The sequence below is a fragment of the Myotis yumanensis genome, unplaced genomic scaffold (genome assembly GCF_028538775.1).
Source record: "Myotis yumanensis isolate MYYU_CA2020_CCGP unplaced genomic scaffold, mMyoYum1.0.hap1 SCAF_2, whole genome shotgun sequence".
Lineage (NCBI taxonomy): Eukaryota > Metazoa > Chordata > Mammalia > Chiroptera > Vespertilionidae > Myotis > Myotis yumanensis.
The window spans coordinates 147,872,586-147,944,075 of record NW_027223753.1 but is presented as its reverse complement, the minus strand read 5'-3'; the positions used below and the strand labels follow the sequence as shown (position 1 = coordinate 147,944,075).

Genomic DNA, 71,490 nt, shown 5'->3' with positions numbered 1-71,490 from the left:
AAGCCAGCTTTTATCAACTCTCACTATGAAGTTCTTTGAGGTGGCTACCTGCGGGGGGTAGGGAGGGGGGGACACTCATATACTTATGTTTTCTATTCCCTGAATCATCGGGACGCTAGAGCTGAAAGGAAAACAGGGGCTACCATCCATGTCATATCCAGGTCCCCTGGAGGAGGACAACACAGCCTTACAGAGCAGACCTCGTGTGGACAACACTTGGAAGGAGACTAAAAGAAGATTAGTCTCCATCATGGATGGAACTGGAGAGTATCATGCTAAGTGAAATAAGCCAGTCAGTGAAGGAAAAATACCACATGATCTCACTCATTTATGGATAATAAAGACCATTATAAACTTATGAACAAAAATAGATACAGAGGCAGAGCAGCCTCCAACAGACTGTCAAACTACAGCGGGAAGGCTGGGGAGGGTTGGCGGGTAGGAGGGGAGGGTAAGAGATCAACCGAAGGACTTGTATGCATGCATATAAGCATAACCAATGGACATAAGACACTGGGGGGTAGGGGAGGCCAGGGCATTGTCAAGGGCAGGGGGGAAAAAAAGGAGACATATGTAATACTCTTTGTAATACTTTAAGCAATAAAATAATTTTAAAAAATTTAAAAAATCAATAAAATATATTTTTTTTTTTAAAGAAGAAGATTAAAACCTCAATAAGGTGGCCCTAGCTGGCTTGGCTCAGTGGATAAAGCGTATTCCTGCGGACCGAAGGGTCCGGAGTTCAATTCCAGTCAAGGGCATGTACTTGGTTGCAGGCTCCTCCCTGGCCCCCTGGCAGGGGCTCCTGGAGGAGGCAACCAATGGATGTGTTTCTCTCACATTGGTGTTTCTCTGTCTTTCCTTCTCTCTTCCACTCTCCCTAAAAATCAATGGAAAAATATCCTTGGGTGAGGGGAAAAAAAAAACCTCAATAAGGTGAGAAGACGAGAAATCCTGAATGCAGACATTAGCTCCAGGTGAGTTCTTGTTATCACAAAGATTAGTACAGAGCCAGGTATTTCTACATTTTCAAATAAAGTTGGTTCTTTAAGGCTTGCAGACTCATCAATGCCTCTCTTCCCCAGTAACGTGCCAGCAAACAGCTTGGGAAATCAACACTAATTAATCTACTGACAAGGCTCTACCCCGTTGGCTAGGTGGAGAGCAAACTTTGGGAAACATCAATATCCTTTGAGGTAGTGATGAATCTCATGGAGTACTGATAGACATAATTGGTCTTGGCTCAAAAAGCATTTGCATATGTCCTCAGTAACATATCTGAAACTAGGGACCCAGAGCTGCCATGGTAATTGTACAGGTTGTGGCCTTCTTGTGGATGCTCCAAAAAAAGATTAATGGAGATGGAAATAAAGCCCATGAACCACTTGCCATGTGGCTTGGTTCAAAGCTAAATCAGCCAGGAGGAATTGGCAACTTTTTTTTCTAATTGCTTTACTAAGGGAATGTTTTCCTGCAATTTGTCAGCCCCAAAGTGCCATCTTTTTCCAATGTATACTAAATTTTATAGCTTGCAGGGGACTAAAAGTTTTGCTTTTGGGATACTGATTTCAAGGTGATAATTAAGAAACAAGACTCAGAAAGAACCATTGATTCCCCAGCCCCCTTCCCTGTCCAAGAGATTCCAGATAGAAAAACCTGCTTCAGGAAGGAAGTCTTGGGATGGTGGCCTTGGCCTCATTTGAATTAAGCATGATAATGGGGCCCAAGTCCAGTAGCTCAAATGGTTAGAACATTATCCAAATATGCCAAGGCTTTGCTTTTGATCCCAGTCAGGGCACATAGAGGAATCAACCAATGAATGCATAAATAAATGGAAAAACAAACTGATGTTTCTCTCCCTAAAAATCAATGTTTTAGTCCTGGCCGGTTTGCTCAGTGGTTAGAGCATGGGCTCTTACACGGAAAGGTCTGAGGGGTGGATTCCCAGTCAAGAACACTTGGCTAGGTTTTGGGTTCCCTCTCCCCCCACCCCTACCCCTGCCACCCCCCCCCCCCCCAATGCAGGAGGCAATCAGTCCATGTGTCTCTCTCACCTGCCTCTCTCTCTTTCCCTCTCCCTCTCCCTCTCCCTCTCCCTCCCTTCCACTCTCTGAAAAGCAATGGGAAAAAAATATCCTCTGGTGAGGATTAACCAAAAATAAATAAAAATATTTTGAAGTATGATCAACAGGAGGGCTTCAGTTAGGGGTGTGTTAACTAGATACATCCTGTCTCCCATTGTTTCTGAGTTGCCTAGCAACAATTTGCAAGCCACGTGCTCCACTCTTCCTCAACTACCTGTAAATCATTCATTCTCACTTTTTAAAAAATATGTTTTTATTGATTTCAGAGAGGAAGGGAAAAGGAGAGAGAAATGGAAACATCAATGAAGAGAGAATCATTGATCGGCTGCCTCCCGCAAGTCCTACCAGGGGGATCCAGTCCTCAGGGCCTTTACCAGGAATCCACGTTCTACCACTGAGCCAGGCAGTGGGCCATTCTCACTTTTAAAGTCTAAGTCCACAACCCTACCCCCTTTTCACCTTTATCCAAAATGACATATATACCCAATGTTTTCTCACTCTCTTTGGCATTTTCATGCTTATGTGAATTGCCCATACGCATGTATTAAACTTTAGATTTTCAAAGGATAAAATAAAAAAAGAAAGGCTTGCTAACCCTACCCGGACACGCCGGCGCAGGGCAGTCCGCCCACGATGACGGTGATGGGCAGCTAGTGCGGCGCTGCTGGGGCCCTTGCCAGCGGGTAGCGGGCTGGCGGGGGACCCGCCCCAGTGGCGTTGCTGGCCGGCTCCCGGGCCACGTGGCGAGGAGGATCCCAGGGGCGCCCGAGTGGGCGGATAGCCACCCTGCGGATGCTCTTCTTCAGCGCAGACCAGTTCGCCAGCGAGGCGCTGCGGGGCTGCGTGCCGCCAGGTACCAGGGAGGAGTTTAGGCGCCCGGCTGCTGAGGGCGCCGAAGTCCAGGTCCCGAAGCCGCCCCGACGGGTTGGATTCCCGCTGGGAAAAGCAATGGCGCCAGAAGGGTGTGAGCCCAGATCTTGGCGAATCCGAACGCCCCGAAGGCGCGCCGCACCCGCTCGGGATGGTCGGGTCTACACACTCCACGCCCTGTCAATGGGCTCTCCGTGCGCTGCTGGCGCCCTGCGGCGCCACGCCCAAGCCGGCGGCTCTGTGTACGTTACCTCCCTTCCATTTGCATGAAAGGAAAGCCGAGCTGAGAGAGGATGAGGATAAGCAATTCCCCAAGGTCATCAGCTGAGCTGATTGGGGCTAGAAGGGGGGGGAGGGGGGGCCAACTCCTCCCTGTATACAGCCTAGTTTTCCGGGGCTGAAATGAGGACATAGTCTCCAAAACCAACTGTTTTCAAATGAATAAATTTATAAAAACTCTTGGGTAGGCATTTAGGATTTCTAACATTTAACAAATCTTGGGGGTGGAGGGTTATCAATTTAAAAATGTGTTTATTTTCTCCTGTCAATCTGTCCCTGGTAATTAGCCAGCCAGAAGAATTTAGAAGCTGAGATAAAAAGCATTATCAATTTTTTAGCCCCCCACATGTGCTAGTGATGGACCTAGTGTTGTAGGCGGCAGAGCAGCACCAGGTGTATGATCAATGGGGTCAGGCCAAACCTGGGTTCAGCAACCTCAATACTTGGGTTCTGGCTAGGAAAGAGTTCAGAGTCCAGACCCAAACTGTAAGAGAACGTTTATTTGGTAAATTACTGAGGTAGAAAAGTAATTCCTAGAAGAAATGGACTTAGGAAAGAAGTTACAGAAGTAAAGGAAGGGCAGGGAGGCGGAGGGGAAGGAAAGGAAAAGAAAAGGGACTGGTGTGCTCCAAGAGATTTTAGGGGAGGTCCCAGGGGATGATCTCAATAGAATATTCAGCAGTTTTCCAGGTGTGTCCATTCAGGGTTGTGATCACTGACTGATTGGAGGGTACCAGGGTAGGGGGTCATTCAATGCATGGGCAACCGTGGCTGGTTTTGTTGCTTATCTGGACCTGGAGCTGAAATGCAACTGAAGCATAGATGGTATCTCTATGGAGGAAAGGTCAGGGGGGCTAAACCAGCCTGACCAACGATAAACTTGGGGAGAAAAAGTCATCCTGGGCGCGAGGTCCAACCCTGCAATTGATTGTCCATTGGTAAGCACCTGGGGCTTTCCTCCCTGGTGACCTTCTGTACCTAGCCCTTAAGCCTTGCTCTGCTCATCTTTGTCTTACTACCGAACCGATAACACTAGGATATACAATTGCTTTGGCACTTAGCACATATAGGAAGACCAGAAGATGGAAACCTAATAACCAAGTAATGCTTCTCTTGGTGCACAGTGAATTGAGAAGAGGCTGGGGAGTAGGGAGAAGTAAAAAGGAGAGCATATTAGGTGAGATTTTCAAGGAATGTCATTATTTTATACAACCATTTCAGTGCTTATGTATCATCACTTGGGCAGATTTGTAGGGCCTGAAGCTAAAACAACTTTGGAAGCCTCTCTAAGAAAGAGAATATAGCCCTAGCCAGTTTGGCTCAGTGGATGGAGCATCAGCCTGCAGACTGAAGGGTTCCAGGTTGGGTTCAAGTCAAGGGCATATGCCTCAGTTGCAGGCTCCATCCCCAGCCCTGGTCAAGGCTCCAGTGGGAGGCAACCAATCGATGTGTCTCTCTCACATTGATGTTTCTCTGTCTCTCCCTCTCCTTCCACTCTCTCTGAAAATCAATGGGAAAATATACACAGGTGAGGATATTTCAACAAACACAAAAACAACAACAACAAAGTATATAGCCCTGGACATTGTGGCTCAATTGGTTTAGCGTCATTGGGTGTACCCAGAGGTCTGGAGTTCCGCTCTCCTACCTCCCCACCCTGCCTGGGATGGATTGCGGGCTCCATCCCTAGTAGAAGAGGGAGGGGGGAGACATGCAGGAAGCAGCCAATCAATGTTTTTCTTCGCTCCGCTCCTTCTTTAAAATCAATAGAAACATATTTAAAGAAAAATATAAAATTATAAATGCAAACTTCTAGAGACCTTGCAGGAAGCTGGTCCATCCTTGCTGCTTGATACAGTCGCTGCAGGGAAGAAACATCTGCACAGCATATGTTTCAAGGGACCTGGCATATATGGCATACTGTTCTTAATATGTTTGCTCCCCTTCTTAGTGCTATGTGTTTTAACCAAGGTCACCTCTCCAAGAAAGGTTGTTTCCCCAGGTGGGGATTTTTCCCTGGAGTTAGGGAGGGAATAAAATCCCTTAACTAAGTGCCAGGTAGGTAGTTAATCATTTTAACTACGAACAATCACACTTAAGCTACATAATCTTTACTTAGGATAATCTCCTTCAGTTACTTCCTTGTAGTTTAATAGAACAATAGAGTAACCTTGGAATGGAGATAAGAAACACCCTTACCTTTGGAATAGAATGGATAGGATTAAAATCAACTGGTATAAATACAGATGTAATAGGACAATAAACACAGAACCTGGCTGGAGATCCTGGCTAGGCTGCTGATCAACTGAACGCTGTCTCCGTGTCATTCCTTCTTCGCCGACTCCGTCCACACCTTTGGAAACCCCTGGATCTGCTGGGGCTGGACCCCAACAAGACCTCACAAGAATGGTCCAGAACAAGTGTAGTACCTGAAGCCTTAAACTTCAATAGCTTTATGGTAAATCTGCCTGAGTAGCAAGTCCTGTTCTTTAAAGTAAATGCCTAAGGACCTTCCCCAAGTGAGAATACAAGAAGTCAGAAGTCTGCAATTAGAAGAGGGCCAGCACTGACCATACAGTAGGTCATAATGGCAGAAGAAGAAATTAATGAAGACTATCAAGCAGAAATCCATGAGTATTTATCAGCATTTGAGAATTCCATTGGTGCTGTAGATGACATGCTGAAGACTATGACGTCTGTTTCTAGAAATGAGTTGTTGCAGAAGTTGGACCCACTTGAACAAGCAAAAGTGGATTTAGTTTCTGCTTACACATTAAATTCAATGTTTTGGGTTTATTTGGCAACTCAGAGAGTTGATCCTAAGGAACACCCAGTAAAGCAGGAATTGGAAAGAATCAGAGTGTACATGAACAGAGTCAAGGAAATAACTGACAAGAAGAAGGCTTCCAAATTGGACAAAGGTGCAGCTTCAAGATTCGTGAAAAATGCCCTCTGGGAACCAAAACCTAAAAATGCATCCAAAGTTGCCAGTAAAGGAAAAAGTAAAAAATAACCTTTTGGTTTTGATGTACACATGTTCAAAAAGTACATCATTTTTATTGTTTAACACAAAATGGATGGTGATTATGTGACAATGCACGGTTTAAATGTATTCCTTATTGAATTCATATATAAAATTTACGTTTGAATTTGTAATGCTAAATACATTTCCCCCCAGAAAGATGAAGTTACCTTTATTGATTTTCCTTTAGTGTACTATGAGGTTTTTAACATTGTGGTATGTTTTATATTTACAGTTTACCATCTCTCTTGACAGGACTCCTGTTTCCTTATATAGGCCACTAGTACTATATAATAAAAGGCTAATATGCAAATTGACTGAATGACAGAATGACCAGTTGCTATGACGCTCACTGACCATCAGGGGGCAGAGGCTCAACACAGGAATTGCCCCCTGGTGGTCAGTGTGCTGCCACAGGGGGAGCGCTGCTCAGCCAGAAGCCAGGCTCATGGCTGGTGAGCACAGGAGGCAGCCAATCAATGATTCTCTCTCACCTGTGCTAAGGATGTCAGACTGCCAGCTTGAAAGAATAGAGAGAAACCAAGATGGCGGCATAGGTTAACACCGGAGTTTGCTGCCTCGAACAACCACTTCAAAAATACAACTAAAAGACGGAACGGACATCATCCAGAACCACAGGAAGGCTGGCTGAATGGAAGTTCTACAACTAGGAGGAACCGAGAATCAGAGGAGGCGCAGTGCTGAAGTAAAATACTAAGGTGCGGAGTGCGCGCAGCGCGGGCTGGTGGCTGAGGGCACGGTTGTCTGTTTCAATCCGGAGGGAGCCTCAGACTCAGAGCTCCAGATCCGGGCGAGTCTCTAGGGACCCAGACTCAAACGGGAGAAGCAGGACTGTCTGGCTACGGTCCCTCCGAGGTTTGCAGCTGTTGCTGGGACAGAGAGGCAGAGCCCCTGGGGACTGACTGAGAGCAGCCATAACTGCTCCCTCCTCCGCCCTGTTGATCCCGTGGGATCCGCCCCACCCAAGCCCTGCACAGAGGCATTTGCAGGATAGCCTCAGGCAAAGGCTAGATTAGCACCTCCCTAGAGGACACAAGTTCTTCCACTGCAAACACAGCTGATTATCACAGCCAGTCGGCCTGGAGGTCAAATCCCTCTAGTATTAACTATAACAATCAAGGCTTAACTACAACAAGACTGCGCACAAAGACCACTAGGGGGTGTACCAAGAAAGCGTAAAAAATGGGGAGACAAAGAAACAAGACAAAACTATCAAGAGAGGATATTAAGTTCAGAACCACACTTTTGAGGTCTCTCAAGAGGCTTCTAGAGTCTGTCGATAAACTTGATGAGATGTACAGGAAATCTAATGAGACCCTCGATGGTGTGATAAAGGACCATCCAGAAAGTAAGCATACACTGACTGAAATAAAGAATATTATACAGACTCCCAACAGCAAACCAGAGGAGCGCAAGAATCAAGTCAAAGATTCGAAATGCGAAGAAGCGAGAAACACCCAACCGGAAAAGCAAAATGAAAAAAGAACCCAAAAATACAAAGATAGTGTAAGGAGCCTCTAGGACAGCTTCAAACGTACCAACATCAGAATTATAGGGGTACCAGAAGATGAGAGAGAGCAAGATATTGAAAACATATTTGAAGAAATAATGACAGAAAACTTCCCCCACCTGGTGAAAGAAATGGACTTCCAAGTCCAGGAAGCACAGAGAACCCTAAACAAAAGGAATCCAAAGACGACCACACCAAGACACATCATCATTAAAATGCCAAGAGCAAAAGACAAAGAGAGAATCTTAAAAGCAGCAAGAGAAAGAAACTCAGTTACTTACAAGGGAATACCCATACGACTGTCAGCTGATTTCTCAACAGAAACTTTGCAGGCCAGAAGGGAATGGCAAGAAATATTCAAAGTGCTGAATACCAAGAACCTACAACCAAGACTACTTTATCCAGCAAAGCTATCATTCAGAATTGAAGGTCAGATAAAGAGCTTCACAGATAAGGAAAAGCTAAAGGAGTTCATCACCACCAAACCAGTATTATATGAAATGCTGAAAGGTATCCTTTAAGAAGAGGAAGAAGAAGAAAAAGGTAAAGATACAAACTATGAACAACAAATATGCATCTATCAACAAATGAATCTAAGAATCAAGTGAATAAATAACCTGATGTACAGAATGAACTGGTGATTATAATAGAATCAGGGACATAGATAGGGAATGGACTGACTATTCTTGGGGGGAAAAGGGGTGTGGGAGATGCGGGAAGAGACTGGACAAAAATCGTGCACCTATGGATGAACACAGTGGGTGGGGAGTGAGGGCGGAGGGTGAGGTGGGAGCTGGAAGGAGGGGAGTTATGGGGGGAAAAAAGAGGAACAAATGTAATAATCTGAACAATAAAGATTTAATTAAAAAAAATTAAAAAAAAAAAAAAAAAGAATGTGCAGGCCAAGCTGAGGGACCCTACCCGCCAGGCCCCGAAATGCATGAATTTTGTGCACCAGGCCTCTAGTGTATAAAATAAAATGCAAAACTGCCATTTTCTATAGCATTTCTCAATCCTTTGAGGTGTTGCTTCCTGGCAATTATTGTCTGTTTGGCTCAAATAAATTCATAAAACCTCTACAGATTTGGTCATTTCTTAAATCAATAGGCTTTTGCCCTAACCGGTTTGGCTCAGTGTATAGAATGTCGGCCTGCAGACTGAAGGGTCCCAGGTTTGATTCTGGTCAAGGGCAGGTACCTTGGTTGCAGGCACATCCCCAGTTGGGGGTGTGCAGGACAAAGCTGATCAATGTTTCTCTCTCATCAATGTTTCTAACGCTCTATCCCTCTCCCTTCCTCTCTGTAAAAAAAGTCAATAAAATATATATTTTTAAAAATCAATAGGGTTTAAATACAGTCTGGGTTTCAGGCTGTCTTTTAATCACAAGCCACTTTATTACCACTCTAGTCACCAATGTCTAAGGCCTAAACCTACCAGAGTAGCCCCCTCACTCACCTTTTTCTCTCTATTCTGATCCATCTCCACTACTTTCTCCTCATCTCATTTGAGAGATCTTTTAAAAAGATCTTTGAAGTTTTCATAGTTTTCCATTGCTCTCAGCCTAAAGATCCAAAGATCATCCTGTCTAAAATACCATACAATTTCACTTATATGTGGAATCTAATGAACAAAATAAACATACTCACAGATACAGATAACCCACTGACAGTTGTCACAGGGGAGGAGGGTTTGGGGACTGAGTGAAAAGGGTGAAGGGCTTAAGAGAAAAAACCAATAACAACAAACTCATAGACACAGACAACAATAAGGTGATTACTAGAGGGATAGAGTGGTGTGGCGGTAGAAGAGGGTAAAGGGGGAATAATTGGTGATAAGAGACTTGACTTTGGGTGGTGGATACACAATACAATATACAGATGATGTGTTAGAGAATTATAAACTTGAAACCTATATAATTTTATTAACCAATGTCAATAAATTCAATAATTTGTTGTTGTTGTAGTTGTTGTTTTAAGAGAGATTCCAACATGGCTGCGGGCAGGACCGGAGTGAGGGAGAGAGTGTGAAAGAGTGAATGAGGGAGCAGACCTTGGGAGGCGGGGAGGTGAGAGCAGTCAATCATGCACGGAGGGAGTGCCTGGGTAGGCGGTTCGCTTTCCTGGCCAAGGAGCGGCTGCTATCGCCAGAGCCACCACCACCCCAGGCACAGCTCCAGCTTGGAGACCGGGCCATCTTGAAGGGTTTACAAGGTTTTCCTGGGGAGGAGGCTGTGGGGAGCAGAGCCACTAGGTGCCCAGCCAGGCCACCACCCGGACGTGCCGCAGCCCAGGGCCCAACACACGCAGCACCCTGCCCTGGACCCTGCGCAACCATGGAGGACACAACCCAGACCCTGCGCACCCACCCGAGGACACCACAGCAGACACTGACGGGACCCCATATGCCTGGTACGCACCCAGCCTGACCCCGCAAGCCCAATGGGAACCCAGCCCAATGGGGAACCAGCTTGGCACCTGTGCGACCACCAAATGACTGCCACTGACCCGGCAGGACTCTTGCCCTTGCTGTACTCACCCACTGCCATGCTACTGTGCTGCCACTGGCGCCCTCAATCCCAGCTGCTCAGCTCCACCTCCAGGGCTTGGTGGCAGGAACTGTGCTAAAGGCCAGGGAAGTGGATGTAGCCTCCCCTGCCCTGGACCTACTAGAACTGAGGACCTGAGGAGACTGAAGAGGCTGCAGATCATGGGTGAGACAGGAATGCCTGGGACTGAGAGGGGGCCCCGAGGGCACTGACTGTGGAGACTGCAGAGTGAGTGTAGCATAGGAAGCCTGGGGCTGAAGTCCTTAGATAGAGTAGCGCTAGCACCCCGCCATCATGCAGCCTGAACAGTGGAAAGGGCTCATAGTGGAGCTCAGGGACAGCCTTCACTGGAGGGGTCTAAAGGACACATTCAACACTGAATCTGGAGGACCCTCTGTTTCTTGGAGGAACTCAGGAGCAGAAAGGGGTTGGACAATAAGGCCAGGAAGGAGGATCAGCCCTGCCCACCTTCAACGAAGGGAGGTGCCCTCTTTCCCACCAGCAAAGCAGCTGCTTCTTACCTGACCTGCAGTGACCTGAGGAAGGGGAACAGCCTGGGGCAGGACTTCTGTGGCCCTGAAGGTGATAGAGAGGAGGTGCCAACAAACCAGGCAGAGCTGAGGCATTTGAGGATGAGGAAGGGCCCTGTCTCCCCTCCTACAAGATATTGGCACCAGCCCCAACATGAGTCAGATCAAACCAACCCCACCAAGACCAGGATACTGCTACAGAGCCCAGCTTAGAACAGGGACAATCAAGATGTGAGATTCGCCCGGCCAGCATGGCACAGTGGTTGAGCATTAACCTATGAACCAGGAAGGACACAGTTCGATTCCATGTCAGGGCACATGTCCGGGTTGTGGGATCGATCCCAGTGTGGAGCATGCAGGAGGCAGCTGGTCAATGATGCTCATTATTGATGTTTCTATCTCTCCCTCTCCCTTCCTCTCTGAAATCAATAAAAATATATTTTAAACAAACAAACAAACAAACAAAAAGACATCATACTCGAGGCAGACCCAGCCTCTGGGCTAAGAAGTCCTCACCCTTTGGGCTTCAACTTATCGAACATCAATCAGATTGCCCAGGGACAGAAAGAGACAATGATTCACATTGGTCTGCATGAGAAAAGCTCCCAGGAGGCCCAGGACAGACATACCAAAGGAGCAGATTAAACAACATCAGAGCAAAATCCAGTGAGCTCCACAAGCTGTGGACCCAAAGGTATTTGAGTGAGTGTGTACAGGTTTTGTATTTGTATGTGTGTGGGTGGCTGTTTTTTTATTTGTTTTTTGTTGTTTGTTTTTTCCCCCTTTTTTTCTTTCTTCTTTTTTTTTATTGTCTAAAGTTTTACATATGTCTCCTTTTTTCCCCGACTGACACCCCCCCCCCCACTCCTCTGCCCCGCCCTCTTCCCCACCCCTCCCACCACAGCCATTCCCACCCTGGGCAAGCCCCCACCGCCCCAGCACCCCAGCGTCTGTGTCCATTGGTTGTGCTAATATGCATGCATACAAGTCCTTCGTTTGCTCTCTAACCCCCCCCCCCCACCCCCCTGCCATTTGTCTCTGGATCTATTTTTGTTCATCAAATTATGTTGATCATTATGTCCCACATATGAGTGAGATCATGTGATATTTATCTTTCTCCGACTGGCTTATTTCGCTTAGCATAATGCTCTCCAGTTCCATTCATGCTATTGCAATGGTAAAAATTCCTTCTTTTTTATAGCAGTCTAGTATTCCATTGTATAGATGTACCACGGTTTTCTAATCCACTCATCTGCTGATAGGCACTTAGGTTGTTTCCAAATCTTAGCTATTGTAAATTGTGCTGCTATGAACGTAGGGGTGCATATATCCTTTCTGGTTGGGGTTTCTGTTTTCTTGGGACATAGTCCTAGAAGTGGGATTACTGGGTCAAATGGGAGTTCATTTTTAATTTTTTGAGGAAACTCCATACTGTTCTCCACAGTGGCTGCACCAGTCTGCATTCCCACCAGCAGTGCACGAGTGTTCCTTTTTCTCTGCATCCTCTCCAGCACTTGTCGTTTGTTGATTTGTTGATGATAGCCAGTCTGACAGGTGTAAGATGGTACCTCATTGTTGTTTTGATTTGCATCTCTCAGATGATTAGTGACTTTGCGCATATTATCATATGTCTCTTGGCCTTCTGTATATCCTCTTTTGAAAAGTGTCTAGTTAGGTCCTTTGCTCATTTTTTTTTTTATTGGATCATTTATCTTCCTTTTGTGAAGTTGAATGAATTCACTGTAAATTTTGGAGATTAAACCCTTATCTGAATAGCATTGGCAAATATGTTCTCACATACAGTGGGCTTTCTTATTGTTTTGTCGATGGTTTCTTTTGCTGTGCAGAAGCTTTCTATTTTGATGTAGTCCCATTTTTCTCCTTAGTCTCCATTGCCCTGTGTCCGTAAAGATATTACTACAACATATGTCTGCTATTTTGCTGCCTATGTAGTCTTATAGGGTTTTTATGGTTTCCTATCTTACATTTAAGTCCTTAAGCCATTTTGAGTTTGTTTTTGTGTATGGTGTTAGTTGGTGATCTAGTTTCATTTTTTTTGCATGAATCTGACCAAATTTCCCAGCACCATATATTGAAGAGACTGTCTTGACTCCATTGTATGCTCTTGCCTCCTTTGTCAAATATTAATTGAGCATAATGGCTTGGGTCAATTTCTGGGTTCTCTGTTCTGTTCCATTGGTCTATATGTCTGTTCTTGTGCCAGTACCAGGCAGTTTTGAGAACAGTGGCTTGGTAATATAGCTTGATATCTGTTATTGTGATCCCTCCAACTTTGTGCTTCTTCCTCAGGATTGCTGTGGCTATTCAGGGTCTTTTTTTATTCCAGATTAATTTTTGGAGAGTTTGTTCTAGATCTTTGAAATATGCCGTTGATATTTTATGTTATTTTAATATTTTATTGATTTTTTACAGAGAGGAAGGGAGAGGGATAGGGACTTAGAAACATCGATGAGAGAGAAACATCGATCAGCTGCCTCCTGCACACTCCCGACTGGGGATGTGCCCGCAACCAAGGTACATGCCCTTGACTGGAATCGAACTTGAGACCCTTGATTCCACAGGCTGACGCTCTATCCACTGCGCCAAACGGGTCAGGGCTGCCGTTGGTATTTTAATGGGAATTGCATTGAATCTGTAGATTGCTTTGGGTAGTATGGACATTTTAATGATGTTGATTCTACCAATCCATGAACACAGTATATTCTTCCACTTGTTTATGTCTTCCTTTATCTCTTTTTTCGATGTCCTGTAGTTTTCTGAGTACAGGTCTTTTACCACCTTAACTAATAAATAGTTAAGTTTATTCTTAGGTATCTTAATTTTTTTGGTGCAATGGTAAATGGGATTTTTTTTTTTTTTTTTTTTTTTTAGTTTCTCTTTCTGTGAGTTCATTATTGGTGTACAAACAGACCATAGATTTCTGAGTGTTGATTTTGTATCCTGCTACATTGCCGAATTCATTTATTAGGTCTAGTAGTTTTTTGATGGAGTCTTTGGCATTTTCTATGTACTTTCTTCTCCTTTTTTCTTTTCTTTTCTTTTTAATATATTTTATTGATTTTTTACAGAGAGGAAGGGAGAGGGATAGAGCATTAGAAACATCAATGAGAGAGAAACATCGATCAGCTGCCTCCTGCACACCCGCTACTGGGGATGTGCCCGCAACCAAGGTACGTGCCCTTGACCGTAATCGAACCTGGGACCCTTCAGTCCGCAGGCTGACACTCTATTCACTGAGCCAAACCGGTTAGGGCTTCTCCTTTTTTCTTGCATACTTCTAATTTCTCTTTCCTTTGATTCTATTATCTTTTTGTCTCTTTTTATTGTTATTATTTTTCTTATTTTATTTTTATCTTTCATTTCCATTTTACTATTAACTATCTATATCTTAATATATCCATTATCACTATGTTTTAAATTCATTATTATTATTTCAATTATTTTATGTTTTCTTTTCTTTCTTCTTTCTATACTAGTTCTCTTAGCTTCCTTCTTGTTTCCATATTGCCATTTTTCTTTTTCTCCGCCCCCCCCCCCCTTTTTTCATATCCCCTCTCAGTCTTTGGTCTTGTGGTCTTGTGCCTTTTAGTATTCTTTTTATCTTTTTTTGTTTGTTTGTTTTGCTTTGCTTTCTCTTCTTTTTCCTTCTTAGTTTTTCCTGTTGTTGTTGTTTTTTTTTTTTTTAATTAAATCTTTTTTTAAAAAATATATTTTTATTGATTTTTTACAGAGAGGAAGGGAGAGGGATAGAGAGTTAGAAACATTGATGAGAGAGAAACATCGATCAGCTGCCTCCTGCACACTCCCTACTGGGTATATGCCCGCAGCCAAGGTACATGCCCTTGACCAGAATCGAACCTGGGACCCTTGAGTCTGCAGGCCGACGCTCTATCCAGTGAGCCAAACTGGTTAAAAATCTTTATTATTGAAAGTATCACATATGTTCCTGGTTCCCCCATTGACCCTTTCTAGCCTGCCCCCACCCCCAGCCCCAGGCCTTCAACACCCTATTGTCTGTATCCATGGGTTATGTATACAAGTTCTTTGATTGATCTCTTCCCACCCATCCACCCTCCCCTACCTCCTCTCTGAGATTCCACAATTTGTTCTATGCTTCTATCTTTGGATATATTTTGTTCATCAGTTTATTTTGTTCATTAGATTCCATGTGTATGGGTGAGATTATGTGATACTTGTCTTTCTCTGACTGGCTTATTTTTTAAAAAATATTTTTTATTGCCAAAACCGGTTTGGCTCGGCGGATAGAGCATCGGCCTGCGGACTGAAGGGTCCCAGGTTCGATTCCGGTCAGGGGCGTGTGCCTTGGTTGCGAGCACATCCCCAGTGGAAGGTGTGCAGGAAGCAGCTGGTCGATGTTTCTCTCTCGTCGATGTTTCTAACTCTTTATCCCTCTCCCTTCCTCTCCATAAAAAATCAATAAAAATATTTTTTATTGATTCCAGAGAGGAAGGCAGAGGGGGAGAGAGAGAGAAACATCAATGATGAGAGAGAATCATTGATCAGCTACCTCCCACACGCCCCCTTCTGGGGACTGAGCCCACAACCCTGGCACATGCCCCTAACCTGAATTGAAGCTGGAACCCTTCAGTCCGCAGGTCAACGCTCCATCCACTGACCTAAACCAGCCAGGGCTCTAATGGGCTTATTTTGCTTAGCGTAATTCTCTCCAGGTCATGAGAAAATTAAATATGGAACTGCTATTTAACCCAGTGATCCCACTTCTAGGAATATATCCTAAAAAAATCCAAAACATCAATCAGAAAGAATGTATGAACCCCTATGTTCATACTAACACAATATATAATAGCTGAGATCTGGAAACAGCCCAAGTGCCCATCAGTAGATGTGTGGATAAAAAAGCTGTGGTACACTTATACCATGGTATACTATGCAGCAGTAAAAAAGAAGGTTTTCTAACCTTTTGAGACACCATAGAAGGACCTGTTTTTGCTTTGTATAACTTTATTTTTGTGTTGTTTTTTGTTTGGTCCTGCTGTGTCTTGTTCTGTTCTGTAAGCACGTATATAACAGCTGGCAAGATGAGGTTGGGGTTGAGCCTCATTGTCAGCAAGTCAGAGAGGAGATCCCTCCCATGAATGGGGCATCAACAGGAGAGCCAAAATAACACACACAAGGGGCATTTCTAGAGCATCCAGCTCATAAAAACAAAGAGACTGTATCACTGGACCCCTCAAGGCACTTTCTACATAAGGCCATCCCAAAAAGACAGGGAGGCATAAAAGTTCTATCTAATAGATAGAAACAAATACAAAGAGACTTATAAAATGGGGAGACAAAAAAAAACCAACCCCAAAAATGAAAGATGAGGAGGAATCTCCAGAAAAAAAAAAACTACATGAAATGGAGCCAAGCAACCTATCAGACATAGAGTTCAAAGTAATAGTTATAAAGATGCTTAAGGAACTTAGTACAAATTACAAGGAACTCAGTGAAAACTAAAACAGCATAAAAAAAGGAAATAGAAACCATAAACAAGAACCAGACAGACATAAAGAATAACATATCAGACATAAAAAACTCACTGCAAGGAATCAAAAGTAGATTGGATGCAGCAGAGGATCAAATTAGTGATTTGGAAAAAAAAAAAAAAATTAGTGATTTGGAAGACAAGGTAGAAATAAATACCCAATTAGAACAGCAAATAGAAAAAAGAGTTAAAAAGTAGAAAGATAGTATAAGGGAGCTCTGGGACAACATGAAACATAACAACATCTGTATCATGGGAATATCAGAAGGGGAAGAATGTGAGCAAGGAACAGAGAACCTGTTTGAAGAAATAGTGACAGAATACTTCCCCCACCTGTTGATGAAAAATATCAGACAAGTTCAAGAGGCACAGAGATTCCCAATCAAGATAAACCCAAAGAAAGCCCAATGGCATGACTCAGTGGTTGAGTTTCAACCTATGAACCAGATGGTCACAGATGTCCCGTCAGGGCACATGCCTGGGTTGTGGGCTCAATCCCCAGTGTGGGGCATACATGAGGCAGCCAATCAATGATTCTCATTATTGATGTTTCTCTCTCGTGCGCGCATGTGCGCACGCTCTCTCTCTCTCTCTCTCTCTCTCTCTCCTCTCTCTGAAATCAATAAAAATATATTTTAAAAAATCTGAACCCAAAGTGATCCATACCTAGACATATCATAATTAAAATGGCAAATGTTATAGACAAAGAAAGAATCTTCTATTATTTTGTTGTGGTTGTTAATCCTCACCCTAGGACATTTTTTGGTTGATTTTTGGAGAGCGTGGAAGGGAGAGGGAGAGACAGAGAGTGAGAAACATTGATTTGAGAGAGACATATCGATTGGTTGTTTCCTGCACATGCCTAGACCAGGGCAGGGGATTGAGCCTACAACCAAGATACATGCCCTTGATGAGAATTGAACCCATGACCCTTTGGTCTGTGGGCCTATGCTTTACCCACTTAGCCAAACTGGCTAGGGCAAGACAAAGAAATAATCATAAAGGCAGCAAGAGAGAGACAGAAAATTACTTACAAAGGAATTTCCATTAGAATGTCAGCTAACTTTTCAATAGAAATACTTCATGCCAGAAGGGAGTGGAATAAAGTATTCAAAATAATAAAAGTAAGGGCCTAAATCCAAGACTACTGTATCCAGCATGGGTATAATTTAAAATTGAAGGTGAAATAAAAAGTTTTTCAGACCAAAATAAAAAGCTCAAGGAGTACTTTTCCATCAAACCAGCAATACAAAAAATGTTAAAGAGACTGCTTTAAGAAGAAGAGGAAAGAGGATCATAGGCACAAAGAAAATAAAAATAGTAATAAATACCTATCAATAATAACCTTAAATGTAAATGGATTAAATGCTCTGGCCAAAAGACATAGGATGACTGAATAGATAAGAAAATATGGCCCATAAATATGCTGCCTACAAGAGAGCCACCTCAGAACAAAAGATACACATAGACTGAGTAGGAAGATATGGAAAAAATATTCCATGCAAATGGAAAGGAACATAAAGCGGGGGTAGCAATATTCATATCTGACAGAATAGACTTCAAAACAAAGGCCATAATAAGAGACAAAGAAGGCCACGTCATAAGACTAAAGGGGATGATTCAACAAGAAAATATAACGTTGGTTAAACATATATATACCCATTAGAGGAGCACCCAAATATATAAAATATCTCTTGATGGACTTTAAGGAGGATTGACAGCAATACAGTAATAGTAGGGGTTTTTAACATACCACTGACATCACTAGATAGATATTCCAGACAAAAACTCAACAAAGAAAGAGAGGTCTTAAATGACACACTAGATCAGATGGATCTAACTGATATTTACAGAACATTTCAACCCAAAGCAACAAATATCCATTCTTCTCAAGCACACATGGAACATTCTCATAGATAGTTCACATGTTAGGACACAAAACAAGTCTATACAAATTCAAGAAGATTGATATCATACTAAGCATCTTCTCAGATTACAATGGCATTAAGTTAATAATCAACTACAATTAAAAATAACTCAAAAACATTCAAATACATGAAGGCTAAATAGTATGTTAGTAAACAATGAATGAGTTAGCAATGATATGAAGGAAGTAATTAAAAATTTCCTGAAAACAAATAAAAATGAACACAAAACCACCCAAAAGTTATGAGATACAGTGAAAACAGTCCTGAGAGGGAGCTTCATAACATTACAAGCCTACCTTAAGAAACAAGAAAAACCACTAATTGTCCAGCCAGTGTCGCTCAGTGGTTGACCTTCGACCTATGAACCAGGAGGTCATGATTCCATCAACATTAGAGGGCATGTAGGAGGCAGCCAATTAATGATTCTCTCTCATCATTGATGTTTCCATCTCTCCTCCCTCCCCCTTCCTCTCTGAAATTAATAAAAAGATATTTTTTAAAAAGCATTAATAAACTATCCAATCCTACAACTAAATGAATTAGAAAGCGAAAAGCAAGAAAAGTCCAGAATGAGAAGGAAGAAAATAATAAAGATGAGAGCAGAAATAATGACATAGAAACTTAAAAAAAAAAAAACATTAAAAAAAAACAAAGACAATACAAAAGATGAATGAATCCAAGAACTAGTTCTTTGAAAAGATAAAGAAGATTGATGAACCCATTGCCAGACTCATCAAGAGATACAAAGAGATATTGTGGGGCCCCTGGGGTGAGACATCTTGGCCAGCACAGACATTGGCCCTGGGAAGACAGCCGCCTTTCTCCTTCTGTGAAAAGGAAACAAACAAACAAATAAAAATATAAACAAAGAGAGAAGACTCAAATAAATAAAATCAGAAATGAAAGGGGCCATATAACAATGGACACCACAGAAATAAAAAGTTTTTTTTTAAATTAAACCTTTATTGTTCAGATTATTACAGTTGTTCCTCTTCTTTCCCCCCATGCCTACCCTCCACCCAGTTCCCACCCCACCCTCTGCACTTACCCCTCCCCCCATTGTCCTCATCCATAGGTGTATGATTTTTGTCCAGTCTCTTCCCGAACCCCCCACACCCCTTTCCCCCTGAGAATAGTCAGTCCACTCCCTTTCTATGCCCCTGATTCTATTATATTCACCAGTTTATTCTGTTCATCAGATTATTTATTCACCTGATTTTTAGATTCACTTGTTGATAGATGTGTATGTGTTGTTCATAATTTGTATCTTTACCTTTTTCTTCTTCTTCCTCTTCTTAAAGGATACCTTTCGGCATTTCCTATAATACTGATTTGGTGGTGATGAACTTCTTTGGCTTTTTCTTATCTGTGAAGCTCTTTATCTGACCTTCAATTCTGAATGATAGCTTTGCTGGATAAAGTAATCTTGGTTGTAGGTTCTTGCTATTCATCACTTTCTTGCCACTCCCTTCTGGCCTGCATAATTTCTGTTGAGAAATCAGCTGACAGTCATATGGGTACTCCCTTATAGGTAACTGACTTTTTTTCTCTTGCTGCTTTTAGGATTCTCTCTTTGTCTTTTGCTCTTGGCATTTTAATTATGATGTGTCTTGGTGTGGTCCTCTTTGGATTCCTTTTGTTTGGGGTTCTCTGTGCTTCCTGGACTTGTCAGTCTATTTCTTTCACCAGGTAGGGGAAGTTTTCTGTCATGATTTCTTCAAATAGGTTTTCAATATCTTGCTCTCTCGCTTCTTCTGGCACCCCCATAATTTGGATGTTGGTACGCTTGAAATTGTCCCAGAGGCTCCTTACACTATCTTTACATTTTTGGATTCTTTTTGCTTTTTGTTTTTCTGGTTGGGTGATTTTTGCTTCTTCATATTTCAAATTTTTTACTTGATTCTTGTGATCCTCTAGTCGGCTGTTGGATCTCTGCATAATATTCTTTATTTCAGTCAGTGAATGCTTAATTTCTAGTTGGTTCTTTTTCATAACCTTGAGGGTCTCACTAGATTTCTTGAGGGTCTCACTGAATTTATCGGCCGTTTCTAGAAAATTCTTGAAAAACCTTATAACCGTGGTTTTGAACTCTATATCCAGTAGTTTGCTTTCCTCCATTTCTGTCATTTGTGACCTGTTTCTTTGTCTCTGCATTTTTTATGCTTTCCTGTGTTGATAGAGTGGCTTTCTGTGCTAGGTGTCCTATGGGGCCCAGTGGCTCAGCCTCCCCAATTACCTGAGGTGGACACTCTTGGTGTACCCCTTTGTGGGCTTTGTGCACAGTCTTGTTGTAGTTAAGCCTTGATTGTTGTAGATATCACTGGGAGGAATTGACCTCCAGGCCAATTGTCTGTGAGAATCAGCTGTGTCTGCAGTGGGAGAACTTCTGTGCTGGAGACACCCTTCTGGGGCAAGACTTGCTTCAGTGGGGCTTTAGAGCTCACTGAGTCTGCCCCCTGAGTGTGTCCCTTCTGGATTTGAGGAGTTGTAATCTCGATGGTCCCACTCTGACCACTGGGTACACTGGCTCTTGGATCTCTAAGGAGGTGCTAATCTAGCCTCTGCCTGAGGTTACCCAGCGGGAGCTATGGAGAGATCTGCAGGTTCCTCTTCTTTGTTTGTGGTTTGGAGGTGCCCAGTTGAGGCCCAGCTGTGAAGCAATGCAAGCTGTTGTGGGGCTTTGGGTCTTCTTTTGGAAGTTCTGGGTCTGTCTGACTCAGCTGCAGTTTGTTAGGTAATTTTCAGATTGCAAAGGGCCAGGCCTTTCATATGCAAAAGCCTCTGCGCACAGCTTGGGTGGGGCGGGGTCTCAGGGGATCAACAGGGCGGAGCAAGCAGCTATGGCTGCTCCCCAGTCCTACCCTAAGAGGCCCGCTTCTCAGTGTCCTGGTAATCGCTACAAGTACCTCTGAGAGAAAGCTGCCCTGGAGTTCTGACCGATGCCAGACAGTCCAGTTTCTCCCTGTATGAGTCTGTGTCCCCAGAGACTCGCCTGGGACTGACATTCAGAGCAGTTGGAAGTTTGAGACTCCTCCCGATTGAAAAAGACAACCACGCACTCAGTTCCCAGCCCTTTCCACGTGCGCCTCTGTACCTCTGCACTTTACTTCCACACCTCCTCTGAGTCTCAGTGTGCTTTTCTCTTTCCTTCTAGTTGTAGAATTTCCACTTAGCCAGCCTTCCTGTGGTTCTAGATGATGTTCGTTTTGTCTTTTAGTTGTGTTTTTGAAGTGGTTGTGAGAGGCAACAATTTCCAGTGTTTACCTATGCCACCATCTTGGTTTTCCCCAGAAGTACAAAGTTTTATAAGCAAATACTACAAACAACTATATGCCAATAAACTGGACAACGAGGTTAAATGGACAAATTTCTAGAAGCATACAATCTTCCAAAATTCAATCAGAAAGAATCAGAAAACCTTAATAGGCCAATAACAACTGATGAATTTGAAGCAGTGATTTAAAAACTCCTAGCAAACAAAAGTCCTGGGGACCGGATGGATTTACAGAATTTTACCAAACATTCAAAGAAGAACTAACACGTATCCTCCTCAAACTATTAGAAAAAATTCAAGGGGGAGGAACACTTCCAAGCTCTTTTTACAAAGCCAGCATTTTCCTAATTCCAAAACCAGATAAATACACTATAAGGAAAGATAATTACAGGCTAATATCCCTGGTGAACACAGATGCTAAAATCCTCAACAGAATTTTAGCAAATTGGATCCAGCATTATTTTAAAAAGATCATGCAACATAATCAAGTGAGATTTATTCCAGGAATGCAAGGCTAGTACAATATTTGCAAATCAATAAATGTCATACATCACCCACCCAGTGTGGCTCAGAGGTTGTGCATTGACCTATGAACCAGGAGGTCAAGGTTTGATTCCTGGTCAGGGCTCATGCTGGGGTTGCAGGTTCGATCCCCAGTGTGGGGTGTGCAAAAGGCAGCCAATGATTCTCTCTCATCATTGATGTTTCTATCTCTCTCTCCCTCTCCCTTCCTCTCTGAAATCAATAAAAAAAATTTTTTTTTAAAGACTGATTATTGGGTGGCTACATCTATGTTGGGTGAGAGATAGAGTAGAGTACAGGTTCCCCTCCAATTGATCATCCATGTTTTGAGTAGAACAGTCTCCCATTAAGAAGAAATGTAGAAAAAAAAATCTCTAGTACATGCCAAATCATTAATTATAGTGTTTGATTAGGATGCTTGTTTTCCCAGTTTTTGCCCTTTCTAGGTATCTGGAGCTTTTTATATCTAGCCCATCATTTTCGCTTTGGGGAGGTCAGGAGGTCTGGGCACAAAAGGAGGTTGTTATGGTGTCTAGAGATGGTGTTTCCTGAGTACAAATAGGGCTGGTAACTGTAACCTGGTGGAGACAAACTGTTTTTATAAATTTTAGTATTACTGGGGCAAAAGCTAGAACAACAAGAATTATAACAAATGGTCTGGTGGAAGGGAAAAGATATTAGTTTGGAGGATTGTAGTCTAATATACCAAAATGAGATGAGGTTTATTCTCTCTCTCTCTCTCTCTCTCTCTCTCTCTCTCTCTCCTTAAATTCTCATTCGAGAATATTTTTTCATTGATTTTTAGAGAGAGTGGGAGGGAGGAAGGAAACACACACACACAGAGAAACATTTATGTGAGAGAGACACAATGATTTGTTGCCTCCCGCATACACCCCAACCAATTGGGGATTGAGTCTGCAACCAAGGTACATGCCCTTGACCAGAATTGAACCTAGGACCCTTCAGTCCATGGCTGACATTTTACCCACTGAACCAAACAAGCTATGGCAAAATGAGGTTTATTCTCTTGCTTTTTTTCTTTTCTAAGATTATATATATATATATATATTCCAGAGAGGGAGAGGGAGAGATAGAAACATCAATGATAAGAAAGCCTGCAACCCCTGCAACCCAAGCATGTGCTCTGACCTGGAATCAAACCGTGACTTCCTGGTTCATAGGTCCATGACCAACCAAGAGCCATGCCTGCTGGGCATGAGGTTTGTTATCTTAACTTCATTTGTCCTTGGATGAGGTTGACAAATGGCACTAATTGGATTTCTGCTCTCTTCCTCCCTGAGTAAGTAGATTTAAGCTTTTACCCTCTGGCTAGGGAGAAATAGTACAAATTTTTTACTCAAGTGTTGTTGGTTTAGGGAAGGTAGGATTTACTAGATGGCTGTGGACTACTTGGCATCTAGATTTTCTAGATGGCTGCAAACTGCTGTTTAACTATCTCAGTTTCCCTATTCTGCTTGTCCTAGCTTATTGGCCTGTGTCATTTATATAACTTTCTTTTAAAAAAAATATGAACACTTCACAAATTTGGGTGTCATCCTTGCGCAAGGACCTGCTAATCTTCTCTGTATCTACATAACTTTCTTTTAACATTTCTCTTTACAAACCTTCTATAACTTTCACAAACCTTTTTACAACTTTATTTTAAATTTTTTTTTATTATTATTGATTTCAGAGAGGAAGGAAGAGGGAGAGAGATATAGAAACATCAATGATGAGAATCATTAATCAGCTGCCTCCTGCACGCCACCTACTGGGGATTGAGCACACAACCTGGGCATGTGCCCTTGACTGGAATTGAACCTGGGACCCTTCAGTCCACAGGCCAATGCTCTACCCCAAGCATGTCAAACTCAAAGGCTAACTTGGGCCAAATAAACAAGGTTTAAGTTAATGTGGGCCATAAAAAAACAAAAGCGTCAATTTTCATAGAAACGTAGGTTTATTTCGATAGAGACATGCTGACTACAAAGGGCTAAAATAAACGAGTAATCATTAACATAAAATAATAGAACATTTTAATATAAATTAAAATTTTTTCTTGAACATTAGCTTACCAGACACTGAATAACTGCACAAATTAATAAGCGTAACACAAGTAAACCTATTTTTCTTGTTCTTCGAAAGTGATATATTTCCTGTTGCGCACATCAAACAAGGCAGTACAAGACTAATAACATGGCAATCGGCTGCTAACATATTTGCTGCTAGTATTAGTGGAGAGAAATGGTGTGCCTGCGATTAAGGGAAATGAATGCAATATAATTATAGTAACCAGTCATTAGCAAACATTGTTATTCGTTATTAATAATTATGTGTAACAGATTATTGTAAAAATTAGGTCACAAAATTTTTATTAAAACGTTTTTTACATACTAGTACCATTATATTGGCTGGGCTGCAAAAATATTTGTTGTGGGCCGAGAACTTGACATGCTTGATCTAGACCCTTGCTTTCCTCTTTGGTACTTTGGGGCTTGCTCAGTTCACACCTACACTTCTTTCTCTACTCCTAACTCCCATTTACTTACTTCCTATGTCCACATATTTCTATACTGTGAGTAGATTACCACTTCCATCTGGGTCAAAAAATATCTCTTCTTCATCATTTTAGGGCAAGCAATGAGATATAGGAAAACAAAACAAAACAAAGGAACAAAACAAGCTTTGTAATCTGACAAGGGAAGGTTTGAAACCCAACAACCGTCACTTGTTCTGAACATAGGAAATGTTCACTTACCCTTTTTTAAAAATATATATTTTTATTGATTTCAGAGAGGAAGAGAGATAGAAGCATCAATGATGAGAGAAAATCATTGATTGGCTGCCTCCTCCATGCCCCACACTAGGGGTTGAGCCAGAAACTTGGGAATGTGCCCTGAGCGGGAATTGAACCAGGACCTCCTGGTTCATAGGTCAACGCTAAATCACTGAGCCACGCCAGCCCGAGCTTCACGTATCCTTAATCCCTGACAGTTTAGCAGTGAGGAGTGATCTGAGGAGGCCATTTTCAAACTTTTTGTAAGGAAAGAATCCTTGTTTGGGAGTCAATAGGTTAAGACCTCAAGCAGTAGAATCAGGTTGACCTAGACTTAATGAATTTTAAATGCTTATTGAACTTTTAAAACTATTAGTTGCTGACAGATGGGAAGGTGTTAGTTATCATTAGTACAGATGGGAAGCTGGAGATTTTTGTGTGTGCTTTTAAAATTCTCATCTGGAGATATGTATTTTAGGGAGAGGAAGGGAGAGAGAGAGAGAGAGGGAGATCCATTGATGCAAGAAACATCCATCAATTGCCTCCTGTATGTGCCCCAACCAGGGATCCAACCCAGAACCTGGGTATGTGCTCTGACCAGGAATGGAACCTGCCACCTTTCCATGGGACGACTGAAAAGATGGAGTTTTAATTGTTTGAGTAACTTCCTTAAGAAAGAAGATGTTGCCTTAGCCGGTTTTGCTCAGTGGATAGAGCATCAGCCTGCAGACTGAAGGGTCCTGGGTTTGATTCTAATTAAGGGCACATGCTCGGGTTGCAAGCTTGATTCCCCAGTAGGGGGCGTGCAAGAGGCAGCCTATCAATGATTCTCTCTCATCGTTGATGTTTCTATCTCTCGCTCCCTCTCCCTTCCTCTCTGAAATCAATAAGAATATATTTTTTTAAAAAAAGAAAGATGTTATGTAGTACATGAAACCTTTTTTGCTTTCTTCAAGCCACCAATCTGGCCCTGAAATTCAACTGTTTCTGCAAGTTCTGGCTTTAAATCCCTTCACTCCTATGGTTCAGAAGTCTCCTTTTGTTTTTCCCTTGGAATTTTTCTGAAGTTTTAACTTCCCAAGATCTCCTGAGCCACACCTTAGATAATTATGATAAAAAGCTCACACACACAAAAAAAGCCAGGAATGGTATTAATCCATTCATACCACGGTTCCCTCATAAATAAAAACACAGGTAGCACTGACAAATTGTGGGGGAGGGAGAAAAAGGAAGGAGGAAGGAGTTCCTTTGGTTGGCAGGAAGTAGGAGGAGACTTTTTTAAAGCAATCTTGGGCCAGGGGCCATTTCAGAAGTAAAAACGTTTTCTTCGTCAGCCTTGAATTCTTTTCTGAGTATGGAAAATGCAAAAGGCAAGAAGGTAAGGGCATTTTAGTGGCTTTGTTTTGTCTTTTTGTGTTACACTCTCACTATCAGCGCATTAATTCTTTTATTTATTTATTTTTTTGGTAAGAGAACATTTATTGGGTACATTACAGAGGTAGAAAAAGTAATTCCTAGAAGAAATGGATTTAGCAAACAAGTTCTAGAGGTAAAGGAGAGTGAGGAAGCTGATGGTAAAGGTGCCTGGGGCCGGGAGAGGGAGGGGGGAGAGGAAAGTAAGTCCTAGATATGATTGAAGCCTGCTATGTTGGAGTGAGGAAATAAATAAGAAATGAGTTGGCTGTTTTTGGTTTTAAAGAGATGCTTTATCCTGTCAAAGTAATCGGGTATCAGGGCGAGAAGGGAATGGTAACGGGAGAAAAAGAGCGGTGAGGAAAAGACTTTAGAAAGAGGCGGTGACTAAGGCTGGGAGAAAAATGAGATCCTAAACCAAAGGTGCTGTGTCTGAGCTGGTCTTTGCCTGGGGTTGTTTGAGCCAAGACGTAATTAGAAGCCATACGTACTGGTGAGCACTGCAGACAGAAACTGAAGGTGGAGAGGCTTTGAGGTAGTACTGTGGGGGCTAAAAAATATATTATAGTTTCCCTCCTACCTTCTAAGTTCTTCTGGCTGGGCTAATCAATTTAGTGGAGACAGATTAACAGGAGAAAATAAAGTTTTAATACATGCGCACATGGGGAATTCACATGGGTGTGAAAATTCCCGAAGATAGTGAGGTAACATTGCCATTTTGGACAAAATAGAAAAGATAGAAAAGGGTGTGTGGCGGGGGAGGGGGGAGGGAGATCTTAGATTCATAAGTGAGAATGGGCAATTTACAGGTAGAGAAAGAGCTGAGATTACATGGCAGAAAAATCCTAGCCAGGTGACTGAAACTGGGATTCGGAGGGACCCAGCCAAAGACACCCCTTCCCCTCCCTCCCCCCCAGCCCTCTTATTATCATAATTCAAATTAGGCCAAGGTGAACATCCTAAGTCTCCATGAAGCAGTTTCTCTGTCTGAAGCTCTTGGGGCTGAGGGGGTCAAAGGTTCTTTCCGGTGCTTGCTTTGGCAGCACATATACTAAAATTGGAATGATACAGAGATTAGCATGATCCCTGCACAAGGATGACACACAAATTCCTGAAGTGTTCCATATATGTAAGTTCTTTCTGAGACTTGTTTCTTAATAAACAGCTTAAAATCAATATCCCAAAAAGGCAGCCTCAGGGTGGCCAAAGTGTGGTTTCTTTCAGTGCAGAAGAATTGAACAACTCTGCCAAGAAACCTGATCGATCACTCTTGGGATCTCTTCCTAGAACCGGGTCATTTTTGCCCTCTCAATTTTAAGATTGTTGTGAGGCCCAAAAGTGAGTATTTTGTGAAAGAGCTTTGCAAATGTAACATTTGAATATGAATGTTAAACTGCTATAGAGTTGTAAAAATGCCATACAAATGTTAATTTGTCTAGTACTCCCTCCTGGATGGATGATAGAAAGGCTTTAGATCTGGGAGCAAATTGACCTTAGATTTAATTTTATCTAAAATACTGTGTGCCCTTAATTTTGTGACCTTAGTTATCAATACCTGATAGAAGATAGAGGCTCAACAGAGGTCAGTTTCTCCGTATCACTCAACATTATCATCCCCACTGTTCTCTTGTGTCTTTTGATTCAATTAACCAATGAGTATTGAGTGCCTATAATGAAAAGTAAAGAAATTCTACCCTGGTGGGGCTTACAATCAAATGGAGTAACAGGCACTGATCAAATAACAAGCAAATGTAAAATTGCAACTGACAAGTGGTGGAATGAGGAAATAATGTAGATTTGCCGTGGTCTGTAAAGGCTAAAAAGGATTACCAGGTGAATTAAAACTGGAAGTGAGAGTTAAAAAGAGTAAGTTTTAAAATGTAAATAGAATTGGGTGGGGTGGAGCTGAGGGAAATCTCTTTATTTTTATTTATCAGTTCTTTTTTTTTTTTTTTTTAATCCTCACCCAAGGATCTTTTTCTATTGAATTTTTTAGAGAGAGGGAAAGACAGAAATATCTGATGTGAAGGAAACACATCCATTGGTTGCCTCCTACACGCACTCCTCCTGGGCCAGGGAGGAGTCTGCAACCAAGGTACTTGCCCTTGACGGGAATCTAACCTGGGACCCTTTGGTCTGTAGGCCGACACTCTATCCACTGAGCCAAATGGGCTAGGATAGGGAAATCTCTTTAGGTCAAAGTAACTGTGCTGGGAAGGAAAGGAATGCTGAGACTGAAACTTGGGGCAATGGAGAGTAGTAGAAAAAAAAATACTGAAATGGAAAATGGGCTGATATGTTGTATTAAGGGCATTTGATTATCTTGATATTTTCCTGCTAAGAACAATAATGGATGTATAGCATCTCTATGGGAAACATTTTTTTGGAAGAGGCCAAGAATAAAGAAATGGGGTGGGCAGGGGGTGGAAATCTTCCGGGTGAGACATAAGGATAATGTGGGTGATATAAGGGCTTCCTCCAAAGCAAAGCATAATTTTCTCTATTTTATTTGTATCTATATTTTGTGTCTTTTCTCGTACATTCAAATTGGCCTTCTCCCATTTCTCCATCATTGTTTTGCTGTCTTATACATAAACCTGAGCATTAAGATGATACCCAGAGAATACACGCTGCCAGCGGAGTTCAATGACCTTCAGTGACGGTATTGGTGTCTTGGGTGTGGATAACCTTAAGGCAGACAACGTGATGTGGTGGGTCAGATGCCAGAGGAATGACTGGCTGGCTCTTCTATCCCCAGCAGAAGTCCCCAAAGAAGTCAGGGGAGCGGCAAAAAGCTTCAAAATCCCAACCAATACCAACTGAAGAGAAACATGGGGCTGCTGGCGAACCAAGTAAACAAAGAACCTCAGGGGTGGAGACCAAACGGAAGAGATCTAAGGAAGATGACAAAGGTAAGAGGTGCACAGCCCCTCAAATCCCATTTCCTTGGTTTAAGCCTGAGGAACTTTTCTGGAAAAGGAAATAAATGTTTGTCCTCTACTCTGCAAGCCATATGTTTCCTTGGAAGCCTGGCTTAAAGCTCACCTCCCTGAAGCCTTCTTTCAGTCACCTCTTAAAACTTATTACTTCCTGTCTCCAAACTCCCACAGTTCCTTTGGTTCTAATGATTATTTGGCTTCCACTGTGACTAGGAGAAAATTCTGAGATGTCCTCAATTACAGCCACCCGAGTGGGAGCTAGAGACAGAACTGTGGGTCTGTTGATGTCCAGAGGCCAGCTAAGAAAGGACTGTTCACATTCTGTCTGGTTGGACCTTGGATTAAATTCCCGGTCGTATTTCTACAGATTATTTTAGCCAAGCACCATCATACTCCATGAGCCACCATTGTGTCTTTACGTGTGGGCTTTCTGACTCTAGGCCTATCCCAGTCCTGGCCCCACTTCACTCTCTCCCACCTCCTTGCTGATGTCTAATGTAAATTCTTGCAAGTGGCTGTACACCTTTCTTCCCCCTCCCTGCTTCTTAATGTATAAAAACACTTGTAAACTCCCAAGTCGATGGACACATTTGTCTTTTCCAACTAGCCAAGCTGCTGGTGGTTTGGACTTCATGTCCCAAGACCCGTCTCCTTTTTAGCTAGCATTTCTGGCTCAATGAAACCTTTCTTTCAAAAAAGACTTTCGACCATGGAAATTAAAATTTTTGTTTTAACTAGCTGCTTGGAGTTAAGGACCTTGATGTGCAATGACTTGGGGCAGACTGATGCAGATTTGAAATTACATTCTTGAAATTCACCCTGGCCGGTTTGGCTCAGTGGATAGAGCGTCAGCCTGCAGGCTGAAGGGTCCCAGGTTCAATTCCGGTCAAGGGCACATTCTTCAGTTGCAGGCTCCCAGCCCTGGTTGGGGTACGTGCAGGAGGCAACCAATCGATGTGTCTCTCTCACATCGATGTTTCTCTGTCTCTCTCCTCTCATCCTCTCCCACACTGTCTAAAAATCAGTGCAAATATATCCTCAGGTGAGGATTAAAAAAAATAACATTCTTGAAACTCCACTTCCTATTTTAAAAATCGAAGATAATATCTACTAGCCTGAGTCAGGGGTGGAAGTTCAGTTGTAATTTATACATAATGATTGGGTAAAACTTCCAAACTATACCCAGCTAGTAACGTGGACTCAGTAAATGCTGGTGATTATTAGTGTAGACGTAATTGTGTCTGTTCTGGAGCTGTGTTCTGTAAGTCTTTTCCTAAATGGTGTGTGCGGGGTGCAGCAGGAGAGGAGGCCTGTGTGCCAGGACAGCAGTGCTGCCCGGATGGGGTGGGCTGGCAGATCTGTGGGTAACAGTGGTTGTGCTGCACTTTGCTGAATGGTTTGCTGTTTTGCGAGAGGACAAGGCATCACTGCATATTTATGATCTCAGGTCTAAAACTTCCCTCATTTCCCTGGATTGAAAGGACGATCTCTAAGCAACCTCCTTGGAATCTGTGGGTTAAGGAGCTCACAAGTGTGTGTGTGTGAGGAGTGGGGAGTTTTAGGAATTAAAAACTGGGGAACTCAGAAGTATTAAGTCTTAGGTGTGAGGTCTGTGCCTTTGAGGTTTTGTGGTCTTGGGTAAATCATTTAACTGGACACTGGAGACTGTACTATGATAATTAAAAGTGACTGTACTTCTGACATTTTAAAGGGTCACGTAAGAGTTAATTATTAATAATTTTATCCCATTCTCCTTCAGCTTGTCCACAAAAGATGGCACAGGAAAATAAAAGAGTAAGAATTCACAAGAAGATACCGATTCCTCCGCTGCCCCTTCACTTGCCACCAGTTAACCTGATTCACCGAGACGTCGTGAGGGGTTGGTGCCAGCAATTAAAGCTGAGCACCAGCGGCCAGGTGAGGGCCCAGGCTGTTAGTGCGGCTGGAAGGAAGCGTGGGAACCTTGATCTAATTATTAACTCATTTTTCTCTTGTCTTAGAAATGGGAAACATATAATAGGCTGCGTGCATATGCTTACCCTAATCAAAAGGTGAGTAAATTGTAAGAAATTTGGTAGAATGGAAGCTTCAGTTCTCATCCCTAATTACCTATTTTAGTACGAATAAGTAGTAAAAGAATTGCCCTAGCCCTTCTTTCCCTCTCCACTCCTAAAAAGGCAGAACATCCCTGTCCTCAGTTTTCACCAACTCTGCAAAGAATAATAAAAACGATGCTGCACTTCTTTTTTTTAAAAAAAATATGTTTTTATTGGTTTGGAGAGAGAGAGAGAGAGAGAGAGAGAGAGAGAGAGAGAGAGATATCAAGCTGTTGCCTCCTGCACGTGCCCCAACCAGGGGTCAAACTTGAAACCTGGGTACGTGCCCTGACCAGGAATTGAACCATTAACCTTGTAAGGCAAACTAGCTTGGGTGAGGCTGCATTTATTTTATTTTATTTCAGACAGGAAGGGAGAGGGAGATAGAAACATCAGTGATGAGAGAGAATCATTGATTGGCTGCCTCCTGCACGCCCCCTGATTGGGGATCGAACCCACAACCTGGGCATGTGCCCTGACCAGTAATTGAACCATGACGTCCTGGTTCATAGGTCAATGCTCAACCACTAAGCCACACCAACTGGGCAAGGCCGCACTTCTGATAACACTTTCATCTCTCCAATTCTACTTGTAGGCTATTCCTATCAAACCAGAGGAGGCAAAGATATTGACATTAACACAAAGGAAATTGAAGATGCAAAAGGGGGAAATGAGTCTGGACAGTCTTGGTCTTCCTGAACTGACTGGTCCCCTGGTGGGGGGTCCTGCTCCTGATGGGGGTGCTACTGCTCTCCTGGAGCGAATGGACAATATTTTCGTGACAACTTCCACCCCGGATGATGTGTTTGCCTCCTGGAGCAGAATTGCAGCCACTACTGGGAAGTCTGGGAAGATGGAGAATGTGAGGTCGCCACAGGAGGCCTCTGGTAAGCCCCATATCAAAGCTGGTTCTGGTTCAGGTGAGGAAATAAGTTTAATTGATATTATTATTTAATGGTTTGTTGTTGTTGTTGTTAATCCTCACCTGAAGAGATTTTTTTCAGAGAATGGAAGGGAGCCAGACTGACAAACAGAGAGAAATATCGATGTGAGAGAGACATCAATTGGTTGCCTCCTGCACAGGCCTGGACTAGGGCTGGGGATCAAGCCTGCAACCAAGATACATACTCTTGACCAGAATTGAACTTAGACCCTTCTTCAGTCTGCAGGCTTATGCTCTACCCACTGAGCCAAACCGGCTAGGGAGTTTAATTGATATTATTTTCAATTTAGGCCATATCTAAATGACCTAAAGGGCTAATGATTGCTGCCATCACCCCTAGTTTCTGATTCAAGGCCTGAGAGTGTGCATTTCTGGCAATTTTCTCAGCACTGCTGAGGATGCTAGTCGGGGGACCACCACTCTGAGAACCACTGCTCTAAATTACTGGTGTCATCACAAAGGGATGGCAATCTGTTTGAATTAATTTATTTCCTCTTTAAGGAACTAGAGCATAACTGTTTTTGGCTCAGTGGATAGAGCGTCAGCCTGCGGACCAAAGGATCCTGGGTTTGGTTCTGGTCAAGGGCACGTACCTCAGTTGCAGGCTTCTCCCAGGCCGTGGTCAGGATGTGCAGGAGGCAACCAGTTTATGTGTTCCACTCACATCAATATTTCTGATAATTCTCTCTCTTTCCCTTTCTCCTCCACTGTTTCTAAAAATCAATGGAAAAAATATCTTCCCGTGAGGATTTTTAATATGCGGGAAACGTATTTATACGTTTTACGTTGACTGTAAGTAGTAGAGCCACCTGTTAGCTCGCGATAAAAACTACCCGCAAACAATGTGTTAAAAAAAGAAAGAAATGCCGAAACCGGTTTGGCTCAGTGGATAGAGCGTCGGCCTGCGGACTGAAGGGTCCCGGGTTCGATTCCGGTCAGGGGCATGTACCTGGGTTGCAGGCACATCCCCAGTGGGGGATGTGCAGGAGGCAGCTGATCGATGTTTCTCTCTCATCGATGTTTCTGACTCTCTATCTCTCTACCCTTTCTCTCTGTGGAAAATCAATAAAATATATTTAAAAAAAAAAAAAAGAAAGAAAAGAAAGAAGGGCAGGCTCTAAAATCAACTGCCTGAGCTGAAGCCCTGGGTCTTCTAACATCCATTAAATGAGAAACACTGATAGATTGTTGCAGCTTTTTTCCAGTTTTCAGACCATAAAATGGGCTAAGAATATGATGCCTACCTCATACTTTTGTAAGAATTATAGAATAGAAGATATAATTAAGGAGGATCATAAACTGGTGAGCTCAACGAACTGCCTATTGAAGTATTCACACCCTTGGACCTATTTCATGAAGGCCATTCCAGACCTCTCTGGGTTAGGTTTTTTTGGGGGGGGGGGGGGCGGGGGGAGAGTTAGTCTTTCTGTTGACAGGAACCAGATGCGTCATCCACAAATATAACTCTTTGGCATAAAGAAATTTATTTTGAGGTGCAAGCAATTAAACTCAGAAAAAAACCCTCCCCCTTTTCTGCCTAAAGGGAGGACGACATAAATTCTCCTTTTGCCAGAGACGCTCTTGTCAACTGAGAGATGGTATCAGAGGAACCTGTGAGCAAACCTTACTCCGTTAGTGTCCTCCCATGTATTTACCTCCCCACAGTTCACCACCCTTTGGGGCCTAAAACTGCTTTCCTTTGTCCTGTCATTTCTCCACAAATATATTCTTTGTAGAAGATGTTATACGAGATGGAATTCTAAGCCGCCATTTCGAGTCCAGTTTTGTTGTGTTTTCTCCTACCTGGCATGCACTTTGTGCATTAATAAAGTGTTTTTCTCTTATTAATCTGTCTTCTTTTTAGAATCCCAGCTGAAAGCCTAAGATTTGCAGAGGTAAAGTTTTGCCTCCCCAGCACCACCATCTACCCACTTGCAGCTTATACCATTTCCAACTATTGTTTTTGTTTCTTTTTAAAGTTATAACAGGAACTGTCTTGCATTATTTTCTAAAGGGAACAGGATACAGCAGGTCAAGTTAGAATTCCAGGGTTCATATCTCAAGAGCTAGCACTTGAGAAAGAATCAAAGACCAGGATGCAATTTTTGAACATGATTTGGTCTTGCTCTGTTCGTACTTACCTCTTTTTCCTTCCCCAGGTTACAAGTGGTGTGTGGTCCATGGACAGAGTCTCCCTGCAGACACAGAGGGTTGGGTTCAGCTACAGTTTTATGCTGGGCAAGCCTGGGTCCCTGAGAAACCGGGGCAAGTGTGTGCACTCTTCTTGATACCTTCCTGCAACTTTCCACCCCCACACCTGGAGGATAACATGCTGTGCCCCAAATGCATTCATAGGTAATTACCTAGTTCTTTTCTACAAACTAAAAATGGTCCCTTGGGTTTTAGTTGAGGGAGACAAGAGATGCATGTTTCTTCATCTTAATTAGCCCTGTATTTCAAGCAAAAGTTATCAGTAAAGAATTTCAAGAAAATTATCACCCATTAGTATTTTCCTAGGAAAAAACATTTATGTCTATTTGGAGACCCATAATTTTAGAGAAACACACATTTATAATTACTATTACAAATATATGCACTACACAGAAATAATGACTATCCAAAAAAAAACCCATCTTCCTATAAGTAGCCTACAGTCTAATGGGGATGATTGGTTTGTAAACATCTGTAAACATTTGATGCCATGTGGTGACTGGCATAAAAAAGAGAGATTTATTTATTAATGTAAGGGAAAAACTGACTAGATGAAAAGCAGTAAGGTCATTTTTCAGTATGGGGATCAGAGCCGAGGCTGTGAAGGAACTTAGGACAGCATAGAATTGAAAGTATTTCATTGTGACAGAATATTGCAGGAAATAAGCCTCCATTTTCTGTTACAATATATGCATGATAATGGCTATCTAAAGATATTGTAAAAAAAACCACAAGTAAACAAGAAAAATGTACACTTGCAGTTGGGGGGAGGACAAGGAGTTGAGTCAAGCAGCTCATCCCTAGGTGATGGGCCACTGGAGGGTTTTAAGCAGGTAAATGGACTGAGGCTTACATTCCAAAGAGGAAAGGGTGTACAAACTATTGAAAGAAATCTTGTAGGGAAATTCCACTTTTCATATGTTTAATGGGCCTGTCACTTCCTATAGGTACCAAAAAAAAAAAAAAATCTTGCTTCTAGATAATTAGCTGATGGTTTCGCATGTTTAGATATTGCTAAAGGTAATATTTGCAGTGGAGCTCAGGATAGTGCTTCAAGGAACAGCAGTATTGGGGGAACATGTTAAAGGAGGCAGAAAAGAAACGAGAAAAGCTGGAATATGAAGTTAATGGGGGGAGAATGCCTGGGGAAACTTTCCTAATTCCAAGTGAAGTTTGAAGAAAGTACACATAATGTACTTGTTTAGAAGGTATAAAAGATTCAAAGGAGTAAAGGATATAGAAAATTTGGTGTTGGTTGAATCAGGGGAGGAAAGAAGTAGAGACTGCAATTGGAGATATTTTCTGAAAGTACAAATGGAGAAGTGGAGTAATGGGATGCTTACAGGGAATTTTCATCAGGGACAGGGAAGATGGGGAGAAGAGAATCCCTCTGGTGCAGCCCAGTCATGGCTCCTAAGGATCTGTGCCCCCACCGCTCAGCTGTAAGGAACCACCCTGGGCTCCATCTCTGAGCTTTCTGTTGTCCTGCTTACCCTCCACTCCTTTGGTGTCATGGTTACTGAACACCAGAGATCCAGCACAGCTGGTAGAGGATAGCAGTCTGAAGGGGGGCATCTCAGGCCAGACTCCCCCTTCACCAACTAGGAGTGGCAGCCCCTGGGACCTGGCACAGGGAGTATACACTTGTCTTTTCCCCTTCTGACTGTCCTGCTTCCTGCCACAATTCTTTGCCAATGAAGTTAAATACAATTGAGGTCATTCATGTTGGATAGCTTTTACTGACATACTGGGACCATGGGAAACGGGAAAAACAATCCCTCGGGGGGGCTTCTCCTGCCCAAAGCTGCACAGAACAGGAAAGCGATAGAGACATAACGTGGCTGAAGTTGCCATTCCTAGGGGGCCTGGCCATGTGCTTTCCACCCCTATCCAAAGTTTAAGGACAATTTTACTGGCATTCCAGCACTAGGTTTCTTGACATTTCTTGTTTGGATTTTTAAAGATGACGATCATTTCATTTGCTTTATAGGAATAAAGTATTAGCGAGAAGCTTCCATTGCCAAGAAAAAGAGTACGACTACGACTGTAATTAATATGGGAGAAAGGTGACTACAATCAACTCCATGGTGCCACTGATGGCAGCTCTGGGCTGCTTGACACCCTCCATGCTGCATGCTCCCTGCTCACAGGGCCCAGACCGGTGGGGAGCAGATGTTACTCTCAGACTACCAACAGTGCCTGCTGCTTCGTCTGCTGGGATACAGCTATGTTTTAACATAGACATGCACTTCACAAACTATCATTCATTGCAGTGAAGATGCAAAAGTCACTCACACCGTCCAACAATGACCTGTCTGGAACAGAAGTGACTCCACTTCTGTTCTTTCACGGTGGGAGCCTGCACTGAACCTCATGGGGGGAGTGGAGAAACAGCTGTGCTCCTTCACTAAACTCCTGCCTCAGAATTGTGTCCGCTCCAAAAACATTCTTGATATTCAAAACCTTTTGCAAAGTTGTCTGAACTTGGGATTTCTGTAGTGTGTCCCTGGGATGAAAACACGGGCACTTGGGCCAGTATCATTTCCAGTTGTAACTGGTTTGTATATTTTTGGTTTTTAAATATGCCCAAGGGCCCTAACTGGTTTGGCTCAATGGATAGAGAGTCAGCCTGCGGACTCAAGGGTCCCAGGTTCCATTCCGGTCGAGGGCATGTACCTTGGTTGCAGGCAATACCCAGTAGGGAGTATGCAGGAGGCAGCTGATCGATGTTTCTAACTCTCTATCCCTCTCCCTTCCTCTCTGTAAGAAATCAATAAAATATATTTAAAAAATATATATATGCCCAAGGTTACTTCTGAGTCATAAATATCTAGTATGCTTAAATTACATATATAAAGTAACTCATCTGCTGTTTCGGGAACTTTGTTGTGTGCAAACTATTGCTAATGTTCTTAACTCAGTAGGATTAAGCCAAGAGGCATGATTTTGTTTCAGTGTAATAAATAATATACACTTTATTTCTTATTAGTATATGTATATTATTTTGTTTTCTTTTTTTAACTTTTCCCTTTTTATATTGGATTGCTCAAGTTTCTATTTTATTTCCTTCCTCTTTTTATTAATTTGGGAATTTTACTTTGCTTTCCAGTTCTGTTTATAGATAGTTCCCTGTCCCTAACACACTAAAATAAACTTAAAATTCTCTTTGCATAAATCCTATCACTAAGATTGTTTAGTTACCCCTCCTTACTGCCCCTGGCAGAATAAAATCTAGTCACATTCCCCAATCCTCCATAAAATTCACAAACCTCCCCAAAATTACTATAAAGTTTTAACTATCCCCCCTTCATTGTCTCTGTCCCAAGCTCTTAGAATATTTCAAGGAAGAGACAAATTTAAGATATATACTCTATAACTCCATGGCAAAGGGGCCTTGTGGTATGGTCTTGATGCAGGGGCGGAGAGGGAGGGAGGGCAAGAGAAGAGCCATTTTTCCCATTTGGAAATTAAAATTAACAGCCACAAAAATATGTCTGTGCCCATAAGCACATGTGCGGTGTGCTTGTGTGTGTGTGTAACATATGAGGTGCAATAGAAATCAGGCCAGCCCTCCAAATTTTCCTTGGCTCCAAAGGGCCATAATAGACTAAGAGTTGGTGCTGAAGTAACATCTCTGGAGTCCAAAGTCCTGCCAAGACATTGCTGACTGAGGCAAAGGAACCTGCATGTAGAAAAATCTGAGAACTCACTGACAGGCCGGAACCGGTTTGGCTCAGTAGATAGAGCGTCGGCCTGCGGACTGAAAGGTCCCAGGTTCGATTCCGGTCAAGGGCATGTACCTGGGTTGCGGGCACATCCCCAGTAGGAGATGTGCAGGAGGCAACTGGTCAATGTTTCTCTCTCATGGATGTTTCTAACTCTCTATCCTTCTCCCTTCCTCTCTGTAAAAAATCAATAAAATATATTTAAAAAAAAAAAAAAAGCACATTTAAAAAAAAAAAAAAAAGAACTCACTGACAGGAAGCCAAAGTGGAAGTGACTACATCTTCAAAGATCCCCCAACCCTAGAGAGCAGAGGTGGAAAGGAGAAGTGCTGGGAGCCAGTCCATCCTTGCTGTTTCAAGGGACCTGGCGTATATGGCTTACTGTTCTTAATATGTTTGCTCCCCTTCTTGGCGATATGTGTTTTAACCAAAGTCGCCTCTCTGAGAAAGGTTGTTTCCCCAGGTAGGAATTTTTCCCTGAGGTTAGGGAGGGGATACAACCCCTTAATTAAGTGCCAGGCGGGTAGTTAAGCTACATAATCTTTACTCCCTGGAATGGAGATAAGAAACGCCCTAACCTTTGTAATAGAAATTGACAGGATTAAAATCAGCTGGTATAAATACGAATGTAACAAGACAATAAACATCAGATCCTCATCAGATCCTAACCAGATCCTAGCGAGAGAACATGGCAAAAGATCCTGGACAGAACCTAGCTACAGAACTTCACTGGAGAACCTAGACAGAACATGGCAAAAGAACCTGGATAGAACCTGGCTAAAGAACCTGGTGACCGAACCTGGCTGGAGAACCTGGCTAGAGAACCTTGCAACAGAACCTGACTACAGAACCTAGAGACAGAACCTAGCGAGAGAACATGGACGCAGAACTTGGCTAGAGATCCTGGCTAGGCTGCTGATCAACTGAACGCTGTCTCCATGTCATTCCTTCTTCGCCGACTCCGTTCACACCTTTGGGGACCCCTGGACCTGCTGGGGTTGGACCCCAGCAGAGAAGAAAGAAGGGGGAAATTTTTGTTATTGTTAATCCTTACCCAAAGGTATTTTTCCATTGATTTTTAGAAAGAGTAGAAGGGGGAAAAGATGAAAGTGGAAGGGAAGGGGAGAGACAAGGAAAAACGTGGATGTGAAAGAGAGACATCAGCTGATTGCCTCCTGCAGGATGGCGAGGTATATGCCCTTGACCAAAATTGAACCCAGGACCCTTCAGCTGATGCTCTATCCACTGAGCCAAACCAGTTAGGGCAAAACTTATTTTTCTTTATTTTTTTGTTAATCCTCACCCAAGGTTATTGTTCCATTGATTGCTAGAGAGAGGAGAGACAGAGAGAAACATCAATGTGTCTATTGGTTGCCTCCTACAGGCACTGCAACCAAAGTACATGCCCTTGACCGGAATCAAACCCAGGACCCTTCAGTCCATCCACCAATGCTCTATCCACTGAGGCAGAATGGTCAGGGCAAAACTCATTTTTCTTTAGAAGCGAAGTTGTTTTGACACAAGTATAGACATCTTCATTCTTCATTTGTTGTCATTGATAAGCAGTCAGCAGCCCAACAGCTAAAGGGGCTTATTCTATAAAATAATAGCCTAATATACTAAGTGTGGGGTAGGCCGGTCGGCTGTTCAACCAATTAAAGCGTAATATGCTGATGATACTCTAAGGCCGCTCAACCGCTCGCTATCATGTACACTGACCACCAGGGGGAAGATGCTCCAACTGGTAGGTTAGCTTACTGCTGGGGTCCAGCCAATTCAGATTGAGCAAGACAGGCCAGGCATGCCCTGGAGCCCTCCTGTGGTCCCTCCCCAGCTGGCCAACCTCCCACATCCCTCCCCAGCCCTGATCGTGCGCCAGTGGGGTCCCTTGGCCTGGCCTGCACCCTCTTGCAATCAGGCTGAGGGACTTCCCCTGCCCCCCAAGTGCACGAATTTCATGCACCAGGCCTCTAGTGGATAAATACAAGAGGAGAAGCAACTCTGGCAAGGGGACATTTAGACTGAATGTTTAGAATTTATGAGGACTATCTGAGAGTTTAGATTTGGACAAAATGACTCTTCCCTAACCTAAAAACTCTACAAAGGCTCTTTGGGCATCTCTCATTTCTTTTCTTTTCTTTTCTTTTTTTTTTTAAATTTTTATTTTTTGCTAAAAGGCATCTCTCATTTCACATAGGTGGTAGTGGGTGATAAACCACCCCAGAATCCAGGTGAAAGACATCAGCCTGCCTATTATACTGAAGTCTTCATTCCCTAGCAACGTGCTCTAGCATCAGGGAACTTTTACTTTTGTGCTGGCAGCTGGAAAGCCAGCTCTAACTTGGATGCCATCTCTCCGAAGTGCCTTCTAGCATAAAAAGACACACCTCATATTAAATGTGTGTCTAAATTAATTGGAATTTCCACAGAGAACCCGGGCTAAATGCTAGTAAATTGCTGGCAAAGACAATTCAGTTTCTGAGCATAACTTTTGCTGCCCCTTGAAACAATAGACAAAGCAAAACACTGTTGTTCCATGATTCAGAAGAGGTTTTATTTTCTTCAAAAGAAAAAAAACAAAAAGCAAAAATGCCCTTTTATTCTCAGTCAGAAGGTTAAGATTTGTAACTATTGCTCTAAAGTAGAAATTAGTTCAATAGTCCTTTTAAGTGGGAATTTCTTGAAATGAAGAATGCAGCCAAAGTTGGGAACACCTTTCAGTGCAATTCCATTTTCCTCCCCAGAAAACTAAAGAACTCAGTAGCGGTCCCTTCCATTTGGAAGTGAGACTGAATCATCGTTGCCAAACTGTTTCTCAGAACCCTAGGACTCTGCAGATGTCTTATGAGTTTTATTTCCCAGCTAGAGTCATTCCACTTTAACCTATGTATTGGTGCTCCATAAACATTTACCCTTTAGAATATGTTCCTCTAAATTATTTTTTAAAAAGGATTTTGAAAATACAATACATTCGCAAATATTTGAAATAGGGAATGCATTTTTTTTCAGAACCCTGTTATTGAAATAAATATAAAAATGCAAGTATTCATAAACAATTTTTCTTTATTTTTAATATATCTACCCTACAGCCTAGATTATTATTATTTTAAATATATTTTTATTGACTTCAGAGAGGAAGGGAGAGGGAGAGAGAGAGACAGAAACATCAATGACGGGGGAGAATCATTGATCTGCTGCCTCCTGCCTGCCCCACACTGGGGATTGAGACCACAATCCAGGCATGTACTCTGACTGGGAATCTAACCATGACCTCCTGGATTATGGGTTGTTGCCCAACCATCAAACCACACCAGCCAGGCCTAGGTTATTTTTTTTTTTTAATAGCTTTACATCTTGCTTTTGAGCTTTTAGGTATATACTGAAGCCCCAAACTTAAGTTTGTGTAATACAATTTAGAGAAATTTGTTGCACCTAATTAAGAGCCTTATCTGAACCAGGCGCTATGCTGAGAATGAAGAGAATGAAGATGACTTTGCTAACTCAAAAGAGTGTCATGGATGGTAAGAGAGTCACGTGAGTCTGTGATCAGTGTTTACGCCACTCCTCTAGCAGCAGTGCTGATAGGGGCTTCTACTCAAAAGGGGGTGGGGTGGGATGAGGAAGACAGGAAGAAGCTGTAGCTAACCTGAATAGCCAGCATTCAGACACAGCATAGAAGGTCCCTGGGACCTTCATTTTCTGGGGTTCTAAAGGCTGGGCGTTTAGGCGAGGTCTTGGGATAGAATCAATAGAATATTCATTAGCTTTATGCTGATATACCAAAACGAGATTTATTCTTTTAATTTGTCCTTGGGTGTGGTTGGCAAATGGGACTTAATTGGATTTCTGTTATCTGTCTCCCTGAGTAGGGCGAGTTAAGCTATTTAAATCTGGTTGGGGAGGAGAGTGCAAACCTTTTACTTTTAAGTGTCCTTGGTTTAGGGAAGATAGGATTTACTTGATGGATACAAACTGCGTTTAACATCTGTCTCAGCTTTCCCATTCCACTTGTCCTGAAATTTTCCTAGCTTCTTACTTTTCTATAATACTGCTGGATATTTGTCGGCCTGGATGGTTTGATAATATTAAATAATTATTTAAAATTATTTTTAGATACTGCACTGGTCAGTGAGTTCAATGGTTAGAGCATTGGCCCATACACTGAAAGGTCTCAGGTTCAATTTCTGGTCAAGGGCACATACCTGGTTTGCTGATTCAATCTCTGACCCAGTCGGAGCACATTCAGGTGGCAACTGATCAATGTGTCTCTCTCACATCAGTGTTTCTCTCTCTCTCTCTCTCTCTCCCTCCCCTTTCCCCCTCTACCTCCTTTCCACTCTCTCTAAACATCAATGGAGAAAATATCCTCAGGTGAGGATTAAACAAAAAATAAAATTATTTATTTATTTTTTTAATCCTTACCCGAGTATATTTTTCCATTGATTTTTTTTTTTTCCATTGATTTTTTGAGAGATTAGAAGAGAGGGAAAAGACAGAGATAAATATCCATGTGAGAGAAACACATCTACTGGCTGCCTTCGGAATGAGCCCTGACCAGGGCCCTGGCTGAGAAGGAGCCTGCAACTGAGGTATATGCCCATGATCAGAATCGAACCCGGACCCTTCAGTCCACAGGCCAACACTCTGTCCACTGAGCCAAATTGGGCAGGGCAAATATAACATTATTTTTAGATATAAAAAAGATATTGTAATTGAAAGGTGAACATGGTGGGTTAGCATTGTGGTGGGTTAACACACCCAGGTAGGCTAACTAGCCATCTCAGATGGTGATTAAAGAAAATGGAAGTTATGTGGGGAAAGGAGGTGGGGGATGGGATGTCTAAAGGGAAGGGCTGCACAGCACCTAGCCAAGGGGACATTGAGTAGACAATGGCAGCCCCTAGGAACTGGAGCTTCATCCTTCTATGCAGTCACTGGTGGGAAACTGGTGGTCAGTTGGGTGTGGGGGCTAGGCTGCTTGGAATGCGGATGGAATGCAGGTGTGCAGTCAGGTGCCTTCAGGACAGTTTCCATTCCTTGTACGGCCTGATTCCTGGTGTCCAGCAAGTTTAACCTGGTTTTTTGTTCTGTGGTGGGAAGCTTGCAAATGGCCATTAAGGATTGTATTGCCCCGTGGGCCTAACAATAATTATACGTAGAAAAAGTCTCCTGCCCCCAAACTGACAAATAAAATGATATGAGGTCTGGTAGTTCCTTCCATGGTTGAGATGAAATGAGATTGGCTAGAACTCAATAGCTGTTGATGCTGGATGATGGATACAGAGGGTCTGCTTTGTACGTGTTTGAACTTTTCCATAATATAATATTTTCAAAAACAAAAACAAAAACCCCAAAACCAACACACAAACCTCAAGAAAACAAATCAGATAATTATGTTGTAATAAATGCTAAGAAAAAAAAAGTAGTAATAAAATAGTTTTCTCACTTGAAGTTCTGACTAGCTTAAGGCACTGAGATAAGGTCAGGCTACCAGGTCAGTTCCTCTCTAAATTACTGAGGTAAAGCCCACCAGGCCGCCCTCCCCCCTCCCCTCGCCCCCTCGAGTGGATAGGTGGAGTAGCTTTTCTGCTTGAATTTCCATGGGTTGATTCAGTTTCTAATCTGAAAGAAAGGAGTCAGGATTCCAACCATTATCTGCCTAATACAAAACCGTTGGTCACACCCAGATCTAGACTATGCTTCTAGACTTTTAAGTGACTTTTCTTTAAGTAATTCTTTACCTTGAAGGCTTGATGAAGCACACATCCTGAAGATCTGGGGTGTGGTCTCATAATTTATTTTTTCAATCATTTCTCCAGTAAACTGAAGCCGAGCCCTTGCAGACCACATTTTGAATTTAGTACATATAAACTAAATTAAACTGATCTGGGCTCCATGGGTCCCGAGACTAATGGACTGAACCACTTTCCTAGGGCAGAGAAAGCGCCCCGTGAGACCCCTGCATGACAAAGCTGCCATAATGTTTGCTAATAATTTCTTTAGTGGCTCTGGCTCCTTGGAGTGGCTTCTTCAGGGTCACCTCTTGTCACATCTGCCTCCAACATTATGCTCCAGTGATTCCCACGTGCTTGCAGTTCCTTCAGCATTCACTAGTCCATCACTTGCCTTAATATTTTGGCTCTTGCTGCTCTTCTTCTAAACAGCCAAACCCTTTCCTCTACCCAGCCCCCCAGTATTACAAGCTTAATAGTTACATCTAAAACTAAATCCAGAAGGGATTATGTTATTCAAGCCCTACAATTCAAATCTAATCTCCCAGTGAGTGACACACCCCTGAGCATATATCAGTTACAAAATACCTCTGAATCTTTTTTTATTCCTTCCATAATAACATCATTCAATCCATCACCGCTATTCTCTGAGAAATGTTTGAAACTACTCTGGTCAGTTGTAACTTGTCTTTAAGAATTTTTCCAATTTCACCCCAAGTCCTTATTTCTTAAAAATAAAAATCTCTCTTTTTAAAAATTCCTGAATGCTATTAATTACCCAATAATTCCAAGATCACCTAGTAAGATAAGATAGGGCATAAAACTGATAAAAACATCATCCAGTCAGATAATGGTGGGAGGGCGGGGCTTGGGAAGAGAAAGAAAAGAGCTCTTGAGAAACAGGAAGTAGAAGGAGACATTTGCTTATAAAAAGAGAAATCAGGCTAGAAACCCTGTGGTTAAATGGAGTAAACTGCACGTATCCTCAGCACTGCTGGCATTGCCTTCCTCTGAGTGCTCCTGGAAATGGCAAACTCAAGAAGCGAAAAGGTAAGTTTAGTTCAAATAAAATTAATTTTCCCGCAGATTCACTTTTTAAGGCCTTTCTGGAGCTCACTTATGTTTTGCTCTTGCCATGCATGAGTCTTAACTTCTGGGTGTAAGGGCATTCTTTGTGGTTAATTATTTTCTTTCACGTGATTGTGGCTCTGTCTACTTGGGCGAGAGTAGAAAGGGGAAGCAAAGATTCTTTTTCATAGAGCAAAGTAAGAGATTTATTTTGCAGAAAGGCATGTTGTAGGTCAACAAGATAAAGACGGAAAAGAAGGAGAGCTGCTGTACCAAGAACTTGGGAAAGATTAACATGGATAAGGACAAACATGAAGGGACCAATTCGTTTCTTCCAGGAGTGAAAAGTAATGGAATCCCAGTGGCCTTGGTATCAAATGGGTTTCCAGACCAGGCTTGGGTCACCCTAGACTGGAGGAGAGGATATAATTGAGGTTTCATGGGTATTTTCAGGGCTGCTGTACCAGGCTAGACGAGGACTGAATTGGCCAACATTAAATATATGACTATAAGCAGGTCAAAGAGCTGCTTTGAGCCCCCATTTATCTCTAGAGTGGAGTAATAATGTCAATGCTTTTTTAAATGTGTGTGAAAGTGCTTTGAAAAAGCAGCATACAAATGTAAAATCCCTATATGCAAGCTACAGGAAGTCGTTGAGATTATTTAAATAGGGAAAAGGGATGGCTGCTTCAGATGCCACTAGGCTGCTGTGGGAAAATGTGTTACATAAGGGCTGGGATGGTTTTGAGAGAAAAAGCTAAGTTCAGAGATTTACTGAAGCATGTGTTACTCTGTGGCATTGGTCATTTAATTCCTGAGACTTAGTGGCCTAATTTGTAAAATAGGAAAACTAATAAATTACTACAAGTATGTTATAAGGATTAAACAAGAAAATACAGAAAGCATCTAGCATAGTGCATGTTTACAAAACCAGTAAATGTTACTTCCTGCCTGTCCAGTTCACCTTTCAGTCATTAGATCATTGAAGAACATTGAGTGCCCAATCCGTGCTGGCACTGTGTTAGTTACTGTGATAGCAAAGGGAGGAAAACAGATGCATGCTCTCTCCTCAGGCCAGGGCTGAAGTAAGGCCAATATGGCTGGAGCTCAGAAAGCTTTTAAGCTGGAATGGCAGGGCTACAGTGTTCAGGGATGTGTCGTGTAGGCTACATGAGAGAGTTTTGTCATTTACTCAGAAAGCAATGATAAGCGATGGGAGTATTTTAAGCAGGCAGGAGAGCAATCTAAAGAAAGAGTGGAGTTAGAATGGGTTTTTAATAACAAGACTTTTGCATCTGCCAGTGAGAGCTAATGATAGCTTGAGTTGCAAATCATGTGATGGAAGATGGGAAGGCAGCAACACATCTCACATGGATTTCAGAGATAAAATGAAAGTAGTCAGTGTTTTAGTTGATGGAAAGGAAGACCACAAGGGGAATGGTTTCCGAAAACCGCTTCAATTTCCTCTTTTTTGTTCATCCTCACCCGAGGATATTTTTCCATTGATTTTTAGAGAGTGGAAGGGATGGGGAGAGAGAAAGAAACATTGATGTGAGAGAGACACAGCGATTGGTTGCCTCCAGCACATGGTCCTAATGAGACCCAGAACCCTTTCGCGGGCCAAAGCTCTATCCCAGCCGTGGGCAAACTACGGCCCGCGGGCCGGATCCGGCCCGTTTGAAATGAATAAAACTAAAAAAAAAAAAAAAGACCGTACCCTTTTATGTAATGATGTTTACTTTGAATTTATATTAGTTCATACAAACACTCCATCCATGCTTTTGTTCCGGCCCTCCGGTCCAGTTTAAGAACCCATTGTGGCCCTCGAGTCAAAAAGTTTGCCCACCCCTGCTATCCACTGAGCAAAACTGGGTAGGGTCTTTCCATTTCCTCTTTTCACTTGTAAATCTGTTTTTACCCATTTTCTCATTTTTTTAAAAAATCTAGTAAAGGGTCTGCTAGTAACATCATATTTAAGAAAATCTCAGTAATTTTTTTCCATCACCTTCTCAGTTTTGTATTCATTAGTTGTGATTTGAAAGTAAGCAGTTTAATTGTATGCATCAAATGAAAATTGGTAACTGACCCTTTTCAGGATTTCTTTCAGGATGAATTAGAAGAAGAAAATGTGATACTCACATTGGTTCCAATAAGCGAGGAACATAATGAACATCAAATGGAACCAAGTGTTTCTTCAACCTCAGACAGCAAACTGACAGCGCCTAGGACAAACGATAAAGGTGTGATGATAAGGATTGCTCAGTGTACTGCTCCTCCAGCTCTGGAAAGCCCAGGAAAAAGGGATTTTTCTTTTCTCTTTTTTGGCCATACAAAGCCCAGCTCACCTCAATTATCTGTAATAAGAGAGTTCTCTAACTCCCATGCTTGTTATTTGCTAAGCACTGTGTACTGCCTTGCTTTTAAGACACACAAAAATCAGCATGTGGAGTGTTTTGGACAGAGCATAGTCTTATGCGGCAACTGGATAGAAGTTCAAATTTCCAACCCATGACCCTCACCCTTCTCTTCATTTTGGTTAATACATACTTTACATACCTCTTACAAAGACTAATTTTTTCCAGCTTTATTGAGATATTTACACAATACTGTAATCTTAAGATGTACAATGTGATGATTGGTACACATATATACTGTAAAATGATTATAAAAATAAGGTTAATTAATGCATTCATTTAAGATTTACTCTTTTTTTCAATCATCATTCGAGGATGTTTTAATTAATTAATTGTATTTTTATTAACTCCAGAGTGAAAGGGAGAGGGAGAGATAGAAACATCAATGAGAGAGAGTCTTTGATCCCTGCTTTCTGCGCGCCCCCTACTGGGGATCGAGCCTACAACCTGGGCATGTGTCCTTGACTGGAAACAAACCTGGGACCATTTGGTCCACAGGCTGACACTCTTACCCACAGAGCCAAACCAGCTAGGGCTGAGGATGTTTTTATTGATTAAAGGGAGAGAGAGAGGAGGGAGGGGGAGAGAGAGAGAGAGAGAGAGAGAGAGAGAGAGAGAGAGAGAGAGAGAGAGAAAGAAAGAAAGAAAGAAAGAAAGAAAGAAAGAAAGAAAGAAAGAAGAAGAAAAAAATCAATCGCCTCCTGTATCCAACCCAAACCCTGGATATGTGCCTTGACTAGGAACCTGCATATAGGATGACGCTCCAACCAACTGAGCCACACCTACCAGGGCAAGATTTTCTATCTTAGTAACTTTTAAGCATACAATACAATATTGTTAATATAGTCACCATGCTGTACATTCATCTCCAAAACGTATTCATCTTATAACTGAAAATTTATACCTTTTGATCAACATCTCCCCATTTTTCTCACCTCCAAACCCCAGGCAACCACCACTCTACCCTCTGTTTCTATGAGTGAGTTCTGCTTTTTTAAATTCCACATACAAGTGAGATCATAGAGTATTAGGAAGATAAAATCATTTTGAAAAACATGTAATATTTTGCTAGGTTGAGTAATTACTGATCGAATATCTAGCAGCTCTTAATATCATAACCCTTTATCTCCTCAGTGCTTTCATATAAGGCATTGAATGTGTATTTTCAGATGATGAAGTACATAATGACAAATTATGGCTAAGCAGATTGAGCAGAGAAAAATAAGACAGGATGACCATTGTTGGTTGGGGTGCTTTCTTAGATTCCTATTGGTCCAAGATCTAGACATTTTGGAGGAGCCATCCAATATAATGTTCTATTCAGGTTGTGTTGATGGCCATAAACACAACAGGTTGCTATGTTAGTGTAAAAAGCATGGAGCCCGGCCAGTGTGGCTCAGTGGTTGAGCGCCTACCTATGAACCAGGAGGTCATGATTCAATTCCCAGTCAGGGCATATTCCTGGGTTTTGGGCTCCCTCCCAAGTAGGAGGTGTGCAAAAGGCAGCCGATCAATGATTCCCTCTCATCATTGATGTTTCTGAAATCAATTAAAAATATTTTTAAAAAACATGGAATTTTGAATATCAAAATGTACATTTGAGTCTCAAGTCTGTCGTTTTATTGGATATGTGGTATTGGACAAGTCCTTTATTCTTGAATCTGTTATCTTATTTGTAATATGAGGAAAAATATTTGGTACCTATATGTATAAATTGGGTTGTAAGAAATAAGTGAGAACTTGGTAAAATTATAAAGAATCTTACAAATTTTAAATTATTACTGCTTTGGTTTTCTTCTTTTCTCAGTTAATCTTCCTCAAATGAATGAACAATTCAAAGATTGCCCAAAACCAATCCTTCCTTTGCCGACCAACTTGCCATCATTTAATAAAGTGCGTCACGACACTTTGCGGAACTGGTGCCAACAATTGAATTTGAGTACCGATGGTAGGGTGAGTACACTGGTGAGAATTACTGCCACTCAGAGAAAATATTCAAAATCTTGCCAACTTTTCTTTTTCTCTCTTTCTTAAATTTCTTAGAAAATAGAGGTTTATCTGAGACTTAGCGAACACGCTTATTTTGAAAAAAAGGGAGTGAGTGGGAAGCATGGAGACAATGTAAAGGTGAGTTCTGACTGTGAATTGTTCCTCCTCTCCCAGCATCTCCACATACTAGTATGTTGTACCTCTAAGGTAAGGGTGAGGAATGTCCAGCCATCTAAGGCCCACGATATCATTTCATCTGGCCATACCAAGACAACTGCAGGTTGTCTAGGAGCTTGTTTCATAGCAACATGAATTTATATTAAGTGAATTATATTAAGCGAATGATGTTACACATATTCAAATGGCCCTTGGTCGAAAAAAGGTTCTCCTCAACCTTGCTTGCTCTAAGGCAAGATTTCTCAACCAAGACTATTGACATTTTGAGCCAAATAAGTTCTTTTTGTTTGGAGGCTGTCCTGTGTATTTTAGGATGTTTAGCAGACCAAACATCCCTGGCCTCTATCCACTTGATGTTAGTAGCAACGCTTCCTCCCTCACAGTTTTAGCAATCAGCAATTTCTTCCATTTGAGAACCACTACCCTAAGGGAACTAACATTCCTAAACCTTTCCCATGCTGACCCACTTGGGTAAATGTATAAAGAATGATCAAATTGATATAGAAGTCATTATGGTAGTAGCACTTCACGGAATACTCATCACGAATGCCATTTGCAGAATGTTGCTGAAACACAAGAGGAGGCCACATTGCAGTCATGTTCGGGGAAACTGACCAAGAGATCAAGGAGTAAGAAAAGTCATCAGATGAGCAAAGGAGAGGAAGAGACTCATACGGTTGAGATGACCAGTATAATTGAAGTGGCCAATACAGTTGAAGTGGCTAATACAGTTGAAGTGGCCAGTACAGTTGAAGTGGCCAATACCGTTGAAGTGACCAATACAGTTGAAGTGATAACTTCAGCTCGTGAGGCCATGCTGGCAGCATGGTCAAGAATTGCTGCAAGAGGCTCGCTATCTAAGGCTGCGAATTCATACAGCATTCCTATTTCTGTTGAGAATTTTCTGCTGCAAACATCTGGTAAGATCAACTTTAAACAGTAAGCGCCATTCCAGAGAAAGAAGGTTAACTTTTATTAGTCCAATACTGAAAAGTAGTGCAAGGAAAAGAGTTAGTTAAAAAATCTGTAGATTGGATATTAGGTTCATAGAAAACTTACCTTTTGATTGATAGTCAAGTTTTGCTGGATGAACTTCTAAGCCAGGCGATAGAGTGCTGACCCTTTCTGATCACTAAGCAGAAGTATAAGGTGGGGAAAAAGCATAATCTGATAATGTGGTCCGCCACAGCCTGAGGTCTTTTATTTTTTTAAAAATAATTTTATTGATTTCAGAGAGGAAGGGAGAGGGAGAGATAGAAACATCAATGATGAGAGAGAATCATTGATCTGCTGCCTCCTGCATGCCCCCCACTGGGGATTGAGCCCACAACCCGGGCATGTGCCCTTGACCAGAATCGAACCCGGGACCCTTCAACCCATAGGTCCACATTCTATCCACTGAGCCAAACCAGCTAGGGCCAGCCTGAGGTCTTTTTCTCTCCTTTTACTCAAGGCTTTCTTCATAGCATAGTGTGGGGATTTGAACAGCCCGGGTTCAGATTATATTTTTTAAGATTTTTTAAAAAATATGTTTTTATTGATTTCAGAGAGGAAGGGAGAGGAAGAGAGAGATAGAAACATCAATGATGAGAGAGAATCATTGATCGGCTGCCTCCTGCATGCCCCACAATGGGATCAAGCCCGCAACCTGGGCATGTACTCTTGATCAGAATCAAACCAGGGACCCATCAGTCTGCAGGCTGACGCTCTATCCATTGGGCCAAACCAGCTAGGGCTAAGATATTGTTATATATTTTAGAAGTGAAGGGAGGAAAAGAGAGAGAAATATCAGTGATGAGAGAAAATCATTGATCAGCTGCCTTCTGCATGGGCCCAGTTACATAGCTGTCTCTGAAGAACTGCCTACCCAGCAACAACACCTCTTTCTAATTTTCATTAATGTGCCATATGTGTAGCATTCCACACTTATTCATCCTTTTAGTACCTCTCTATTTCTTTTTAAAATATATATATATTATTGACTTCAGAAAGGAAGGGAGAGAAGGAAAGAGACAGAAACACCAATGATAAGAGAGAATCATCGATCGGCTGCCTCCTGCATGCCCCATACTGGAGATCAGGCCCGCAACCTAGGCATGTACCCCTGACCGGAATCGAACGTGGGACCTTTCAGTCTTCAGGGTGATGCTCTATCCACTGAGCCAAACCAGCTAGGGCATTAGTACCTCTCTATTTAGCAGTTATTAAGCATCTACTGTGATCCAAGTGTGTGTCTAATCACCGGGTATATAGTGCTAAACATAATCTTTATTGTTTTACAGTCTGATGGGAGTTTTTATGAATATTTGAGCTCACAGTGACTGCTTCTTTCTCAATTTCAAACACTCCATATCTTACCTTGTTTTGTCTTAAATATCCCTCTGCCCAATTAGATTGTTCCTTGGCCTTTCAACAAAGATCATTTTGCTTGTTTTTTATATTTAAAGCAGTACAATGTAGTAGTTAGACCAGCGGTTCTCAACCTGTGGGTCGTGACCCCTTTGGGGGTCAAATGACCCTTTCACAGGAGTCGCCTAAGACCATCGGAAAACACATATATAATTACATATTGTTTTTGTGATTAATCACTATGCTTTAATTATGTTCAATTTGTAACAATGAAAATACATCCTGCATATCAGATATTTACATTACAATTCATAACAGTAGCAAAATTACAGTTATGAAGTAGCAACAAACATAATTTTATGGTTGGGGGTCACCACAACATGAGGAACTGTATTAAACGGTCACGGCATTAGGAAGGTTCAGAACAACTGAGTTAGACAAATGGGTTGTGAATCAATACCTGGATCCATAGCTTGGTTCTGAGAAAATTATAATATTTAACACTGCAAGCTTCAGTTACTTCGTTTTTAAATAAGAAAAGTGAATAGAAGGTAAATATAAATATTCTTAATAAATTTATGAATACATGTAAACCATTTAGCAAGCATTTAAAAAGGTAATTGTTATCCCTCATGCTATATAATTTTTGAAGTTAGAGTATAATGTCTTTTGTTCTACATTTTTCATGCTTCTCATTCAATCAATCCATCAACAGAAAATAAGAGCAAAGTCAAGAGTAAGTTGCTGAGAGGTTGGATTGGGGTGCAATTACTTGCTCTTCACTGTTTATATTTGCTCCTCTATCCTCCCCAGGTGTCAGGTGGTGTGTGGTCCATGGCAGACATCTCTTAGCAGACAAAAAGGGTTGGGTTCGCCTGCAGTTCCACGCAGGTCAGACCTGGGTGCCTGACACTCCCACGAAGATGATTTCTCTCTTACTTTTACCGGCCTGTACTTTCCCATCCCCAGACCTAGAAGATAACATGTTATGCCCTGACTGTGTTAAGAGGTAACCCTTAAATATGTTTTCTGTATGCTTAGATGGTAGGAGAAAGCAAATGGTCAAACATACTGTTTTCTTAATTTGCCATATAGATCAGGCAAACATAGGAAGGAAAAAGAACTTGATAGTGGATTAGAACTCAGATAAGTATGTGCTTCTTAGCAATCTTAAAGTATGTGACAAGTTAGAATATTAATTTTCTCAAGTTTAGAGATCTGGTTTTTTTGTTTGTTTTTTAAAAAATATATTTTATTGATTTTTTTACAGAGAGGAAGGGAGAGGGATAGAGAGTTAGAAACATCGATCGACTGCCTCCCGCACACTCCCCACTGGGGATGTGCCCGCAGCCAAGGTACATGCCCTTGACCGGAATCGAACCTGGGACCGTTCAGTCTGCAGGCCGATGCTCTATCCTCTGAGCCAAACCGGTTAGGGCTAGAGATCTGTTTTAAGAAACAAAGTTGTTATGCCAGATATTTAACCAGGGGTAAGAAAATTAGTAAGGCAAAATCCATGTAGCATGGGGGGGGGGGGGGGAGACTTATGTAATACTTTAAACAATAATGAATTTAAATAAAAAAAAAAAGAGATACTGTGAAATAAATGGAGCAGCTTAGGGAAACTTCAGGAAGGATTACATGCACTGAGGAAGATCTTATCAGTTAGAAAATAATTTGGGCATTTGGTAGTGGAAACAGCTCATACAAATACCTGAAAATAAAAGAATATGACATACTTAAATATAGCAGATAGGTCAATATGATTGAAGCTGTATTGACAAATAAGTCTAGAAAGGGAGGGGTAGATCACTGATGGGTTTCTTTCTATAATGATGGCCTCATATATTATCTGGTGAGTCATAATTTCTCAGTCACTTTTGGGACATAGATTCCCTTGAGAATATAATAATAGTTATACACCCACTGTTCAGGAAAATATGCATTGGGCATACACAAGCACTGGTTTAGATTTTCTATAGACTATAGAACTCTTTTTTGTTTATTTTTTTAGACTATAGAACTCTTAATGTTCACCCATTAATAACAGCTTTTGGTGACGGGTTTGGGTGGAGGTGATGTGAGATGGGTGTCGAGGGAAGCTAAGGCTTTTTTAAGGATGTGGATTGTAATCTTGCAACAAAAACTAAGTTGCAGGGTAAGTAAGAGATTACTAAAATAATTCTGAAAAGATAGAATTTATAAACTTGGCAAAAAGTTTAAAGAGGAATGGGACAAATTTAAGAGATAAAAGAGTAAAAGGAAGGGTGCTATCTTATTAGATGGAGGAAAGGCAGAAGCCTCCCCAGTTCAGTGGTGAAGAATATGACATGTGAGACATGCTTGACATGGGCCTAAATGTCTGAGATAAGAATGGGTTTATAGAGAAACATTTTGGGGAGTCATTAGCATTTAAATTGTACATAAGAGTATGTAGGAAATAAAAGGGACATAGGAAAGAACCCTAAAGAGAGTCAGTGGCAGGTGAACAATGGAGACTGTAAAAGTACAGCTATAGTTTGGGAAACAAGTAAGAAAAAGAAACAATGGGCCGAGTTTCTGAAGAACATGGTTGGCAGTGAGATGGCCATGTAAGATTATGAATAATGCAGTGCTGGTTGTTTTGTTTGCTTGTTTTTTGTTTTTTAATTGATGTTAGAGGAAAGGAGAGGAAGAGAGAGAGAGAGAAACATTGATCAGTTGCCTCTTGCACATTCCCGGACCTGGCATCGAACTGCAACTTGGGTATGTTCCCCTACTGGGAATCAAACCCACCATGCTTTGGTGCTTCGGACAACACTCCAACCAACTGTGCCACACAGGCCACAGCTGCAGTGCTGTTGAGAATGTCAGTTTAGGACATAACTGGTGCCATTTTTTAGAGTAGGTTGAGAGGATCAGTATATGCAGAAATGTGATAGTGACAAGTCAGAGCATGTGAAGGACTATGGCAGAACATACTGACAATCTGTACCACCTGAGTGAGAAGGAAATAGCAGTTAGCTGAAATAATAAGATCAAGGGTGCTTCCTTCCTTTCTTCCTGCATTCCTTCCTTCCTTTCTCCCTCCCTTCTTTTTTCTTTGTATTTTTTTAATGGGAAAATCATGAGCACGTGTGAACAGGGAGGGGATGTGGGAGAAACTGTAGGAAGGGAAGGAACCGTATAAAGATAAAGGAAGTGGAACCAATTGTAGTATACAGAATGTGAGGCTTGATATTAAGTGGACAATTTTGTTTCTTTGTTTGAGACGTAGAATTCTTTCACCCACCATTCTTAGGTGAGGGTGCGGGTGCTAACTACTTAGGAACTCCAGAAGTAGATTCCTTATTTTATTGCTCATTTCCAAGGGGTTGGTATGGAATGGTTATCTTATTCTAAGTTTTTAAAAATTCTTTTCTCACTTGTTTTCTAGGAATAAAAGGATGGTGGAGAAATTAGTTAAAACGAGGAAGAGAAGAAGTAACCTGGTTTGAACACTCTCAACACAGAAGAAATGGTGGAGAGCTCACAACTAAATTAGCTTGTGTCCCACTGATTGCTGTGCTCTGCCCTGGACACCCTCAGCATTCCTGATGCCTTGAATACAGATATGCATGTTAAATTCTATATTGGAGGTTTGACAAAAAGTGACTGCCACTGCTGCTTCAGGTGTTCAGCTATGTAGAATATGGTTTTGTTGTAATTAATAGATTTTTAAAGCAGCTTTAAGGCTTTTGGAAAAATTGAGCAGAAAGTAAGAGTTCCCAAATTCTGTCTTCCATCCTCCCCATTTCCCCTACTATCAACACCCTGCACCAGAATGGTAAATTTGTTGAACTTACATTGACCCATCATTATCACTGAAAGCCCGTAGTTGACATTAGGGTTCACTCTTTGTGTTTCACACTCTATGAGTTTTGACAAATGTATAGAGATGTATCCACTATTATAGAATCATACAAAAATAGTTTCACTGCCCTAAACATTCTGTACTCCCATTTGACATTCTCTGTTCCCAATCCCTGACCCCCTGATATTTTTACTGTATCCATAGCTTTGTCTTTTCCAAAATGTCATACAATTGGAATCATACCGTAGCCTTTTCATAGTCACTTCTTTCACAGCAATGTGCATTTAAGGCTTCTGCATGTCTTCTCACAGCTTGGTAGCCCACTCCTTTTTGGCACTAACTGTTCAATTGTCTGGGTGTATCATAATTTATCCATTCACACATTGAAGGTCATCTTGGTTGCTTCCAAATTTTGGCAATTATGAATAAAACTGTTGTAAACATTTGTGTTCAAGTTTTTGTGGACATACATTTTCAACTTATTTGGAGGAGCATGATTTTTGGATCTTATGTTAAGAGGGTTTAGCTTTATGAGAAACTGCCAAACTTTCTTCCAAAGTAGCTGTACCATTCTGAATTCCCACCAATGATGAATTAGAGTTCAGTGATTTGGATTTTAGCCATTCTAATAGGTGTGTAATGATATCTCATTGTTATAATTTGCAGTTTCCTAATTACATATTATGTGGACCAGCTTTTAATATGCTTTGTCATCTGTATACCTTTGGTGAAGTGTCAGTTCAGGTCTTTTGCCATTTGTTTTTAACCTGGCTACTCATTTTGTTTTGTTTTTGAAAGTTAGTAATATTTTATAATATATTTTTTAAAATTTTTTATTTGATTGCTTTGAGAGAGAGCGGAAGGAAGAGAAATAAAAACATGAATTCATTGTTACACTCATTTATGCATTCATTGGTTGATTATATGTACCCTGATCAAGGGCCAAACCCAAAACCTTGTCATATCTGGATGACGCTCTAACTAACTGAGCTATTCAGCCAGGCTTATTAAGTTTTAAGAGTTCTTTTTATATTTTGAATGACATTCCTTTATCAGATATGTCTTTTGCAAATATTTTTCCCAGTTTTTGGCTTGTCCTCTCATTCTGTTGATTAATTAGTATATTTAGATCATTGATATTTAAAGTGATTAATAGAGATGCATTGAGATATTTTTCATTCCCCCATTTTTAGTGTTTGTTTTTTGTTTGATTTTTTGTCTTTCTCTTGTTCCCTTCTCTGGTTCTAATTGATACATTTTATTAGATATTAATAAAATGAATACCCATTAATAGAATTTAAAAACACATCTGGATGCAGAAAAAGCATATAACAAAATACAATATCTTATGATGGAAACACAACACAAAAAGAGTAGAATGGCCCTGGCTGGTTTGGATCAGTGGACAGAGCGTCAGCCTGCAGACTGAAGGGTCCCGGTTCAAGTCTAGTTAAGGGCACATGCCCAGGGTTGCAGGCTCAATCCCCTTCCTCTCTGAAAAAAAAAAAAAAAAAAAGAAAAGAAAAAAAAAAGATATATATATATATATATATATATATATTAGAATGAAACCCTGCCTGGGTGCCTCGGTTGGAGCATTGTCCTGTAAACAAAAGGTTGTGGGTCCAATTCTCGGTCAGGGCACATACCTAGGTTGCAGTTTCTATCCAGGGAACATAACAGGAGGCAATCAATTGACGTTTCTTTTTCTCTCTGTCAAACAAAATCCACAGATATCCTCTGGTGAGGATTAAAAAAAGACTAGAATGTAACAAGCTCAACGTGATAACAAGATCACATGGGAAAAGCCCACGGCTAATCTACTAAGTGGTGAAAGGATGAAAGTTTTTCCCCTAAAGTCAAGGACAAGGCTGATTAGGATGGTGGGGGCCCATCGGGGGTGGGGCCGGCTAGGAGGAGGGGCTGCAAGAGGTTGGCCAGCCAGCCCTGCCCCCTAATGGGGTGGGGGGGGGTGGGGGGAGGGAGGGTGATCAAGGGCAGGGCCGCCAAGAGGAGGGGCTGTAGGCCTATCATGATGGGGCGGGCCGATTGGGGGCGGGGCCAATGGATGGGGTGGGGCTGGCTGGGGGGAAGGGCGGAAGGGCCTAGGGGGGCATTTGGCCGGCTGGCCCCACCCTTGATAGAGGTAGAAGAGTCCGATCAGGGTCAGGCCAGTTGGGGGAGGGGGGGTGCCATGAGAGGTTGGCCGGCAGGTCCCAACCCCTGATCAGGCCGGTTCATTGGCTACAGTGGGCATCATAGTGACTAGTGGTCAGTCGTTCCGGCTGTTGTGGTTGCTGGCTTTTTACATATATGTTTTGACTTTATTACAGTGATGAACACTTTATTTCTTCCAAGTCTGAGGTTCAGTTTTCACTTTGAAATTTGTAATTACTTCGTAGGATGATACTTTGACATTATCTGATTATCTTGCCCCTTCCCAACAACTCTTTTTTTAAAAAATATTTTTATTGATTTCAGAGAGGAAGGGAGAAGGAGAGACAGAAACATCAATGATGAGAGAGAATCATTGATCGGCTGCCTCTTGCACGCCCCCTACTGGGGATCAAGCCTGCAACCTGGGCATGTGCCCTTGGCTGGAATTGAACCTGCGACCCTTCAGTCCTCAGGCCGATATTCTATACACTGAGCCAACCCTGCTAGGGCTCAACAACTCTTATTTTAAAAAAAATTTTTTAAAAATATATTTTATTGATTTTTTACAGAGAGGAAGGGAGAGGGACAGAGAGTTAGAAACATCGATGAGAGAAAAACATCGGCCAGCTGCCTCCCACACTCCCCCTACTGGGGATGTGACCGAAACCAATGTACATGCCCTTGACCGGAATCGAACCCGGGACCCTTCAGTCCGCAGGCCGACGCTCCATCCACTGAGCCAAAGCAGCCAGGGCTAAAAAAATTTTTTTTATTGATTTTTAGAGAGAGAGCAAGGGAGAGAAAGAGAAACATGTGAACGTACATCAATCAGCTGCCTCCAGCATGCTTCTTACTGGGGATCAAGCTCGAAACCTGGGCATGTGCCCTTACTCGTAATGGAACCTTGACCTCCTGGTTCATAGGTCAATGCTCAACCACTGAGCCACCCTCGCAGGGCTTGATACTTTTATTACTTACATTTCAAACTCTACAAGCTTGAGAATATGAGTATTTGTGACCCGCAGTATATTTTGTAGAACTAGAGTGAGGCTACCCTGAACTCAGGCTATTGACGGCTAACGGCACAGTTGTCCAATCATCGGTGTTTTATAGGGAGCCCAGACTGGCGGGGAGACTAGAGCTGAAAGATCAAATGGCACTTAAAATCCTTCCCAAGAGAGTGCTTAGCTGGGCTCTCAGGGCAAAATAGACTTAGGGCAAAGTGCTATCAAGTCTGTCTTTAAAAGCGTCATGAATTGATAGTGTGGTTTCAGAGTTGTGATATTAATTTATACTAAGCCTGCAGTAGTGGGGGAGAATATACAACTTGATGAAAATACTCCTCACCTTCTGCTATTTATCATCTCTTGTACAAAGGCAAATTAGTGGCGATATGGCCAAAATTATAAACTATATAACATTACTTGAAAGTTATTTAGATTAAAAAAAAGGCTTTCCTAAAAGGCCACAGGCACTTTCTTGTTAGCAAAATGTACTTTTTGAAACTCTAAATGATGGGATTTAGGGCTTATACCTATTTTTATTTTATTTATTTAAATCCTCACCTGAGGATATATTTCCATTGATTTTTAAAGAGAGTGGGAGAGGGAAAGACAGAGAGCAATATCGATGTGAGAAACACACATCGATTTGTTGCCTCCTACACATGCTCCTATCAAGGCCCTGGCCAGGGAGGAGCCAGCAACCAAGATATGGTGCCCTTGATGGGAATCGAACTCGGGATCTTTGGTCCGCAGGCTTGTGCTCTATCCGCAGAGCCAAACTACCTAGGGATATACCTATTTTTAAAAATTAATCTTGTCCTTCAACTTAGACAATGGTCATGAAATATATAGATGACTACTCACTGCATATAAATAAATGTGTTATTGGGACATCTCAAGAACTTTTCCCATTGGCACTATTGAAGATTAGGATCTCCCATGCCTGTCCTTAGACTCTCTGAATTTTACTTTATTTTTTATTGATTTCATAAGGGAAGGGAGAGAGAGAGAGAGAGAGAGAGAGAGAGAGAGAGAGAGAAACATCAATGATGAGAGAGAATCATTGATCGGGTGCCTCCTGCACGCCCCCCACTGGGGATTGAGCCTGCAACCCGGGCATGTGCCCTGACAGGGATTTGAACCTCAAACTCTTGGTTCATAGGTTGATGCTCAAAGCATTAAGCCACACCAGCCAGGCTGGTCTCTCTGAATTCTAAAGGCATACTGAAAAGGATATTAAAGTTGGAATTAAACAGAGCAGTGGGCAAATTCTGGTTTCACCACTTGCCAACTGTGAGTTCTTCCTCATCAGTAAAACAACAGTGAGCTTTCTTACCAGGCTGGTGGTTGTTTGGTGAGAGAATGCCTGTAAAACTCCTTGCAGAAAACAGATGTTTAATAAAAAGTAGCTATTATTTTTAGTAGATAGGAGAAGTGCAGAAAAGGAAGGAGAATCTATACAATTATCAGGCAGGAACCTTGGAAGATTATGAAAGGTTTACATTTCGTAGAAATTTTCTCCAAAGTGTCTCTATTGTCAAATAAAGAATCTTGAGCTTTCTTCCTTACTTAGCTCATCTGCTTGAAATCTGTCTTCCTCTGCCACTGTCTTAAGAGGAAGTTCATGTCTGTTCATAATCTGTTATTTTATTTTCAAATTTATTTTTCAAATTTCTAATCCTGACTGGCAGTAGAGAGGTCTTTTTCATTTTTTTTAATATATATATTTTTATTGATTTCAGAGAGAAAGGAAGAGTGAAAGAGAGATAGAGACATCAATGATGAGAGATAATCATTGATTGGCTACCTTCTTCACACCCCACACTGGGGATCGAGCCTGCAACACTCACGTGCCCTGACCAGGAATCAACTCATGACCTCGTGGTTCATAGGTCGATGCACAACCACTGTGCCACACTAGCCAGGCGAGAAAATCTTTCTCTTGTTCACTGCTAGGCTTTAGTTCCAGTTGTCCTCTCATCTTGACCTGTCATTTCCATGTACTTTTCTCTGCTTACCCCATCCCCTCTAATAAAAAGACCAAACAGCAAAGCACTCCCCACATAAGTTGAGAGTTGCCTCTCTTGTCTGAATTCTTATTGTGAATACTACATTTTATTGTAATTTAAGTTTGCATTAAGGGTATCACTTGTGTTTCCTCAAGGCAGTGGATTGTACTGTTATAGTTCTTGGGGTCCCACCAAGATGCTAACATCTGTAATTTATGTTCCTTAGATAATTCTGTCAAAGGAGTCTGCAAATTCAATGACAACTTCAGTAATAATTTTGATAATGCATCCAAAGAATTAGGACTTATCCAAAATCACATGAGTCTGCAGTTCCCTCAGGTATTTCTGCCTCAAATGCTATTTTTCCAAGTAATTATTTTACTGTAAATAATTTTATTTCAGGAGCACCCCCTATTGGGCAAGCTGCTATTTGAAATTTTGACATTGTAATTTCTCAGTACCAAAGTTTCAGTCTACAGGCAAATACAGGATGCATAAAAGCAATGATGCAACTCTAATGTTGAGACCCTACATCTGAATATGTTACCCATTTTTATTTTTTAGCCTCAGCACACAGAGAGAAACATTGATCAGTTGACTCCTGTACTTGCCCCAACTGGGGATAGAACCCGAAACGTAGGTATGTGCCCTGATCAGGAATCAAACCCGAGACTTCAGTACATGGGATGACACTCCAACTAACTGAGCCACCAACTAAAAGAGTTATGGTTCCCTTGGAGTTTGAATTGTGGCATCATGGACACAAATTTATTTCTCTTAAAACCTATGCTGAAAGAATATCTGTAAGATAAGTTACTGAAATTAAGTTACCTCCACTATTTAGCATATACTATACAAAATATTGAGGTAATCAGTGTCGCCTGCCTCATCCTTTGAGCAGAAACTTCATTTGGAAGTGCCAGTGACTGCTAAGTGTTAAGTTTCTAGTATTTACCCTTAACTAGAAAAAAAGCTGAATAATTTTATGATTCCTCCTCCACACTCAACATCTGATTAGCATAAGCCTTCCCATTTCTCACTAATGCTCTAATTTAGAACTTGGGGTATGTAGCATTTTATAAATAATTTTTTTTGACATCTAATTTCTGCATTTGTTTCTTATATTAGTTTAGGAGATTATGGTAATCACAGTAACTTGTTATTCATTGTCCCTTCTGTAAGGGAATGTTCAAGGTACTATATTATAGTTATAATTAGCAACTAAAAAAGATTGAGGCCTTAGCTGGCTTGGCTCAGTGGATAGAGGATTGGTCTGCAGACTGAGGGTTGCGGGTTCAATTCCAGTCAAGGGCACATGCCCAGTTTGTGGGCTCAATCTCCAGTAGGGGGCATGCAGGAAGCAACCAATCAATAGTTCTCTCTCATCATTGATCTTTCCTTTTCTCTTTCCCTCTCCCTTCCTCTCTGAAATCAATAAAAATATATTTAGAAAAAAAAAGATTGAGGTTGGTAAATGCACACCTTCCATCACTCTACCGCCAGTACTACCATCTCCTCTTTCACTAGTACAGCAAACATGAGATTTGGTTTGAGTTAGGCAATGTTCTAAGCACTTCACGTATATTAACTTATTCAATCTATAGGCTATTGCTTAAAGAATATGCAAGAAACTGGTCATTGTGGTTTCTCTAGAAAGGGAGTCGAGGGCAACAGCATCCTTTTATATTGTTTTGACATTAACTATAGATAGTAGTAATTTTAATATTAAATTCATTTAAATGTAACATCACTTCATTAATATTAAAATAATGTGGAAATAAACAGAATACAGGTAAGTAGGAAAATAGCATGCTTGCATGTGCACTATGGCTGCACATTTTGTTGTTGTTATAAATGCATGCATTTGGTGAGTGAGGGTGACAGAGGGTGCTGTACACAGCTGGTATAGGCTTGGAGGCTGAACACTGCAGAGAGAGAGACAGTCCAGCAAACAGGGCAGGCCAAGCAGCATTCTGGGGCCTGTAACACTTGGTTGGTGGGTGTGCTGGCAACCTGGCCTGAGGTCCTGGGCAGTGTCAGCAGTGGCATCTGGGCTCAGCTCACATCATTCAGGGCCCTGAGGCAAACTCGCGCAGGACGAAGGCACATCAGAGTTGTAGTGTTAGCTGCATCTGTTCCCCCTGTTTCTGCATCAGGCCCTGCACCAACTCCTGGAAATTGATGCTTGGGTTTTTGCTGCACAGCATGAAGGTGATCTGGCTGCTGAGGTAAGTGGGGATGGTGCCGTAGGGGTAGCCCACCCTGGCTAAGAGTAACCTGCGTGCATCTCCTCCTCCTTGAGGGCCGTCTTCATGAGCTGGTAACAGAACTCCTTGAGGCTCTCAGCAGGCCCCATGGGGTCCGAGGAGTCAGTGATAACATCGAGGGCATCCTGGTTCGGCTGCATGAACTTGAAACCTTCACCCACGTGGTGGGTCAGCTTTGAGCTGTGCCGGAAGCCGGTCCATCGTTGCTGCTTGACACAGTCGCTGCAGGAAAGAAACATCTGCACAGCATATGTTTCAAGGGACCTGGCATATATAGCATATTGTTCTTAATATGTTTGCTCTCCTTAGCACCATGTGTTTTAAGCAAGGTCACCTCTTCGAGAAAGGTTGTTTCCCCAGGTGGGGATTTTTCCCTGAGGTTAGGGAGGGGATACAACCCCTTAATTAAGTGCCAGGCGGGTAGTTAAGCTACATAATCTTTACTCCCTGGAATGGAGATAAGAAACGCCCTAACCTTTGTAATAGAAATTGACAGGATTAAAATCGGCTGGTATAAATACGGATGTAACAAGACAATAAACATCAGATCTTCATCAGTTCCTAACCAGAACTCCGACCAGAACTTTGGCTGGAGATCCTGGCTAGAGGTCCTGACTAGGCTGCTGATCAACTGAAGGCTGTCTTCGTGTCATTCCTTCTTCGCCGACTCCGTCCACACCTTTGGGGACCCCTGGACCCGCTGGGATTGGACCCCAGCAGAGCTGAAGTAGCCAACTGCCATGCCCGGAAGGATCTTAGAGAATTGAATGACATCCTCGTCAATCTGACACTGAACCACGGACTCCACAGAGGAATGCTTCCTCACCTCCTGCGGGACACCCCCATCCCCATCCCCATGACCAGCACCTTGCGTGGGTTGCGGTGGCTGCAGAGCGGCAGGTTGGCTATCATCTGGTAGGAGAACTCATCCCTTTCCGTGCACTGGATGACACCGTCCAACACCAGGGCTTTGCCTTGGCTCTCACTGCAGAAGACAAGGATATCCTGGTACCGCGAGTGCTGATGGTGTAGCAGCGGCTCCACCTGCAGGGACAGGGCCAGGTCGGCCACAGGCTGCACATCTCACTGAACTAAGCCCGCGCTGATGGCAGGGGCCAGAAGGCGGGGCGGGGATGGGGTTCCATGGCTGGCCGCAGTGCTAGTGCAGACCAGGACTGCAGGTCACAGGAAGTCACAGCACAACCGCTGCAGATTTTTTAAAAGAAATATGGCTAACACCGAAAAGCACAGCTCAAATGTCCCTTCAAGAGGGTTGTGCAGGAGGCAGCCGATCAGTGATTCTCTCTCATTGATGTTTCTATCTCTCCTCAACTTCCTCTCTGAAATAAAAAATATATTTAAAAAAATAGTTTTAAAAATTGTGGGTTCCTTTCTTTGAAATATAACTCACGTTATGCACCATTCTTCTTGCTTGTTGTTTGTTTGTTTGTTTGTTTTTTACTGAGGTCTCAGCATGTCGGCTGTCCTTGCTGGAAGATCTGTCTCACAAAGCACAGTATGCAGAGATGGCAACGTACTCTTAGGGCAATCTCATGAGGAGAGATTGTGGGGTTTCGGGGGTATCTTTAAGTGATCAAAACAATTTAAAATACATATTTAGAAAAACAAAATAATGAACAAATTATATACAGTAAATATGTGCAGTTATTTATATACTAATTATACTTCAGCAAAGCTCTTAAAAAATTTAGGGATTTTGGGCTGACTTTAGGTCACACTCAATTTGATTGTCACTGTTCCTGTCTTGAGTGTGACTGACAGAGCCTGCAATAAAGACTCTAAGTGCCAGCTCAGCCTTTTTTGTTATTGCTTTCTTTGTATTTGGATTACAGTAGTCTCTTCTTCCCTGTGGTTTCGTTTTTCATGGTTTTAGTTACCTGTCATTAACCACAGTCTGAAAATATTAAATGGAAAATTCCAGAAGTAAGCAATTTAAGTTTTAAATTGCTCACTGGTTGCCATAACCGGTTTGGCTCAGTGGATAGAGCATCAGCCTGCGGACTGAAGGATCTCAGGTTCGATTCCGGTCAAGGGCACGTACCTTGGTTGCGGGCACACCCCCAGTAGGAGGTGTGCAGGAGGCAGCTGATCAATGTTTCTCTCTCATCGATGTTTCTAACTATCTCTCTCCCTTCCTCTCTGTAAAAAATCAATAAAATATATTTTAAAAAAATAAAAATAAATAAATAAATTGCTCACTGGTCTCAGGAGCTGTGATGTAATCTCTGGTGCCCTCCTCTTACCCACCCATCCCTTTGGCCAGCGTCTCCACACTGTATATGCTATCAGACCATTGGTCATTTAGTAGCCATCTTGGTTGTCAGATCAGCTGTCCATATATGTGCTTGTGTTCAAGTAACCCTTATTTTTCTTTTTCTTTTTAATCCTCACTAGAGGATATTTTTCCATTGATTTTTAGAGAGAGGGAAAAACAGAGTGAAACATTGATTTAAGAGAAACACATCGATTGGTTGCCTCCTGGACGTGCCCTGACCAGGGTCCAGGCAGAGGAGGAGCCTGCAACCGGGTACATGCCCTTGACTGAAATCGAAACCAGGACCCTTTGGTCCACAGGCCAGTGCTCTAACCACTGAGCAAAACCGGCTAGGACAACCCTTATTTTTCTTAATGATGGCTCCAAATACAAGAGCAGTGATGCTGGCAATTCAAATGTGCCAGAGATACTCTAATGTGTTTCCTTTAGGTGAAAAGGTAAAAAGTTCTTGATTTAATAGAGAAAGAAACAAAATTTATATGTTGAGGTGACTAAGATCTATGGTAAGAATGAACCTTCTATCTGTGAATTGTAAAGAAGGAAAAATAAATTCATGCTAGTTTTGCTGTTGCACCTCAAACTTCAAAATTCCTGGCCCCAATGAATAGTAAGTGTTAAGATGAAAAAAGCCTTAAATTTGTGAATGAAAGACTTGAACAGAAAACATTTTCTGATGGATGGCAACCTGTTGTGGTAGAAAGCATTGAGTCTATAAGACTTCAGCAAGGGATACCTTGAAACAAGTGACAACAAGTCATTTACTGAAAGTAAAGGTTGGTTACACAGTTTCAGGAATAGGCACAAGAAAAAGGGCAAGAACAGTACAACATGACATTTGAGAGAGAGAGAAATAGAGACCACATGCACATAACTTTTATTACAGAATTTGTCATAATTGTGCTATTTTATTGCTTATGGTTGTTAATCTCTTACTGTGCCAAATTTATAAATTAAACTTTATGCTCCATATGTATGTATAGGAAAAACATAGTAGATATGCCGAGACCTGCGGCGGGTTCAGGAGGACTTGTAGGAGGGCCAACACACAATGAAGACACTACACAAGAAATGAATTTTAAGCATGGGGCCAGGTGGAACCTCCTTTGTGAAGAGGAGGAACCACAAGCCTTTGTCTTGCCTGCTTTTATTCAACTTGGTTACACATTTGCCCTTAGCAAAGCAGGTAGGCAGAGCACCTAGTAAGCTGATAGTATCAAAGGTCAGTAGAGGTCAATAAAGTTCAGTAAACATTTACTCAAAGATTATCAGGTCAGGAAATCCCCGAAATCTCAGCAAGAGCAATCTATGCTTGCATCAGTCCTGCTGAGCGCCCAAGGTTTATGGCCTTCCAAATTCCTTGTTGCACTTTCATGCCAATGCTGCTATGTGGTGGTCTCTGACATAGATATAGGGTTCAGTACTATTTGTGGTTCGGGCATCCACCGGGTAAGGGGTGTCTTGGAAGTATCTACCATGAATAAGTGGGGACCAAGATATGTTCAATCTACATTTCCATGGAAATGTATGCTTCAAAATCATTTGACTAGTTACATTGGCTTAACAAGGCATGCACATACTACAGAAAATTTCAATAAACTGAGATCACTACTACTAATCTAATGGACTAGCATAATGCGTTAGGTAACAATGTCAACCTGAATATTAAATATTAGTGTAGCTCTTTCTAAAATAAAAAATGTAAATATAATTGTAATATTTTCTCCTAATAGACTATTGGATTGTTTTGCACACATTCAGGTCCAAACACCTGAAGACAGGTACGCTAGAATATACCATTCTTTCAACATATAATTATTGTGGATTTCCCTAAAAGTACATTTCTTATTTGTGCATGTTATTATCATGCTTTTAAAAGAATCTTTCTCAAACTTTTATCATATGTGTTTTGTCTCAGACCTATACACCTGATATATGTGCAATTTATGAAGCCTTTGTTTTGGGGGGGTTACTTTCATGTATTGAATCTAACAGTCCAGAATGCACCATGCTAGGGTGGTAGAACAATGTTTTTGTTTGTTTGTTTTGTAAATATTTATTGTATGTTTACCCTTATAAATTACAAATGCATATAACAATTATGAATAAATCATAGCAATATATTAGATGCATTTACTTTACATTTATTTGATAAGAACAAAAATTACTTATATTTCCTAATTAAATGCATTTATTTGATACAAACAAAAATGACGTATTTTCAAATTAAGAATTGAAGCCTTAAAAAAAAAGAATTGAAGCATTCCTTCAAAATAAAAAATTCCATTTGTCTTTTTTTTTTTTTTTTTTTTTTATATTTTATTGATTTTTTACAGAGAGGAAGGGAGAGGGATAGAGAGTTAGAAACATCGATGAGAGAGAAACATCGATCAGCTGCCTCCTGCACATCTCCTACTGGAGATGTGCCCGCAACCCAGGTACATGCCCTTGACCGAAATCGAACCCGGGACCCTTCAGTCGCCAGGCCGACGCTCTATCCACTGAGCCAAACCGGTTTTGGCAATTCCATTTGTCTTTACAGATCACTCTTTATATTCATTAATCAATCATTCTCTTTGCTGAAATAAATTTACTTTCAAAACTACATAAAATTCATAACACCTTTTGCAATATATAAGGTCATAGAATCATTGGACTTTAGAATCTGAAGGTAACATATTTTCTAAATCCTTCTATTACTGAAAAGATAAAAATCTTTTTTAAAAAGAGGGTCTCACAGACCTGCAACCCTTTCTTTTGGTAGGACAGTGTTTTTTAAAACTTTAATGTACATTAAAATTACTTGCAGATTCTGATTCATTATATCTGGGACGGGGCCTGCATTTCTGATAAATGCAAAGATGTGCACAGTCTGGTCTCACCCTTAAGGGACTTATACAGTAATATAGCCAGAAATGAGCATGGATCTGAGTAATTAAACACCCCAGATTTATGTACGTGTGGTATAGCTCTCCTATTTTAGTGTGTGTATAGTCCCATTCTTCTCAAGGTCACCAAATTTACTTACTCTCTTGGACAGTAGCAGCATGTGCCATGTGTTTTAAAACTTACCTATACTCCCTGAGTATACCCTTTCTGAGGCTTTTACTCTTTGATAAGTAATATATTATTCTATTGCTTTAAAATATGTTAATATCTATTAATGTCTAATCTCTTTCAGATATTATATTGAAATTCGTACCAGGTGAATAAAAGTTGGTTAATTGTTCCCTGACCAGTTTGGCTCAGTGGATAGAGCATCGGCCTGCATACTCAAGGGTCCCAGGTTTGATTCCAGTCAAGGGCATGCACCTTGGTTGCGGGCTCATACCCAGTAGGGAATGTGCAGGAGGCAGCTGATCAATGTTTCTAACTATCCCTCTCCCTTCCTCTCTGTAAAAAAATCAATGAAATATATTTTTTAAAAAGTTGGTTAATTGCGAGTGAAAAATTAGTGAATTTTTGAAAGTGTTATGTATTATCACTTGACACAAGCAAAAGACTGTGTCCAGTAGGAGAATTCTAAGGACTGGGAAAATAGATTATGGAATAGTTCAAGGAGCTGGGACAAATCTGCCATGCAGGTTCATGTTTAAATATCCAGGAGTTCTACATATAGCACAACCCCTAAAGTAAACATATCCTGAACGAGCAGGACTGTGGGCCTGATACACAGAGAACAAAGAATGCAAGAAAAGAGCTCTGCTAACCTCAAAATGGACTCATGAAAGGATTAATCATCAGTGATAAATGTTCATGGTCCCCAAAGAGCTGAATGTGTTGTGCTATTTTGAGCAAATTCCATCCATCACTGTTGACCCATAATAGCTATCCATCTATTATACTGACTGGTAAAGAGCTGCCCCCAAAGAGGTCAGTTTTATGACTTGCTTGGCTTCATATTAGCCACAGTGGCTGTCACACCAATGCTATCTCCAAGCATCCTTCCCTTCATCATAATTGCCAACACACAAGCATGCACACTCACCTCTTCATTCTAAACAGAAAGACAGAGGATGGTTCTTTCCAGGCTTGCCTGCCAAATTTAACTGAGCGACTAAAATATAGACTTTCATCCCTAACCGGTTTTGCTCAGTGGATAGAGCGTTGGCCTGCGGACTGAAAGGTCCCAGGTTCGATTCCGGTCAAGTACATGTACCTTGGTTGCAGGCACATCCCCAGTAGGGGGTGTGCAGGAGGCAGCTGATTGATGTTTCTCTCTCATCGATGTTTCTAACTCTCTATCCCTCTCCCTTCCAGTTGTTCTGATAATACACAGCCTTTTGAAAAATTCACTTTAAGCCATTGGTCAAGTTTTCTTCACCTTTTTGTTTTCCTATCTAGGAAAGTGACTGGCAAATAGTAGGTGAGCAAATTGTATACTGAATAATAGTAATTAAATAAGAATATTAAGCAGCAGTTTTAGGCAATAATGAAGAATTCTCACAGGACATGATATAGCTAACTTTAAAATGAACTATGTAGATCCCAGCTGGTGTGGCTCAGCAGTTGAGCGTCAACCCAGGAACCAAGAGGTCACCGGTTTGATTCCTGGTCAAGGCACATACCCAAGTTGCAGACTAAATCTCCAGTAAGGGGTGTGCAGGAGGCAGCTGATCAATGATGTTTCTCTCTCTTGGATGTTTATGTCTCTCTATCCCTCTCCCTTCTACTCTCTCTCTAAAATCAATAAAAACATAATTTAAAAATTATATAAAATGAACTATGTAGAGAATGATACGGGAAGTATGTTTCTCAAACTGGTTCCACAAGTTTGCTTCAAGAATATTATTTTATTTTATACATATATGGCAACCATACACTTGAGGAATTTAGATCTGGCTTCATGTTTGTACATATTTAACCAACAGTATACCTGAAATTAAAATAATTTAAAGAAATATTAGGAATCCTCAGGAATATTATCTTTTAATAGACAATTATTCAATGCCATTTATGGATTTCATTTAAATTCTCTTTCAAACAAACTGCAAAGTATTTTTTTTTTAAATATATTTTATTGATTTTTCACAGAGAGGAAGGGAGAGAGATAGATAGTCAGAAACATCGATGGGAGAGAAACATCGATCAGCTGCATCCTGCACATCTCCCACTGGGGATGTGCCCGCAACCCAGGTACATGCCCTTGACCGGAATCGAACCTGGGACCCTTCAGTCCGCAGGCCGACGCTCTATCCACTGAGCCAAACCGGTTTCGGCAACTGCAAAGTATTTTTTAAATCATGACAGAATAAGGTAAATCTAAATAATTACTGGGTATTTGATGATTTAAAGAAATTATTCTCTCTCTCTCTTTTTAGGGAGACAGAAGCATTGATTTGCTTTTCCACTTATTTATGCATCCATTGGTTGATTCTTATATGTGTCCTGACTGGGGATTGAACCCACAACCTTGGAGGATTGGGACAATGCTCTAACCATTCGGAGCTTCCTGGCCAGGGTTCCTTCTCCTCCTTCTCCTTCTCCTTCTCCTTCTCCTTCTCCTTCTCCTTCTCCTTCTCCTTCTCCTTCTCCTTCTCCTTCTCCTTCTCCTTTTCCTTCTCCTCTTATTCTTTACAGCTTCTTTTTAAAAAATATATATTTTTATTGATTTCAGAGAGGAAGGGAGAGAGAGAAACATCAAATGATGAGAGAGAATCATTGATTGCCTGCCTTCTGCACGCTCTGCACTGGGGATTGAGCCTGCAACCCGGGCATGTGCCTTTGGCCGGAATCGAACACTGGGACCTTTCAGTCCGCAGGCTGATGCTCTATTCACTGAGCCAAACTGGCTAGGGATATTTAGGGCTCCTTTTAAATAATTCTTATCTTTTAAAAATATATGCTGATCCCCAGCCTGTGTTGTTCAGTGGTTGAGCATAGACATATGAACCAGGAGGTCAGAGTTCGATTCCTGTCAGGGCACATGACAGGGTTGCAGGATCAATCCTCAGTGGGGGGCATGCAGGAGGCAAATGATC

General features: G+C 41.7%; 2 protein-coding genes, 2 non-coding genes and 2 pseudogenes across 5 annotated transcripts; 4 read left to right on the top strand and 2 right to left on the bottom strand.

Annotated features, from left to right (window-relative positions):
- The first annotated feature begins 5,815 nt into the window (after positions 1 to 5,815).
- Positions 5,816 to 6,270, top strand: LOC139002139 (nuclear nucleic acid-binding protein C1D pseudogene; annotated as a pseudogene).
- Positions 6,271 to 23,636: 17,366 nt separating this feature from the next.
- On the bottom strand, positions 23,637 to 23,740 carry LOC139004599 (U6 spliceosomal RNA). The gene has a single exon (XR_011470465.1). It is a non-coding gene; the product is annotated as a U6 spliceosomal RNA (small nuclear RNA).
- A 2,505-nt stretch (positions 23,741 to 26,245) lies between these two features.
- DPPA4 (developmental pluripotency associated 4) lies at positions 26,246 to 36,547 on the top strand. Its single transcript, XM_070403770.1, has 7 exons — positions 26,246 to 26,269; positions 29,063 to 29,216; positions 31,003 to 31,160; positions 31,244 to 31,294; positions 31,935 to 32,226; positions 34,442 to 34,637; positions 36,484 to 36,547. Exons 1-7 carry the CDS (start codon positions 26,246 to 26,248, stop codon positions 36,545 to 36,547), a joined length of 939 nt encoding a protein of 312 aa, XP_070259871.1.
- LOC139004549 (U6 spliceosomal RNA) lies at positions 27,332 to 27,435 on the top strand. Its single transcript, XR_011470426.1, has one exon. It is a non-coding gene; the product is annotated as a U6 spliceosomal RNA (small nuclear RNA).
- Positions 36,548 to 44,898: 8,351 nt separating the features above from the next.
- DPPA2 (developmental pluripotency associated 2) lies at positions 44,899 to 56,190 on the top strand. 2 transcript variants are annotated; one of them, XM_070403539.1, is made up of 7 exons: positions 44,899 to 45,000; positions 47,126 to 47,258; positions 49,240 to 49,385; positions 49,476 to 49,559; positions 50,158 to 50,518; positions 52,761 to 52,956; positions 55,363 to 56,190. In XM_070403539.1, the coding sequence occupies exons 1-7, from the start codon at positions 44,977 to 44,979 to the stop codon at positions 55,421 to 55,423; spliced, it is 1,005 nt and encodes a 334-aa protein (XP_070259640.1). In that variant the 5' UTR covers positions 44,899 to 44,976; the 3' UTR covers positions 55,424 to 56,190. The 2 variants fall into 2 exon arrangements, with proteins under 2 accessions (XP_070259640.1, XP_070259639.1); XM_070403538.1 differs by having other exon boundaries at positions 47,114 to 47,258.
- A 6,867-nt stretch (positions 56,191 to 63,057) lies between these two features.
- On the bottom strand, positions 63,058 to 64,298 carry LOC139002629 (spermidine synthase pseudogene; annotated as a pseudogene).
- Positions 64,299 to 71,490: the final 7,192 nt, after the last annotated feature.

What these genes read in the sequence shown, in the direction of transcription:
- DPPA4 (XM_070403770.1), top strand. Translation starts at nt 26,246, where the DNA reads ATGGAAAATGCAAAAGGCAAGAAG. An exon ending in AGCTGAGCACCAGCGGCCAG is followed by an intron (nt 31,161 to 31,243) that starts GTGAGGGCCCAG and finishes CTCTTGTCTTAG; the next exon opens with AAATGGGAAACATATAATAG. An exon ending in GTCGCCACAGGAGGCCTCTG is followed by an intron (nt 32,227 to 34,441) that starts GTAAGCCCCATA and finishes TTCCTTCCCCAG; the next exon opens with GTTACAAGTGGTGTGTGGTC.
- DPPA2 (XM_070403538.1), top strand. Translation starts at nt 44,977, where the DNA reads ATGGCAAACTCAAGAAGCGAAAAG. An exon ending in CAAACTCAAGAAGCGAAAAG is followed by an intron (nt 45,001 to 47,113) that starts GTAAGTTTAGTT and finishes GACCCTTTTCAG; the next exon opens with GATTTCTTTCAGGATGAATT. An exon ending in AGCATGGAGACAATGTAAAG is followed by an intron (nt 49,560 to 50,157) that starts GTGAGTTCTGAC and finishes TGCCATTTGCAG; the next exon opens with AATGTTGCTGAAACACAAGA.